The 72,089-nt window shown below is 36.1% G+C and overlaps 1 protein-coding gene across 1 annotated transcript; it reads right to left on the bottom strand.

Annotated features, from left to right (window-relative positions):
- Positions 1–7,833: 7,833 nt before the first annotated feature.
- On the bottom strand, positions 7,834–37,716 carry LOC131066227 (cullin-1-like). Its single transcript, XM_059221220.1, has 21 exons — positions 37,136–37,716; positions 30,165–30,258; positions 19,213–19,398; positions 19,081–19,128; positions 18,495–18,698; positions 18,307–18,384; positions 18,082–18,168; positions 17,889–17,969; positions 17,730–17,789; positions 17,518–17,553; positions 16,802–16,888; positions 16,561–16,710; positions 15,409–15,464; positions 15,133–15,253; positions 14,960–15,001; positions 12,434–12,756; positions 9,482–9,677; positions 8,865–9,008; positions 8,539–8,763; positions 8,285–8,452; positions 7,834–8,204 (listed from the first exon to the last, which is right to left on the bottom strand). Exons 1-21 carry the CDS (start codon positions 37,714–37,716, stop codon positions 8,103–8,105), a joined length of 3,069 nt encoding a protein of 1,022 aa, XP_059077203.1. The 3' UTR covers positions 7,834–8,102.
- Positions 37,717–72,089: the final 34,373 nt, after the last annotated feature.

Genomic DNA, 72,089 nt, shown 5'->3' on the forward strand with positions numbered 1-72,089 from the left:
TTAGGAGTGCAATGGTGATGATTTGATAAGAACCAGGTCCAGTAGGAAAGATCTATCCTACGATGTGGGACAAGGTTATCCTGACCAAACTTTCAGTTTCGTGATAAAGGATGATTGATCCTGGTGAGAAACTATGTTTGAGTGATTAGTTTATCAAAGAGAGTGATAATGCACTTTGAGATGTTTAGATCTTGAACTTGTTAAGGGTGAACACTTTGAAAATCTTGAGGTGTATATTTTATAGAGTCTGATTTTGACGAGTGATAACTTGACCAAGCAAACCAAGCAGACAATTTAAGCACAGATTGACAGATAACAACTGTTTATGCTTACTGCAAATTGATTAGGCAGAAATGATAAGTCTAAAACCAGGCATGTAAGACACAGTTTTGGAGTAACAAATGCAGAGTTTTGTATGACAAATTATGCAACATAGGACGACAAGAGATACAAGACAGAACGACAAACTAGTGACTTCATGTGAACAACACTTTTTCGTATGACATAGAACCTTGACTTGTATGACAGAAGATCAAGCAATACAACAGATACTCCTAACTCATATGGTAAAGGATCAAAAAATATGACAGAGACTTTTGACTCGTACGACGGGTATTTGAATAGTGATAAAATTTGTTTGCTTGTTTGAGTTTGGATCACTGAATTTTGATATTTTACCTTGGTTTTCCAATTTTTAAGTGTCTGATTTTTCAATTTTAGGGATGAATACACAACAAACACACGATGTGATACATGACTCTCAATCAAGCTAAACCCTAAGGAAGTTGGTTGAGAATGAAAACCTTTGCTTGCTGACTTAGGTACATACCCAATAGCTAATCAGAATATGGCCACTGAGTCTCACACAATGGATTCTCGATGTCGTATTATCCAACTCCAAACGCTAATGGGGGCACGATATGGCAAGTGTCTTGGGAGAGTTACTATCTCTCTTGCACAAAGATTATCACCCTTTCGGAGGTGAATCGGGTAGCTTCTATTTTATAGTTCTTAGTCAGGAAATCTATTTGAAATTACCCCTTGAAGTCATGCAAGCGTGATTGAGGCCTATAGCCCGACAAGGTACCAAAACAAGTTGTAGTCACATAAACGTGATTGAGACCACGAGGCCCTACAAAATGTCCGATATGAGAGATCTCAAAGAGAAAACTCAAATAATCCCATCCTCTGAGACTTTAATCATCAGAGACCTATTTATTATAGTGAGTTGGAATGCTCAGGTCCAGCTGTACTCACTTCGGTCATTCTCACAGGGTGATTACTTTTTCCCACTGTGACAGGCCCGCTAAAGGTATGCAATATTGAAAGCAAAAAGATGAGTCTAGCTTTCTGATCACCTAAGGAAGGTGAGAGCATACTCGTCTATCATCACAAGCACATAAGACATGATAGTTCATTTCTTTAAGCCCAAATTGAAGTGTGCCTAAAAATCTTAAAGAATACACAAAGTTTTTGTTGAATCCTTAGGCAACCTGCAAAATAGATCCATTTGTAGTCATGATTGTGTTTTGAATTTGTCTTTGACAAGCGTATCTGCAAGAAAAAAGTTAGGCTGCAAACATCTCATAGACATAAGAAGATTAGCATTAGTGATCCAAACTATGAAATTTTCAGAAAAATTATATGAAATTTTATCCTAACTTCAGATAGGCATCACTTTTTGCTCGGGACTCGAAATTACAAGTCGTTTACCTTGTTGGAAAGGTCTCCCAGAGTTCTAGATGCAAATTTCAAAGGGCATGGCTTTTAGCCAGGACCTTTGGGCACTCTCAGGGGCTAAAAATGACCAAAAAGCCTTCAAAAATGTAGATTACCGACGTATAGACAAATTTGAAATTTCTAATTTGCAGTTTTTTTTCAAAAAATCACAGGTGCAGAAACTCGTACGAAATGATTTATCAAACAGAACGACAAATGATTAAATTTCGTACAGGGACCAAAATTGACTCATACGACATAAGATTTAACAACTAGAAATTCGTACGACACAAATTTAGCTCTAGTACGAGTGTGAAAATTAACTCGTACGACACAGGAATGAGCTAAAACGAGTAAAGAATTTACAGTCTAAAAAATCGTACGACACAGATTTATACCTCATACGAGTTAGGATGAGGTGTCGTCCAAGACTGAAAGGAAGTTCGTACGAGCCAGAAAGACAACTCGTATGACAATTTGATTCTAATCCGGTAGAGATGAAGTTTGAGGAAGCTTGGGAGGCTAAAAATGATGATTTCAGCCCCACGGTGGGCGCCAAAATGTCGTGCTATGTGAAGTGTACCTATACCTACAAACACAATGCACTCAATAAATCATTACAAGCAATGGTTAGAAGATATAATCAATGAAACACAAAACCATAGCTAATCGACTTATTGCCTCCTAGTAAATGCGAGTGTGGATTTTGCTCTCAAATCTTAGTATGCAAATTCCAATGACTTGACTACACTTAGATGGAGGATTTGAATGATTAAGATGCATGATCTAGCATGATAGCATGATTAAGCTATATGAATTCTTGATTATCCTAGCATGATTAAGCTAAGAGTTAAGCTGAAATGAGCATGATAACATTGCTAAAACTGATAAACTATAAGCTAGATGCATATAGTAACAATGCAAATGAGCTAAAATTGAGCATGAATTAGTAAAGTGGTTGAATTCATGAATTGGCCATTTGTTCTCCAAAATAGGGTCTATTTATAGGATTTTCCAAGGCTAGGGGTGAGTTGGCATGAATCAACGGTTGAGATTGATCTGAAGATATCAATGGTTAAATTGGAGGAGGTTGGCAAAGGGGGTTGGATTAAAGGGAACACTTAGTGACAAGTGTCACAAAGGTTCTAGAAGATGTTGGATGAAAGGGGACAAGGTGGTAGGTAGAATGGGTTAGGTTTAGGAATGGTTAGGTTTAGGAGTGGTAGAAGTTAGGAGAATTTGAATTTAAAAATTCAAATATTAGGAAAATGGCTAATTAATCTCAACAACTCATGATTTGATTTGTTTTAATTAATTAGGGAATTAGAAGAAATGAATTTGGTGGAGGGAATTAATTAATTAAAGGGGTGAAATGAAATGAACCTATTTAATAAATCCTTAGATTTATTAATAAGTAGATGAATGAGAGATTTAATCAAATTGTTTGATGAATTCAATTAAATTGGGGAGGGAGATTAATTAAATAATTGCTTATTCAATTAATTATCTTCAGACCATTTTTAGGTGTATACAGGAACCACCAAATATAGAGTTAGGGTTCCATTGGGTTTAATGTTTGATTTGGTTTTAGAGTTCCATTCAAATTCATTTAGGGTTAGGGTTCGATTTGATTTAGGATTTGGCGTCAATTTGGTATAGGATTAAGTTTGAATTTGATATTTGGTTTAAGGTTTGGATTAAATTTGGTATAAGGTTAGTGTTCACTTTAGTATAGGGTTAAGGTTCAATTCATTTTAAGAATTTAATAAATATACAATAATTAAAGGTTTGGGTTGAATTTAGGGATTTATTTGGTTTAGTTAGTGTCAGGGTACAATTCTGTTTATGGGATGGATTAGGCTTTAATTTAATTTGTGTTAGGGTTCAATTTAGTTTAGTGTTAGGGGTAGGGTTTGATTTTGTTTATGATTTGGATTTGGTTTTCTTTAAGGTTGGGGTTCAATTTTGTTAAATGTTAGGTTTAGGTTTAGTGTTAGTCTTACAGTTCATTTTGGTTTGATGTTCAATTCGATTTAATGTTGTGGTTTAATTTTGTTTAATGTTAGGATTAGGATTTAATTTGGTTTAGTTTTACCATTAGGGTGTACAATTTTGTTTATGGGTAGGGTTTGGGTTTAATTTCATTTAGGGTTAGAGTTCAATTTATTTTATTGTTGAGGTTTAATTTGGTTTAGTATTAGGGTTTAGTTTGGTTTAGTGGTAGGGTTGTATTTAATTTGTGATTGGATTAAGGTTCAAATTGGTTTAGGGTTAGGGTTTGATTTTATTTGAGTAAGTGTTAGGGTTAGGGTTAAGGTTTAGTGTTAGGGTTGGGGTTCTATTTGCTTTAGTGTTAGGTTTAGGGTTAGGCTTATGGTTTAAATTTGATTTAGTAGTTAATTAAGATTAGGGCTAGGCTTTAATGTCATGCAAGGTTAGGGTTACAAAAGGTTTGGCTTGATTTGGTTTAAAGTACATTTTTGTTTATGGGTAGGGTTAGGGTTCAATTTCATTTAGGGTTAAGGTTCAGTTTGGTTTATTGTTAGGATTTAATTTGGTTTAGTGTTAAAATTTGCTTTGGTTTAGCATTAGGGTTATATTTTAATTAGTTATAGGGTTAAGGTTCAAATTGGTTTAAGGTTAGGGTTTAATTTTGTTTAGTGTTAGGGTTAGGATTAAGGTTTAGTTTGGTTTAGTGTTAAGGTTAGGGTTCAATTCGCTTTAATGTTAGGTTTACAATTAGGCTTAGGGTTTAATTTCGTTTAATAGTTCTAATTAGGATTAGGGTTAGGGTCCAATGTCATTCAAGGTAAGGATTACAATTCAATTTACTTCAGGGTTAGTGCAATTTTGTTTAGAGTTAGGGTTAGAGTGAAGATTAGGGTACAAGTTTATTTAGATTTCATAGTTATTAATATATTAATATCTATGATATATATTATTAGTAATTAAAAATTTATTATATTATATTATATTATAATCTTATGATTAATAACTTCAATATTAATATATTAACAACTATATTATACAATATATTATATAAATTAAGATATACATTTATTATCATTATCAATGAAATGAAAAATATAACATAAACATTATATCATAAACTATTTATAACAACCACATAATATGATAAAATTTACCTTAATATTTTAAATATATTATAATTATTTCAATGTAATTATAATACGATATGTTATTGCAAGATTGTAATAACTCATATCATCAAATGACAAACATATTTATAATATTATTTTTATACATAACACGAGTCTCTCTTTCTGTGAGTATGCATATATCCATAGCTCTCTCTCACTCACTCACACACACTCCCTATTTCTCCCTCCCCGTCTCTCTCTATCTCTCTCCCTATACATATATTACTTGCCTCTATCATCTTTCTCTTACTCATTACTTGTAAAAATAATATGATAGAGCAAAAGTGAGGGAAAGACCATATATATAATATTTTTAATTACATTTTATTGTATGATATTATATACATATTTTATAATCATTATTATTTAATATGCTTATTTTAACAAATATATTTCTCCTAATCTAACACAACAAAATCAAATAATATAATTATTTTTATATTTGAAAAAGATTGTAAATTTTAAAATAAAAAACTCATAGTCAATATCTATTTATTTATTTTTACATTTAATTAGATAACAATTTTAAAAAATTAGCTCAAATGAACATTTTTACTCAAAATAAAGAGAAGGGTAGGAAATTTTGGCAATTTCATGTGCCAATGCCCACTTCCCATACTAAAATAATATAAATTAAAGTTAAAAGTTGGACTAATCTTCTCTGGTCTATTCTTTCTGCCCATATTTTATGGTATCTCTGGGATATTAGGAACAAAGAGCTTTTTCAAGGTCATGTGAGGGTTCTTACTGAGTCTTTTCGAAGACTGACTTTCTATCATATTGCTATGCAGGGCTCTATAATATTGGATCTGGAAAGAGACAAGTTGTTCAGGGTCCTTCAAGATGGAGTTGCTACAATGTTTGTATTCGAGATGCGGGATGGCTACGAGTGGATGAGGTGCTCTAAAGACCTCGACAAATTCAACCAAGCTCTCACTAAGCTGATACGTGAGATCCATGGATCCAGTGCTCCCTCATATGAACAACCTCATATGCTTGTTAAGATCATGGAAAGTAAGGAGATAGCTTGGATGGAAGGCCCTGCTGGATGGACTGCCTGGGTAAATAAACTTAGTCATTGGTTATCCTAGTTGCAGGCTCTATGTGTTTTGTCTCTTGACTCTACTTTTGTCCGTTGTGCATACTCGGCTAATCGGTGATTAGGCCTTCTTTTTTATGTAATTTTTGTCTATACTTGATATGAGGCAGTGCCTCCCCCTTTGAACTTATTGTATTTTGATACTTTTACTCTCGATTTCCAATACAAAAAAAAAAAAAGTTAGAGTTAGGGTTAAAGATCAATTAGACTTATATGTAAAAGAAATCATTTAATGCTAAAGTAAAATTATTATATTAAAATTAAGTTACAAAATTATTATATTAAAATTAAGTTACAAAATTATTAATCTCTTCTATTGCTAATACCCAATAGATTTTGTGAACTAAAATCTCCATTATAACAGAAAAATGACTAGAAATGACCATACTCTTTCCCTTCATTGGGTTCCTGGAGTTACCTGAATTACTTGAGCTATATTTTACTTTCATTGGGTTCCTTGAGTTACCTGAATTACTTGAGCTATATTTTACTCTCTGCTCACGGTATGATATTTTTATGGTCTTTTCCTGCTCTCAAAGTGCCTAAAATTGCGCTTTTATGGAGGTCAAGGGATAATTTTCTCGTGTCGTCCTCTCTCATATCGCCACACACAGTTGGGCCCTTTAACATGCATTTTTTTCTGCCTTCTCTCGCGTAGTTTCTCCTTCCTTCTCACATTTTTCCCTCTCCGTGCCAGGGTTTAAAGCTTGCCTCTACAAAATAAGGGGTTGCCAGGGTTTTAAGATTATCATGCGCTGATTTTGTTTTCCACACACCTGCCATTTGAACGGCTCAAGGAACAGGGATGCCATTACTATTAATCTTGCGATAAGAAATGAATGGTGTAACGTTACAGGTTTGTCTCCTCGACAAAAGTTTATCAGTTTATAGACATTTTAAAAATTGACAATTTAAACATTTGATTACGGTTGGACAAAAGTTTCACAAAACTGTTGGAAAGCTTTTGATTAAAATTCATTGCAGAAGGTCTGATCTCGAGAAGCGATTGGAAAGACTGGTTTGCCCTTGTTGAAGTTATTAAAAATCTTTCTCATTCATCCATTCAATCTTTATTATTTTGTTGACCACACAACTTCTACGTTTTTACATCGCTATGCTAGACCAAGAACACCAATTTCATTTATTTTTATATTCCTCTTTTACGTGCGCTCTTGAGATGGGATGATTGATAAATTATTCAACATTGGGAAGTAGGGCTATTTTTAATTTTTTTGCTTCCTTTGATCTAGCATTGGGTTGTGTGCTTTTTGCGGGACTGAAGGAGGCAAGATATGGAGGTGGGTTTAGGGGTAGATTCAATTGGGGTTAAGAGTGGTAATAGGTACAAACTTAATATACATAATCTTCGGAGGACAGAAGAAAATTGTTAAAATGACAAGAGAAATTCTGGTGATCCAAACATCCAAGGACTTCTAGCAACAAGTTTCTTTTGTGACAAATTCACAATCTGCATATCCTCCCATCAACAAATCATAAAATTTGTGCAATGTGCATCAGGAGAAAAAAATCATAAATTTTGCCCTGTCAAAACTCTTCAAAATTAAGAGTATAAGAGCTCTCAACCACTCGAATTAAAAGCTATGGCAATCTATTTTGTGGCTGTTGAAAGTTACCAGGTATTTTGAGTCGTCCGTGTCAATTATATAAATATGGCCATTGTTCTTGTAAGATCATCTAGAATTGCAATATGCATATTGACGAAGCAGAATCGGAATATCTATTGTGATTAAAACAAACCAAAGTTTGTGGCCAAAATGATTTCTGTACCGGAACGTCTCAAGTGACCTCAGAGAATTAACAATTCCAGCATTTACTGAACTACAATTCTATCTTGCTTTTTAGATTTCTCACCAGTACAATTTTCTATTAAATGCATTCTAATTCATTATAATCCACTGTAAAAAGATTTTTTTTTAACTTAATTATTCCATACTTTTAGATTTTATCATATAATACTTGGATGGAGTTGCTACCTTTTATAAATTATTAATTTGTATAGCAAACATTTACATTCACATTCACATTCATTCCATGTCTTAGTGTTTTATGGATGACATGACACACTTTGCTTCCGTCAAGAAGAGTCCTTTGCTTAGAGCCTTTCAGGCCAAATATTTGAACACATTGCAATCATCTTTATCCCGTTCCAGGAACTCCCTAGAAATCAGATCATCTATCCTCCCCTTTATTGCTTTAGAATCCGGCTGCATGTCACAAATTTGTCACTGATTAAATGCAAAAATAGCTCTAATTAGTGAACTAACAAACAACAAATATAGCTTACCTTGAATTTATCTTTGAGTTTGTCAACACACTCGCTCTGTAGCTGGTCATAAGACAATACTTTCTTAATCTTCATGATGCGAACTATTGCGGCATCCATTAAATTCTTTCTTTTTAGTTCCACGTTTTCAATTACTTTCTTCTCATCATTGTTGGGGGGAAGTGGAATCTGCAATTCAAGATGAACAGTCAGTTCACATCAATTGCTTGTATAAGAATGTATGATGTTAACTAGGCCCAAATGGAAGCCATTACCTTTATTCTTCTACTTTTAGTTTTGTCTGCAAATCTTGAATTGAACTCAAAATAGTCAGTAGGTGCTATTTTTTGTGTGTTTGGGTTCTTGATAAGAACTTTGTAGTTGGCACATGCAAGTGAATATAACACTCTGTTTGCATCATCATCTTCCAAATTCAATTGAGATTTGATTTCATCAAAACTAAGTTTTTCAGATTCATTGAACAACATTAGTAAAGCGGCCTGCAGATCATTCCACAACGGATTCTTAGTTATTTGATTTACCTCAGAAAGAAACTGTAATAATAAATTTCTCACAAATGACAATTGAATTGAGTAGTCACCTGATAAGTTGATAATACCAGCTCTATTGTCCTGTCATTGAACCTGCCTTCTACAGTGCAGTCCCCTAGAGAATACATCCATATAAGTCTGCGATTCTCAGTTTCCTTAGAATATAATTGTTTAAATATATCTATACATTTAACCTGCATCAAAAAGACAAAAGAAATGTAAGGAAGTAACTGTGTGGAAATGCTTCCCATGCTAATCGTAATAAAAATATTATGTAATACAGAGATTTAAACAGTCATGAAATAACATAAATAAAAACATTAATATTATAATTTATGATTTAAAGAGGAAACCTTTTCGGTAGAAAATTATACAATATATTATCAAATCTTGAAACAGATTACAGTACACTTTTAATCCCTAAATCATAGAGGAATTTCACCAGCATTCTGAAACTTAACCATATCATAGAAATGACAATCTAAAAGCACCAATATATAAAAGATTACATTGTATATAAGAACCTTTTAAAAATAAAGATCTAAACTAATAAATAAGATAATAACACATCATAAAAATCGTAATTATCTCGAGGGCCAACTTGTTCCCATCTCCATGCATATCTAAATTATAAAGAAATTACAAAACAATAACAAATAAGTTTTACCAGCTCAATGGGCAGATTGACATTAGGGGACTTGAAGGTTGGCCAAAACCAACTAGTAAGGACAGTAACATTCAAATCTAATCCAACATGAATGTCTTCTCTGTTAAGATATGTCACTGTTGGAAGTTGTAGTCCGACGGACTCCTTCCTTGTTTGCTGCCAAAACTCTTGGCTATTCATATTGTCTTTGCTTGCTCTTTAAGAGCTGATAGTAATTCATTAATAAAAGGTTAATTGCTGTAGTTGAATGCAGCTGTGTATATGTAAACCAGATTGGTGAATAATAGAGTGATTCCCCTGCTTCAAGTGTGGATGTAGGCAATTGCCGAACCACGATAAATTTGTGTGTCTCATTGTTTGTGTTGTGTATTATTAATTTTGTTTATCTGCTGTTTTCAATTCGATTTCTTCATTCTAACAATTGGTATCAGAGCAAGGTTAGATCGCTGTTTAGATTTTGGTGTTTGAATTTCCAGAATCATGGAAGAATCGAAGATAGAGAAGTTCTCCGGTCAGAGCTTCGGATTATAGAAAGTGCAAATGGAGTCTTTGCTGGAAAAGCAAGACCTTTCACTCGCGCTTGAAGGGAAAGCAAAGAAACCAGCTGGGATGGCTGATGAAGATTGGGAAAAATTGGACAAGAAGGCGAGAGCGACAATTTTTCTCTCGCTGTTCAATAATGTTCTTTTCAATGTCACGAGTGATGCAACAACAAAAGAAGTATGGGATAGACTCTCAGCCATGTATGAAATGGCTTCGACTGCAAATAAGGTTTTTATTATGAAGCGCTTGTACAAACTGAAAATGAAGGAAGGTTGTGCTATGGCAAACCACATCAATGAATTCAATACATTGATTAGTCAAGCGACTTCGGTGGGGATGACACAAGATGATGAAAGCAAGGCTGTTTTATTAGTGTTCTTTACCAAGCAACTGGGATGGTGTTGTAACAACAATTAACACATCTATATCCGGTAAAAATAAGTTAGTTTTTAATGATGTAGCAACTACTCTTCTCAGTGAGGATTTGAGAAGAAAGAATGATGAACCTTCATCCGGTGAAGCCTTAACGGTGGTCAGCACCGATAATAGAGGTAGAAGTCATAATAAAGGCAGAAATAATTACCATAGACGTTCGAAATCAGCAAAGAGATCGAAGTCTAGAAACAAAAATGGTGAATGTTGGTTTTGTGGCAAAGCTGGTCATGTAAAAAAGGATTGCAGAAATTTCAAAAGAGCACAAGAGAGAGTGCGGGACAGCGAAACAAATACAGTTTATGATAAAGATGATAGTGTTTTAATCCTTTCAACAACCGACACTACTCCGGATTCATGGGTGCTTGATTCCGGTGCCTCCCATCATGCTACCTCATGTCTTGAAGCATTCATTAACTACCATGAAGGTCATTTTGGCAATGTTTTCTTAGGAGATAACAAAGTTTGTGAAATTACAAGCAAAGGGGATGTATTGCTGCCATTAGAAGGTGGTAAAACATGGCTGCTCAAAGATGTTCGCCATGTCCCAAAATTGAAGCAGAATTTGATATCCGTTGGACAGCTCTTTGGTCAAGGTCTTAATGTTAATTTTCTCCCGGATACATGGAAAGTAACACATGGTACCATGCTGATTGCAAATGGTAACAAAGTGGGAAGCCTATACATATTTAAGACTCATGGTGAAGTGGGAGTTGCAATGGTGATTGAGGACAGCAAAGCGGATCTTGGGCATCAAAGACTTGGGCACATTAGCAAGAAAGGTCTCCATGTTATGCATGCAAGAAATCAACTACCGGGCCTCAAGCTTGTTGACTTAGCCTTTTGTGAACATTGCCTCTATGGCAAACAATAGAGAGTCAATTTTTTGAAAGGTGGGCGTGACACAAAGACAACACCGCTGGAGCTTGTATACTCGGATGTTTTTGGACCAACCAAGGTAACCTCCATTGGAGGAGCTAACTATTTTGTAACATTTCTTGATGATTGTACAAGAAAAGCATGGATTTATATGCTTTCTAGGAAATTTGAAGTGTTTTCAAAATTTAAACTTTTCAAGGCATTAGTTGAAAATCAGATTGGGCATAGGATTAAATGCTTACAAACCGATAATGGTGGGGAATTTTGTTCACATGAATTTGATAATTTTTGTGCTGATAATGGGATTAGAAGAATCAAGGTTGTTCCTTTCACTCCTCAAGAAAACGGTGCAGCCGAGAGGATGAATAGAACAATCCTTGAGAAGGCACGATGTATGTTGTCTAATGCAGGTTTAGGCAAAGATTTTTGGGCAGAAGCGTGTAACAGAGTAGTGTATTTAATTAACTGAAGTCCATCATCTAAATTGGATTTTGGTATTCCAGAAGAGGAATGGCAAGGGAAGAGGATTTCATATTCGCATCTTCATGTGTTTGGATGCGAAACCTTCTTGCATATACCCAAAGAAAAGCGAACGAAATTGAATCCAAAGTCGCTGAAATGTATCTTTGTGGGGTATGGAGAAGAGCAGTTTGGGTGCAGATTGTGGGATCCAGTTCACAAAAAGATTGTTCGTAGCAGGGATGTAGTTTTCAATGACACCTCCTTTCCCGCACTACAAGATGCAAATAAATCAGAGACAAATTATGTCCCTATGTCTTTATTTCAGAATTCAACTACCAACGCTCTGCCTCCGGTCTCTCATTCAGTGGGAGCTCCTATGACATCTTGAATACAATTCTTAGACTGAGAATGAAGAAGGGAGTGATGAAAATGTTTGGTCTTATAATTTTGAAATTGGGGGTCTGCAAAACAGAGCAAATCCTCCCCAAAATAGCAATGATGTCACAAGAAATTTGGAGGAACCACAGTGGTTTGAAATTCCACCGGTTACTGCACATCATATAACACTCCATCCATCACACTTTGCACATTGTGATCCTCTCTCCTCACGGTATGCTGCGCAGTCCACACACTTACCTCCACGATAGCCTCCCCAAGCACCTGCCTCCCCTCACTCCTTGCGTGAGCTCCCCGCAGCTTCTTCCCACTCCTTGCGTGACCCGCACTCCATGCACACTCCCCGCGACCACCCAGCAGCTCCCTCTCCTTCTCCGCAGGCCCACTCTTGAGCGCTCCCCGCCTGCAGACCACTCCACGGGGCCCCTGCAGACTTCTCCTTTGTAGTCCCACCGTGGAGTCATCCTCCAGCGTAGACCATGGAGGATGCCACTACGGCTCCCCACTCCCTGCACTCCCGACAATCCCAGGCCGTAGGAGCTGCTGCCTTGGCACCCCGTCCTCTACACACTCGCCAAAGGCAGGCCGTGGCAAGAAATTTTGCAGGTACATCCTCCTGTGATCTGCGTGCAACTCACATGGATAAAAATCCACAAGTTTTTGATTATCCCATAGACAGAGACATTACCAGACTCACAAACAGAGTCAATTCAGGGAACATAAACAGAGACAATGGGAGAGATATGAGTGTGCATAAACAGGGATCACAAAAATTGAATGACTCTATTACTGAAACAGAGAGTCAATTGAGGAAATCAACCAGACAGAGGTGACCTCCTACAAAATTTTCTGATTATGACTTACTATTTTGTGAAGAGGCTGAACTTTCTTTGCTCATCTCTGATCAAACAGAGCCTGCAACATACAAAGAGGCTTGTAAAAATGCAAACTGTGATAACTGGCACGCTGCAATGTGCGAAGAAATGGACGCACTAGTGAGAAATCAAACATGGGAATTGGTGCCACTTCCGCCTGACAGAAAGGCATTAAGAAATAAATGGGTATACAAACTAAAAGATGAAGCCGATGGTCACAAAATATTTCGAGCAAGATTGGTTGTAAAGGGATATGCTCAGCAACAAGACCTAGACTTCAAAGAAATTTTCTCGCCAGTAGTTAAAATGACTACCATCCGAGCAGTATTGGGATTAGTTGCAGCGTGGGATCTTGAACTTGAACAACTGGATGTGAAGACGGCATTTCTCCATGGCGATCTTGATGAGGAACTATTTATGCATCAGCCGGAAGGGTTCATTAAAAAGGGGCAGGAACACCTTTATTGCAGATTGAAACGCAGTTTGTATGGGCTTAAGCAAGCCCCCCGATAGTGGTATCTTAAATTTGACAAGTTCATGATTGATCACAAGTTTACTCGCAGCGAGTCTGATCCTTGTATCTATTACAAGAAGCTTCCTAATGGCGAATTTGTCATTCTTCTCCTTTATGTGGATGATATGCTAGTAGCTGACACAAGCATGAAGATCCTAGGAATGACTATTTTTTGGGATAAAAAAAAGAGAGAACTCAAACTATCTCAGCAAAACTACATTAAAAAAGTCTTGGACAGATTTGGTATGGCGGATGCTAAGTCTGTTTGTGTACCTTTAGCCTCTCATTTTCAGTTATCTTCTCAATTGTGTCCTAAAACACAAGAAGATAAGGAGTTTACAGATAAAATTCCATACAAATCTGTAGTTGGAAGCCTCATGTATGCTATGGTGTCTACTCGACCAGACATTGCTCATGTCGTGGGTTTGGTGAGCAGATTTATGGCTAATCCGAGCAAATCACATTGGGAGGCAGTTAAGTATATCTTGAGGTATCTCAAAGGTACTTCTGATTTTTGTTTATGGTTTGCAAAGGACAAGGCAGTTTTGCAAGGGTTTACCGATTCTGATTTTGCCGGTGACTTAGACAAAAGAAAGTCTACTTCTGGTTATCCTTTCACATTTGTCGGGGCAACGATTAGTTGGGCTTCAAAATTGCAACATACAGTTGCTCAATCAACCGTAGAAGCATAATACATAGCTCTTTCTGAGGGAGCAAAAGAGATGGTATGGCTGCAACTCTTGTTCAGCGAGTTGGGTTTGAAGCAATCAGATTTTGGTTTGTTTTGTGATAACAACAGTGCAATTTTTATGACTAAATATCAAACATCTCAGTTGCAGTCAAAACATGTTGATGTTCGCAGTCATTATGTTCGCCATATGGTCGAAGAAGGTAAGTTTCATGCAGATAAGATTCATACCGACCTGAATCCAGTTGATGTGCTCACTAAAGTGGTTAAGTGGGAGAAGTTCGATTTCTGCCGAGCTTCTCTCGGCCTTTCCAATAACTAATAGCAGAACTGAGTGGGGGAATCTATTTGTTGCAGCAGTTCGTTGGCCTTCAGTGGGAGATTGTTGGAAGTTGAAGTCCAACGGACTCCTTCCTTGTTTGCCGCCAAAACTCTTGGCTATTCATATTCTCTTTGCTTGCTCTTTAAGAGCTGATTGTAATTCATTAATAAAAGGTTAATTGCTGTAGCTGAATGCAGCTGTGTATATGTAAACCAGATTGGTGAATAATAGAGTGATTCCCCTGCTTCAAGTGTGGATGTAGGCAATTGCCGAACCACGATAAATCTGTGTCTCATTGTTTGTGTTGTGTATTGTTAATTCTGTTTATTTGCTATTTTCAATTCGATTTCTTCATTCTAATAGTCACGAATTCATTTTGGTTCTCCTTCGCTAGAGAGTAGTCTATAACCTGAAATGGATCACAATGACTTCCGTGAAACAAAACATAGTAAAACAAAAGAGGAATTTTCCATGGTGAAGCAATACAATGCACATTCATTATACATAAGAATCAATCATTGAAAAGTCACAGGGGCATACCATGCCCTCCATCTTTGATGTAAATTGCGACCCTTTCAGCTGCTTTAATTTTGCCAACATTCTTCGTTCATTACAATCATTTGGACTTCTTTCACCCAACAATCTATGAGCAAGTTTTTCCCTGGAAGATTCAACGCAATAGAATTATTTGGGTCAATGCATAAGGGAGATAATGAAATTGTGTGTCATTCAAGTGAAGTGTATTTATAGTTCATCTTCCAGTGAAGTGAATTTATAGTTCATGCCAGTATGACTATGAAGGTGGGGAAATATTACCTGTAGAACTCTGCAAATAAATCGTTATCTTCAAGGTATGAAAGAATTCTCACCACCTGCATTATATAAAAAAATATAAATGAAACATATTTTTCATTTTGGGAGTGATTATTTTAGTAAAACCCCATCAATAACAACTAAACTTAAGCAGACCATAATAAGGAGAAGGACTTCAAAGATTATGCAATCCTCTCTCAAGTGAGAATCTCAGATTTACATGCTGAGTGCTAGTGATAGTGGTGGGAGCAATGGTCCGGGTCGTGCAGGTGGTCGAGGCCGCAGAAGAGGTCGAGGTCGTGCGCCAAGAGTATAAGTTGCTGATTCCTTCCAAATTCTGAGAGATATGCTCTCCCTTGCTTTTTTGTGTGTTTTTAAGCTCTGTAAAGATAAATCTCGTTTGCTCATAGACACTGGTAGGAGGTTCTTTCTTCCTCTTACTCATGATGGTTGATACTGTTTCGTATTTTGGTGGTTTATTGACTACCATGATTGGCAAGGTCTCTTTAAGTTGGCAAGGTCTCTTTAAGTTTAATTTTGTAAGAAACAATCTTTCTTAATATAAAATTTTTGGCTCTGCCTTTAGCAACCGAAAAAAAAAAACTAAATTTAAGCGTGCCAGAGTTCGACCAGCTTACTATCATTAGTTTTATTGATACAATTTGTCTGCTGTAGAGTATGAATATCAGAACCATCTGAAACAGGTGCCAAATGCAATATTGCTTCCCAGAAATTCATGTTGTATGAATGGTATGTGGGCAAAAATGCTGCCCTGATTATGATAAAAAAAATCTAGTCTGTTTAGTAGGTTCTTATCTAGTGAATTTCTCTGTAATTGCGTGTAAAATCTTTTCTTGTCTGTTTAAAATTATAAATTCAAAATATGAAATTTTCACTGTTCATGATAATAATTTGAAATTTTGGGTTTTATTTTTCTTTTTATATTAATGATGATAGATAATGAAATATGATTGAAAATATTTATGTAAAAAAACTTCTATGCAATCAAATCCAAAAAAAACTACATATTTTGAGATCCACCAAATTTTCAAAGTTCTACTTCCTACACCCACAACAATTGTGTCTATCAATCAGTTAGAATCATAAATTTTTATGTTCATGAAAGTGATCATAGACAAATCTTAATGAACCTACGTTTTCAAGAGCAAGTGCAATCTCATCATCACTTAATTTCTCAGTACTGCACTTCTTTAGTAAGTTTTCACAAAATGCAGAGAGCAATTCTGCAGTCAAGTTTGTTGCGGGTCCTTTATTGCAGAAGGTATGAAATGCCTCACCTAGAGCCTGTAAAAATGAATTTTAGGATCAAGTCATAACTTTCTTTTTAATAATCTGCATACTGAGAACAACGAACTAAACCAAATATATTAAAGACCTTTCGGAAAAGCTCATGGTTCTGAAAACACTCCAAGACATAATGCTCGTACTTGTCATGCATTTCAATAACCCTCTGTACGAATTCCTGAAAAGCATTACAGCATGCAGAAAAAGAGAATAATTACTCATCAGATTCACTTTATAAACTAGCCGAATTAAAATTACTATCGATTCATTAATCATTAAGAGTTACATAGAGATGGTGATTGATAAAACCCTGCACAACATGCAAGATGGATTTGAAGAGTTCATACACGCTCACAATAACCTAAATTGCTGTGGCGACTATAATGAAAAAACACATTTAAATCTTAAATTTTGAATAAGAACTGTTTGAAGGGCTGAGGATTCTCTCTGTGAAAATAAAATAAATAGTAAAAAATTTCAATATGAACACAAAAAGCTTCTTTAATCATGTTTGCTTCCTCTTGTATATATCATTTACCACTATCAGAGCAGAAAACGGGGCCCGATGAAGAAAGTTAATGGAAATCAGAAACATGGAAATGAAAGAAGACACACTATGACAATTACAAGAGTGGGGCAAAACATTCCTTGGCCCAAAAGCTGGCATGAATAATGTTGGGCTACATTGAAGTGCGCTACAATTAGTACTCAAGAGCACTAATTTATTCCTAAAAGATGTTGCAGAAGACTGTCCTTTTACTCCCATCGGTGCAATACAGTGAACAAACAAATGAGGACATAACTTACCTGCTCTAGAGTTCCACTGGCGTCCCTTTTCTCTTCCTGAAGAAAGTGTAAAGGCATATAAGTTTGCATAAAAAATGTCATAGAACCACACGTACTTGGCATTACGGCTTAACACTAAATTCACACTAGTTGAAAAAATCTAAACTAAATTGGAGTTATGTTTAACTACCATGAACAACTCAATTTCACATAAGAACCAGAAACATCATTACTTTCTTAGTTACTCCATCTTTTGCCTGGTCAGCAAGTACTGTTCCTTCTGCAATCACAAACTGCAAAATACAGAAGGCCAGTCAGAAAGTCTCTACACTAGGCAGGATGTCTAAATATAAAAATGGGCAGTCAAAAATCATGTTACAAAAGAGAAGAACCTGTTTAAAAGTTTTTGCAATTGGATCCAAGCCTCTGTATACTTTATTAAACAGGTTAAACATCCTTGAAAGATCATCTTGCTGTAACAGAAACCAAATTATTGGCACTGTTCAATATAAATTGCTGTCATAAAGAAAAAAATACCATATTCTGACAAACAAACAAGTTACTGGCAATATGTTAAATCTATACCTTGTTGTCTCTAAGCAAGGCCCAGACACCTGAATCCTTTTCCAGAATTTGGTTCTCATAACGAACCAATAATTCATTTGGTACTTTCTGCCAAAACACTGAAAAGGACAAGATTGGAACAAATGATTTCTATGATAGACAATTGTTATACACCTCACACAAAATTGGTTTTGGTAAAGATGATGAAACACAGGTAAATGCCAGAAAAATAAAACAAATGCTCACATCTAACAAGTACTTCTCACTGCTAGAATGTAGAAAATGGAAAGCTCTAAGCTTCTCGAGTTGCAAACTTTCTTCAACCTGTAATACAAGAGAATATATATCAGAAGCACTGTAAAATTGAACATGTGAGCTGCTAGATCTGCTCCTTAAATGATTTTTGAACTACCCAAAACTAAATTCTCAATTACCTTCAACAAATATTCTGGACAAGAATCCTCTATAATCCATGATGCGGCCTTTCGAGAGTAGTAAGCTCCAGAATCTTCCAACATTGGTGCTTCAAAATCATTCAAATAGCAATCCATCTCACCCATTCCAATCACAACAAATATGCTCCCAACATTTTTCAATAAATATCGGTCAATTTGCTCTCCCTCACGATCTCTTTTAATCTGAGACAAATAGCAATACTATTCTCATGTTGCGCCCAGATCATCAATAAAAGCTAACATAGCAACTATACCTAAGAAATTACAATTAAAAGCATTTTATAGAGGTACTAGTGATCAAAACTAAGAGCATTTTTTAAATACAGGGTCCCATAAAATTTAAATTAACAGAGGTTTTAAAAGGGCTCTGATTTTTGTGCATAAAGAAGGATTGAACTTTAACATTTATCAAAACAACAAAGAACTTTAAAATTTATCAAAACAACAAAGAACAATTATATGAAACCAGCAGTTCAAATTCTAGTAATATGTCATAAAAATAGAGTTTTAAGAAAAATTTGTCATGAGAATTATTACAGGAACAAAAGAATTTATGTAAACATACCAGAGCAATCACTGCATTCCTTGCACTAATCTTTAGTTCACCATAAACCTGCAAGAACATGTCATTGTTTATCTGAATTTCTTAAAACCCAACTTCAATTGAATTCTTAATTCCAGAAATTGCAAGCCTTACCAAATCAAATAAACTCTGGAGTCCAACATCTCCGAGTGTAGGAACAGAACGCTCTGAAACGTAAAAACAATCCAAATAAGAAAAGAAGTGGGAGAGCCTTTCAACCATCGCCTTGTAATTTTTCCAACGCTTAACAAGTTCTCTCAACATGACCTCACCATGCTTCTGCCTTAAAGCAGGTAAAACCTGAGGAAAAGCAGTAAATGTTTTAACAGCTGAAGTTTTGAAACATGCCATCTTTTCATTTTAGGCTTTTTACTATTAGAGCTTATTTATAAATAATTTCTATTGTATAAAAAGAGCTACAATTAGGAATGTAATAACCCACCATATTTAACCCAACAAAATTTGACCATTTTTTTTTGTTAAATTTAATCATTTGTGTTTGATTCAATCGCATACTCTAGGCATCCATCCATTTGGATTAGGCATTCATCCATCCGGGATGAGCATTTAACCATACGGGTTAGGCACTTGTCCATACAGGACATAAGATTTCATCTATCCAATACGGGATAGGCATCTACCCATACGGGGTAGGCATCTATCCAAATCGGGATAGGCATCTACCCATACGGGGTAGGCATCTATCCAATCGGGATAGGATATGCTTTGGCCAGAGACTTAGACTCATCGGGACCATTCGGGTTCTGAGCCACTCGCTAAGTACTACACTCTTCTAACAGAAGTGCACCGAGGTCGCCATCCTTAGGAGTAATTGAATAACATAATACAAGCTTGAATTCCGCCTCGGAATTTGGCTTAAAGCCTCGGGAAGTCAAGCGAATCCATACGGGATTCCTTCCGAGTATGCATTGAATTACCTTTTTCCAATTTTAATTATCTTATCTTTCAAAATAGGATTCTTACTCAATCTTTCTTTTACCAAGCCTAGACCCCACCCACGAACGCCTGAGTACGAGGGACAACTCCATCCCAAGACTGCCTACATACCCGCTTCGGCATGGGATTAAGGCGTAAAATATGTAGTTCTATTTTCTACTCTATGGTTTGATGTAAACTGATTAGTGGGTACGCAACCCTTTCTAGGGTCAATGTCCCAGACAATTTCTTTGCGGTTGCTACCCACAGTGGTAGCGCTTACGCAAAGACTCAAGATGGCCTATTGCTTGTGGCCTAAAACACTAGATCCTAAATCTTAACATAAGCATCACCCTTGACCAATTGTCAATCGACAACAATTCTACGAGATTAAATCAATTTTATTAAAGCATTTCACTCATCATCCCTATAGGGGTTTACTATAGTTTAACTCAGTGAATGAAAGATCGTTTTAGAATTATCTTATTAAATTATCGATCCAAGGGGGATTACCCGCCCCTTGGATTTAACTTCCAAGTGTCCCTTATTACTCCCCGATGATTTATAGGGATGATGCCACAAACGTCGTTGATGTAGCTTTATTAGGCGTTAAATGCAGTAGTTCAACACGACGGCATTACCCGTAAGCATGACCCAGAGGCACTGTATATACCGAACGCTACTAGGTTTTGGTTTTCCAACTTCCTTTATTTAATTTTCTAACTTATGATAAACATCAAGCTTGAAAAATAATTATGAATTGAACGCGTATATTTAGTCATTACAAAGCTCAATTAATTGAAATAACTACTTGATGAATGACATGGAATAAAACCATAACTAAAATTATTTTTTTATTCAAAACTTGAATATAACTTGCATAATAATGATAGTTAGGTAACTTGCATAATAACAATTAAACGTGTAATTTGCATGAAGATGGGAACACCAATAATTGAAATCAATGTAAAGACATTTGAATGAAGTGAAGGTAGGGTAAGTTACATGCGAGAAGATCGCTTATAAAACCACTAATCCCAACATAGAATTTAGCTTCAAATCATTTAATTGCTAAGTAGATCTTAAAAAGATCTAAGTATCATTTAATATAAATTTGTTAAAACTAGTTATAAATCTAATAATTACCTAAGTTTAAAAATTTTATTAACTAAGATTTATATATATACAAAAAAGAAGGAATTAAAATAAACTAAAATTTTAAACATATATGAAAAAAATAAATTATTTTTAAAAGCTAACATTGCCTTCGAACTATGTTTGATTGGCATTAATAAGAGTTAATGGGAGTGGGACCCCACGGGTCCCCTCCACTACCCTGCGGCCACTGCCGCAACAGTGACCGTAGGCTAGTGGGAGCAGAGTATAAATTGAATATAAAGAGAATACATAAACATGTATGAATACATAAGAAGATTTTTTTTTTTTTTTTAAAACTATGCCTGGTAAACTTTTTAACGTGACCGGTGACGCTAGCACGACATGCCCTCCGGCTCCACGTGAACGCTTTTGACCTGGAGCTATAAACCAGTGAGGCGACAAACGGGGGACCTCATCCCCACACTTCACTTGTTCAAATCCGCGAGCACAACGACCCAGCGAAGGCACAAGGCCTTGCGAGCACAGTGGCCCAACAAGGATTTGAACCTTGGTGGCCGCTTCACCAACGAAGTGTTTTAACCGCGACACTGCATGTCCAAAGACAATACATAAGAAGATATTAATGTAAGAGAGAATATCATATTAATCCCAGGGACGAAATAAAACAGAGAAATAAAAATAACCAGAGAAGTAAATTTGCTCCAGTGATGCACAGATTATCCAGAAGTAGGTAGGTGTTTAAACTGAGAAATACAAGTTAACACAGAAGGATTATATTCTATTTCTCAACCAATGTCCAGAGAGCGGGTAGAGAGTTATTTACAAGAAGATTATTTATTTCCAGATTTCATAGGGAGAGAGTTCGTTCGACTGATATTCACAGAGATTCAGCTAATATTCACAAAGAAATTTATTCAACTCATTTAACTAATATTCATAGAGATTCAGCTAATATTCACAAAGAAATTTTATTCCTCATTTAACTAATATTCACAGAGAAATTTTATTCAACTCATTTAACTAATATTCACAGAGGTTCAATCCAAATTTTACAGAGAGGTTTTATTTTTTCATTCACAAAGAGGGAGATTTATTTATTTTTATATTCAATATCATCTAAGAGAAAACAGAAAAGCAAAAATCTGATTTTCTACCTTTTAAATTAGATTAAATAAGATATGCAAGAGAAATCTGCATTTGTAAAAAAAAAAGAGAAGAAACTATATCACTGCATTTCTTAAAAAAAACAAAAATAGATTTTTTTCTCCCTATCTAGAAATTGAGAATGATTTCTTCAGAATACTATATTCAACCAAAGAATCTAAAAACTATATATTTGGATAATACAAATTCCTTATATGACAAAAGGAGAGAACCTGGTTTACTGAAGCTCGAAGTTGAATCCTCTAGCTATTCTTTGATCCTTCCTTGCAACTTTGAGAGAAACCTTCAACAACAACTTAAAAATTCCTGCAACGAAAATGAGACTAACAAAGAGAATCCTACTTTTAAACTTGGGAAATTTTTCTTCAAAACATAACCAACTCCCTTCTTTGAAACTTGCATATAATTTTATAAGAGAATTCCCTCCATTCCACTATCTGGAAAATTTAATTAAAAAGGAGATTCTTTCCCAATTTTGGACTTCATGCAAATTGATTAGACTTCATTGAGGAGTTGCATGCAAGGTGGTGGAGAATCCTCTAGAAGCTTCTTATTCTTCCTACAACATGTGCCATAATTGGATATGGAAAATAAATAAATAAAAATAATGTATATTTTCCATGTGTGTGTGTGTGTATTATTATTTTATCCTTTTATAATATTCATTCAATCATTTAAATAGCTTATCCAAAAATATAATAGAGTTGTATTTTAAATCCAAAAGTGATAAAGGAGGGTTGTGACATCCTCCCCCCCTTAATTTGTGCATCGTCCTGATGCACTTATTGAATGCATCCAAAAGAGTCTATAGTTCATGATTGAAACAAAAAAGGAAACAACTGCTGCATCTCCTTAGTATCTTCCCACGTGGCAGTCTTTTCATCATACTGGTCCCATTGTAGTTTGCACTGATCAACCTCTCTATTGCGCAACTGGCACTAGCGCCTCTCCAACATTTTGAATGATTCTATCATCATTCCTCCCATTTCCTAGACCTGTAAAGCATCCCAATTCAAAATGTGTTTCTCATCAGGTACATACTTCTTAAGAAGAGATACATGGAAGACATCATGGATTCGGCTCAATTGGGGAGGTAAGGCCAACCAGTATGCAACTGGATTAATCCTTCCCAATATTTCAAAGGGTCCAACATAACGAGGTACAATGCTTCGAAAGGTGCCATTCCCAAAGATGTTTGATATGTATTATTGTAAGCAAATTCTACTAGAGGTAGGTATTCTTCCCATTTCCTCTGTTGGTCCATGCAATACATGCGAAGTAGGTCTTCCATAATCTGATTTGTCCTTTCTGTCTGACCGTCAGTTTCAGGATGGTATGCGGTGCTAAAATTTAGTTGAGTTCCTAGAGCTGATTGAAGAGTGGTCCAAAACCTTGAAGTGAATTTAGCATCTCTATCTGATATGATTTTCTTTGGTATACCATGAAACCTAATTATTTCCTTAACAAAGCGCCTAGCCAAGGTAGGTGCATCATCCGTCAGATTCCCTGGTATAAAGTGTGCCACCTTAGTGAGTTTGTCAATTACCACCATTATTGCATCATGCCTAGAAGGTGACATGGGTAACCCTTGCACAAAATCCATGCTAATGACTTGCCACTTGTGTTGAGGTACACCGTGCAATTGTAACAATCTAGCTGGATGTCTATGTTCTACCTTTACCCTTTGACACTACAAACATTTAGCCACATACTTGACAATGTCATTCTTCATCCCTTGCCAAAAGTATAACTTCTTTAGATCTGCATAAAGTTTGTTAACTCCTGGGTGCCCTGAATAAGGGGCATTGTGAGCCTCCAACAAGACTACTTCCCTTAAGTTCCCTGAATTAGGAATATAGATTCTGTTATTGTATCTGAGCAACCCATCTTCATCTAATGTATACCCTTCAACCTTAGGATCGGTTGGATCGTGTTCTAATGTCAATTTGACTTGCTCATACCATGGGTCATGTTCCTGCTCATTCGTTACTTGCCTTTTGAAAGAAGTTTTGAAAGTTGCTATAGTCATCAAGTGTCTCCTCCTACTTAAGGCATCTGCCACCCTATTTTCCTTCCCCTTAATATATTCAATTTCAAAATCATATTCACTTAGAAACTCTAACCACCTTCTTTGTCTGGCATTTAAATGGGGTTGTGTAAAGATGTACTTTAGTCCTTGGTTATCTAACTTTAACTCAAAGGGCTTCCCTAGTAAGAAGTGTCTCCATTTTTGCAAGGCATGCACAATCGCTGCCAACTCTAAGTCGTGGGGTGCATAATTGACTTCATGAGTCTTTAGCTTTCTGGATTTGTAAGCTACTACCCCTTCATCTTGGACAAGTACTCCTCCTAAACCTTCAATAGAAGCATCAGTTATGACTGTGAAGTGTCCATTCGGATCTAGTACCTTTAGAATGTGTGCTGACGTTAGTTTCTCTTTCAAAATTTGGAATGCCTTATCACTTTGTTCTATCCACACAAACCTTTTACCCTTCCTTTGTAATGAGGTGACGGGGTTTGCTATCTCAGAGAATCCTTCCACAAACCTCCTATAGTAACCTGCTAGCCCCATAAAGCTTCTTACCTCTGAAATGTTTTTAGGGATCGACCATTCTATTATTGCCTTTATCTTATCTGGATCAACTGCTATTCCTTCCTTTGATATTATATGCCCAAGGTAGTGAATCTTTTCCTCGAAGAAGGCACATTTTGACAATTTCCCATATAACTTATGTTCTCTCAACCTTTGCAAAACAATTTGTAGGTGTACTAAATGTTCCTCCTCATTCCTAGAGTAAATCAATATGTCATCCAGAAATACCAAAACAAATTTATCCAAGTAGTCATGGAGTACACTATTCATTAGGTTCATAAATGCAGCTAGGGCATTGGTTATACCAAAAGGAACTACTGTGAATTCATAATGCCCATATCTAGTCCTGAAAGTTGTTTTCGGAATGTCTTCCTCCTTAATTCTGAGTTGATGCTACCCTGACCGAAGGTCTATCTTTGAGAAAACTGCTGCTCCTTTCATTTGGTCAAAAAGATCCCTATGCGAGGTAAGGGATACCTATTCTTTATGGTGACTTTGTTCAACATCCTATAGTCCATGCATAGCCTCAAGGTTCCATCCTTCTTCTTAACAAACAAAATTGGCGCTCCCCATGGTGATACACTTGGCCTTATTAATCCCTTAGCTAAGAGTTCCTCTAATTGCATTTCGAGCTCTTGTAATTCAGTCGTGTTCATTCGGTAAGGTGCCCTTGATACTGGTTCAACTCTTGGTAGTACTTCGATAGAAAAGTCATACTTCCTTTTAGGGGGTAAGCCAGGTAATTCTTCTGGAAAACATCCTTGAATTCTTTTAAGACGGGGGTATTTTCAAAGGTTGGTGTATTTTCCTCTTTTCCTTCATCAATTTCAACCATATAGATTAAGCCTCCTCTTCTCCTTTCCTTCTTTAATTGCATGGCTGAGATGGTTTCTATATTAATGGGTTTAAACTTTCCTTGGATTTTGACTCTTTTCCCCCCATCATCCAAACATTCAACAACTTTGTTATAGCAATCTACATTAGCTTGATGGTCTGTTAACCAACTCATTCCAATAATTACATCATATAATCCTAGGGGTGCCACATAGAGATCTACCCTTGTTTCAAACTCAAGAAATTGTACCCTTGCCCTCGACAAACACTTAGTTACTTCCCTAGTTGCCTTATCCCCATATTGAACCGTCCATGATGACTCCATTTGATTAACTTTTAATGCATATTTGCTTACTAATTCAGGTGAGATGAAACATTCAGATGACCCAGTGTCAATTAGAATTGAAATTGGTTGTTTCGCTAAAATCTCTTAGTTCAAAATACTTTTCCATTTCATTTAACCAATTCTCAGCTCCTTCACCAATTTGCCTCCCATCGAACTTAGGAGGGGTGATTTTCTTTAAGTCTTTGGAGAGTTCCAATATGCTATTTTCTTTTCTATTACCCATCGTATTCCCTTGATTGCTACCAGGATTTCCATTTTCGGTACCACTTCTATTTTCAAAGTCATTCTGCCTTGCCCTAAGGTCCTGCATTGATTGTTCCAAGAAGTTGATTTTATCTCTTTGCTCGGTTAGAAGGTTGATTATAGCCTCGACCCCATCTTCGTTATTTCCTGGGTTATGTTGATCTCCTTCATGGTCTTCCTCATGGTTTTCTTCATGGTTTTCCTTATGGTTTTCTTCCCTTTGACTCCTAGTATGTCTTCCATTACCCTTTCCTCTTCCTCTTCCTCTTCCTCTTCCTCTTCCTCTTCCTCTAGCCATTTTAGGTTTTTACCTGAAAGTTAAATTATGTAGTTAGTTCTTGATTTAGGATTTTAAAATTTAATTTCTACCATTGCAAAACATTCCCTTAGTTGAATAAATTGAAGTGAGCACAAGGCCTAGATTTGAACCTTTGCTCTGATACCACATGTAATAACCCACCATATTTAACCCAACAAAATTTGACCCTTTTTTTTGTTAAATTTAATCATTTGTGTGATTCAATCACATTCTCTGGGCATCCATCCATTTGGATTAGGTATTCATCCATCCGGGATGAGCATCTAACCATACGGGTTAGGCACTTGTCCATACGGGACATAAGATTTCATCTATCCAATACGGGATAGGCATCTACCCATACAGGGTACGCATCTATCCAAATCGGGATAGGCATCTACCCATGCAGGGTAGGCATCTATCCAATCGGGATAGGAGGTGCTCTAGCCAGAGACTTAGACTCATCGGGACCATTCGGGTCCTGAGCCACTCGCTAAGTACTACACTCTTCTAACAGAAGTGCACCAAGGTCGTCGTCCTTAGGAGTAATTGAATAACATAATACAAGCTTGAATTTCGCCTCAGAATTTGGCTTAGAGCCTCGAGAAGTCAAGCGAATCCATACGGGATTCTTTCCGAGTATGCATTGAATTACCTTTTTCCAATTTTAATTATCTTATCTTTCAAAATAGGATTCTTACTCAATCTTTCTTTTACCAAGCCTAGACCCCACCCACGAACACCTGAGTACGAGGGAAAACTCCGTCCCAAGATTGCCTACATACCCGCTTCGGCATCGGATCAAGGCGTAAAGTATGTAGTTCTATTTTCTACTCTATGGTTTGATGTAAACTAATTAGTGGGTACGCAACCCTTTCTAGGGTCAATGTCCCAGACAATTTCTCTACGGTTGCTACCCACGGTGGTAGCACTTAAGCAAAGACTCAAGATGGCCTATTGCTTGTGGCCTAAAACACTAGATCCTAAATCTTAACGTAAGCATCACCCTTGACCAATTGTCAATCGACAACAATTCTACGAGATTAAATCAATTTTATAAAAGCATTTCACTCATCATCCCTATAGGGGTTTACTATAGTTTAACTCAGCGAATGAAAGATCGTTTTAGAATTATCTTATTAAATTATCGATCCAAGGGGGATTACCCGCCCCTTGGATTTAACTTCCAAGTGTCCCTTATTACTCCCCGACGATTTATAGGGACGATGCCACAGCGTCGTTGATGTAGCTTTATTAGGCGTTAAGTGCAGTAGTTCAACACGACGACATTACCCTTAAGTGTGACCCAGAGGCATTGTATATACCGAACACTACTAGGTTTTGGTTTTCCAACTTCCTTTATTTAATTTTCTAACTTATGATAAACATCAAGCTTGAAAAATAATTATGAATTGAACGCGTATATTTAGTCATTGCAAAGCTCAATTAATTGAAATAACTACTTGATGAATGACATGGAATAAAACCATAACTAAAATTATTTTTTTATTCAAAACTTGAATATAACTTGCATAATAATGACAGTTAGGTAACTTGCATAATAACAATTAAACGTGTAATTTGCATGAAGATGGGAACACCAATAATTGAAATCAATGTAAAGACATTTGAATGAAGTGAAGGTAGGGTAAGTTACATGCGAGAATATCACTTATAAAACCACTAATCCCAACATAGAATTTAGCTTCAAATCATTTAATTGCTAAGTGGATCTTAAAAAGATCTAAGTATCATTTAATATAAATTTGTTAAAACTAGTTATAAATCTAATAATTACCTAAGTTTAAAAAATTTATTAACTAAGATTTATATATATACAAAAAAGAAGGAATTAAAATAAACTAAAATTTTAAACATATATTGAAAAAAGAATTTCTTTTTTAAAGCTAACATTGCCTTCGAACTATGTTTGATTGGCATTAATAAGGGTTAATGGGAGTGGGACCCCACGGGTCCCCTCCACTACCCTGCGGCCACTGCCACAGCAGTGACCGCAAGCTAGTGGGGGGTACCGTTATAGTACCACTCCCTGTGGAGTATTAACTCCGTCCTCCACCTGCGAGCCAGTACGCACAGGCACTATATCGTGCAATATAAACATTAATCACTTCGCATAAACTTTATTAATACATTATATATATATATATAGTTCATTCCAAGATATTAAATTGAATATAAAGAGAATACATAAACAGGTATGAATACATAAGAAGATATTAATGTAAGAGAGAATATCATATTAATCCCAGGGATCAAATAAAACAGAGAAATAAAAATAACCAAAGAAGTAAATTTGTTCCAGTGATGCACAAATTATCCAGAAGTAGGTAGGTGTTTAAACTGAGAAATACAAGTTAACACAGAGGGATTATATTCTATTTCTCAACCAATGTCCAGAGAGGGGGATAGAGAGTTATTTACAGGAAGATATTTTATTTCCAGATTTCACAGGGAGAGAGTGTGTTCGACTGATATTCACAGAGATTCAACTAATATTCATGGAGAAATTTATTCAACTCATTTAACTAATATTCACAGAGAAATTTTATTCCTCATTTAACTAATATTCACAGAGATTCAGCTAATATTCACAGAGAAATTTTATTCAACTCATTTAACTAATATTCACAGAGGTTCAATCCAATATTCAAGAGAGGTTTTATTTCTTCATTCACAGAGAGGGAGATTTATTTATTTTTATATTCAATATCATCTAAGAGAAAAAAGAAAAGCAAAAATCTGATTTTCTACATTTTAAATTAGATTAAATAAGATATGCAAGAGAAATCTGCATTTGTAAAAAAAAGAGAAGAAACTATATCACTGCATAAAGAAAACAAAAATAGATTTTTTTCTCCCTATCTAGAAACTGAGAATGATTCTTCAAAATACTATATTCAACCAAAGAATCTAAAAACTATAAATTTGGATAATACAAATTCCTCATATGATAAAAGGAGAGAACTTGGTTTACTAAAGCTCGAAGTTGAATCCTCTAGCTATACTTTGATCCTTCGTTGCAACATTGAGAGAAACCTTCAACAACAACTTAAAAATTCCTGCAACGAAAATGAGACTAACAAAGAGAATCCTACTTCTAAACTTGGGAAATTTTTCTTCAAAACATAACCAACTCCCTTCTTTGAAACTTGCATATAATTTTATAAAAGAATTCCCTCCATTCCACTATCTGGAAATTTTAATTAAAAAGGAGATTCTTTCCCAATTTTGGACTTCATGCAAATTGATTAGACTTAGTGGAGGAGTTACATGCAAGGTGGTGGAGAATCCTCTAGAAGCTTCTTATTCTTTCTACAACATGTGCCATAATTGGATGTGGAAAATAAATAAATAAAAATAATGTATATTTTCCATGTGTGTGTGTGTGTTATTATTTTATCCTTTTATAATATTCATTCAATCATTTAAATAGCTTATCCAAAAATATAATAGAGTTGTATTGTAAATCCAAAAGTGATAAAGGAGGGTTGTGACAAGGAATAGATTCTTACCATTGAATCTATGTAATCATTGATTGATGTTTTGTATAGATCATAGAGTTCATCTGAGTAGTTAGAGTGTTTTGTGCACAAATTGCAAATAGTTCTTTGAAAATAGTAAAGGATTACATGAAATGGTCAAGTGATCAAATCATAAAACAGTCATATCAATATTTTTTGAAGGATACGCATAAAGATTCATATGTTGATTTTCATTTATAGACTCATCTGTAAGTCCCTTCAACATGTTTTTAAGTTCATTCAAGTTGATGGAGGTCGTCGTCATTTTGATAGGTAACTGGTTACAAAGATGAACTTATGCATGATCAAAACAACGAGTTAAGACTCCTATGTACAAAAAAGACTAAATTATATGCTTCTAGATTTATTGAAAAAAAAATACTTAAGCTAATATTCAGTTTAGGCAAATCAATTTCAGAACAGTTGCATTATAAACTTATGCAAAGTGTTTTGTCATGTTTCTTCAGTGTAATGCCATTTGCTGGTCTATTGTAACTGTTCTTAGTTTTCAAGTGTTCGTCATGTATCTTCGAAGCAATGTCACTTGTTGCCCTGTTGTAATTGTTATTAGTGTGTAGGTTTTTTCTATTCTGCTACTAGTATGATACACAAATATTTATCAAAAAATCATTTCAACTCACCATTAAAAAAGAAAATAAGTTAAATAAATAGAAAAAGAAAATGAAAGAAAAGATCTTATTGCAAAACACCAATTTATTTTAAATTCAAATTATTTGCCCACCTCATCACTAGGGAAAAAGAAACCAAAACATCAATCTCTAGTACTTCATTAAACATAAAAAGATGAAATTAGAGTTTTAAAATCCAACAAAAAAAAATTCATCAATTTACCTACTATTGTACTAAAAATTACCATATAGTAAATTTTCCATCAGTCCACAACTAAACACAAAAGTGGAAAAATGGCAAAAAATAAATAAAAATTAACCTATCTCCACAAAAAAATTGTTAATTTGCCTTAATTTTTTTTAAAATTCTTAACCATAGAATTCTCTAGAGACGCATCATTTGAAAAAAAAAAAAACTAATTTACTTTAGATGCTTAGACTATAGTTCAAGTATATATAAATATATATATTTATCTTAAATATATCAATTTGTCTCAAGTTTTTCATATATCTATCATTGAACAATAAAATTTGAAAAATAATAAACTTAATCCACCAAAAATATTAATCTGTGGTAAGTTTTTCATTAATCTAATAAAATAAAAATTTAAGGGTGAATGGCCAAATTTTCAATTTTGCAATCACAAATATATATAATTAACTATTATAACATGAATAAATACTAAATATTAAATTATTTATAGCTAGTGACAAATCAAATAGTTTTCATGGAAAATAATATAAATATTCATTAAGAAGGCACAATTATACTACTTATCTCTAGTGTTTTTGAGAATGGAATTGCTTCTTTCTCTTTACTATAAAAAAAGATTTACTAAAGTTATTGACCACACAGAGAAAGAATTACAAATTCATAGTACTCCTTCTCCAATGTTCACAGCTTTTTAACTGATGTAAAAAAAACACCAATATTTTAAAATCTATATCACAATATATTTATAATGATCTAGCTAGTTATTTAACCAACATACAGTCTCATTTCATCATTTATATAAATAACTATTCATTTTCACTTATATCAAATATTTGTTAATCACACCTTTACATAACTATTCATTTTCACTTATATCAAATATTTGTTAATCGCACCTTTATATAATTATGATACAAAAATTACCAGTATTTGGAATTCACTTGTGATGTTGTAATGAATTAAATTTTGAGTGTAGTATTGAAGGTTGAATGGAGTAGAAATTTTGGAGTTATTTCTCTTCTCAATTTATAAATTTGGATATGGAGGAAATTCATGACATTTGCAATACATGGGTTGATTTTATATATTTATATTTTAAAATTTAATTTAAATTATTTTATTATAATATATTTATTTATTTAGAACAATAATAAGAAGAAAAATTGGTATGTTGATGATTGAAAGAAAATGAATGATCAAGATCCTTCACTTTTTTTATTATTATTCTTATAATAACAATTAACTAGCATACTTATATTTTTTAAAAATTATGTAAAATATGTAAGAGATATCAAATTTCAAAACATTAAACATTCATAAATATAAACAAATCACCAGATTTACTGTTAAAGTCAACTAAGAAGAATATAAATAAAGAAAAAATATATTGGACACATCATCTAATATATGGAGTGTCCTCTCCTTGAAAACCAAATGCAACACCTCTCCAACCTCTTCAATGGTCAAATTCATTTGCCCATGCCAATCAATTCTTAAAAAAATGTGCCCATACATCGTAGATATATTGGAATCTCTAGAAACAATAACCCAAAGCATTATGTAGTCATCTTCCCACCTTTTAAAGAACTAATGACCCCATCTTGATCTTCCAACACTCCTTCCCATCATGTAATCATTATAACCATTGTTTATATATATAGTATTTATAATAATTTATACCATTTTATAATAGATTTGATATTTATATTATTTTATATTAATATATGTAGAATATTATATTTATATAAAACTATAAAAATAAAAACTATTACAAAATAAAAAAATCTCTTTATAAAGATATATAATAAAACCAAAACCATTAACTTATATAAAATTAAACCAAAGTGCATTGATCATCTCTATGGGGTAATACCATGTGCTTCATGTGGGGGTCATCTTGTCTTAGAGAAGGCCAACGAGATGCTATAACTATATAAATTTATTACTTAAACCATAAGCCTTCGTGCTACTTATCAAATGCTTTAAATTTAAAATCCTCGGCATTCACCAACATTATTATTCTCCCAAAGAAAGAGCATTGGAATAATATGGAGATCAATCAAACCATAATGCAAGGGGTTTTGGCCAAGCGCCAACCATGACTCTGATACCAATGCAACCATCAATTTAAGTGTAAAATGATTGATTTACTACTGAATTTGTTTGATTGTGTGCTAAGTAAGACAAATAAGGAATATTTTATTCATAATTAGTTCCAAACATCCTTGGCTTAGGGTATTGATAATTAGCTAAAATTCATCTTATAAAACTTGATTCGATATAAATGAAGTTATGTCCAAATAGGAACCTATGGTCCTAAAACATCATGTCTGCATAAATCGGAAAATGATTTAACCAAGGGCTCTTATAATTGAAAATTTCATAAATGTGTATTTCAAGCATTCTTTGCACCAATGGAACCATATCCTCCTCTCTCACTAGGTCAACAAAAACACATTTTAGCTAAATGATTTTCAACAGACCTTCTACCATGCTTTGCATTATCATTTATAAGCTAAGTACAATAAGAAATAAAACTACACAATTTTCTTTTAGCAACACTATTAGGGTTAGCCCTAGCTTTCCTAAGACAATTGTAGTAAAAGGCATCAATCCACTTGCTTTTGCACAAGCAAAATTGTTGGAGTAATTAGGACACTTTATCTAATTATTTATTAATTAGGTCCTTTAATTACCTTTTCACTTAAGCTAAACTTAGGTGCTTTTATCCAAATTTATGCTTTTATAGCTTTAGTTCACTTAATGTTACTTTAGTTTAGCTGTAGTTGAGTTTTATTTAGCTCCTCTTTGCTTTTCTTTAGTTCTCCAAATTTTAGGATTAGGGCATCTCTTTCTTTCTATAAAGTAAACCTCCATTCATTCATAGTAATTAATATCCTTTTGTGCAATAATATAGAATTCTTAGGTTGTTATGGAGCATATATCTTTGTTTGATCTCTCTTATGTGATAGGTGTTTTTCTTGTAAAAGATTATTAGCTTCTATGGATGTATCGTCAACTTCTACATGGTATCAGAGCAACAAATCTGTCAAGTTCCTATATCATCAACTTCTACATGGTATTAGAGCATTGGATCTATCAAGTTTCTATCTACATGCCTGAGGGATCCAACCTCGAGGTATTTTTGTATGCACATTAGGCTCAAACAAAGTTTTCCATTGTGTTTGCAATGTCTCAAAACAAAGTTTTCCATTGTGTTTGCAATGTCTCAAAACCGTAAAATCGACTATTGTTTTGTCAAAATATGAGTAGTTGAAGTTTTGGGTCAATTTGGATGAGGGCGTGAAAATTGAAGCAAATTTTGGTGATAGGCTGAAAAATTTACACGCTTAGGAGCAAAACAGAGGTCACCATCATGCTCAAAAGGTGCAAAAACCTTAAAATCGCTAAAATCGAAGTAAAAAAAAAATGGTCCATTTTTTCAAGGGTTGTACGAAAATCCACACAGATTGCACTATGTTAGGGTGCTTTCGACTTCAAAAAAATCAGTGGTGGCATAAAAAAATTTACTTCCCGCGCTTCATTTAATTTTTTTACAAAATCAAATTTTGTTTTGAAAGGGGTGATTTGATAAATTTCTGACAAAAAAAAGTGTATGATTTGGCTTGTTGTAGGTCCATACTTGCACACACAAGCAAGCTTGCATAGGTCATGAAGGGTCACATCGTCACTTTTTTTCAAGGCTTTCAATGATTTTACAAGCCTTCCTTTTTTAACAAACTCCCATATTTTTAGCAAAGGTTGTAGAATATTTCAACAAGTGAGAAGATTCCGATGATTTTTTTTTTTTTGATCGGTAAAAGGCCGAAGCCATAAAATTTTATTAGATTAAAAATTCATTACATTGCATTACAATCTCTGCTCAGTGCGGGCGCCGGTAGGAAAGAGTGGAGAGGAGAAAACCTTCGGCCTTGCCCGAGACATTAAGTCCAGTTACAAAAGACCAGTTATGATTACAACATTACAACTTAGCAGTATTATGAGATTACATCGTAATCAATACAATCTGTCATCCTATATTGAACATTCACCTACAGGCCCAAAATATTTACTATCCCTTCTCTCAAATTGAGGCAAAGATCTACCTTCAGGGATCGCTTCTTATCAACAGACTGTAAATGCCTTTCCACTGCTATCAAGACACTCGGCCTAAATGAAATCTCAGATACTTGCAAAAACCTTCAAACCTGCCCTACAACAGACCACTTCATGAATTGTTAGCCAATATACAATCTCATATCCAGGTTGCCAAGCATATTCCACAACTATTGTTGCAACCATAGATCTTAAGTATTGAAAAAGCACAGAAGTATTAAGAAAAACCCAAATCCTTAACACTACCTTCATCTTGATCATAATTAAGACAGACATAGAAATAACATAGCTTAGATCTGGGAGATAGAGAATCTATCGCCCAAAAAGATCTTAAAGTTACATCACTTCTTTCAGAAAGTCCTATTCATATTTGATATTCAGAAACCTACTCCTTACAGAAATACTTAATCATATTTGATTTTCAGAGACCAATTCCTTTCAGAAAGTTAACTAATTTGAGTCACCAAAGAGAATTTAAAAAAAACATTTATCCCCCTTAATATCCAAACCAAGCAAAACCAAAAGAAAGAAGGAAAAGAATGAGGGGAGATATCCAAAATTCCAGGAGAGAATTAACAAAGAGTATCCATTCCATGCTCACAGCTCTCTTTCAGAAAAATAAAATAGAAGCGGTCAACCTCCCCACCTCTGTCAAGACCCAATGCTACAAAAGAATATATCATCTATGCCTTTGAATCGAAAAGCCTAACTGTATATAAATATATGCATACATATATATACATATACATTTACATCTACATCTACATGTATACATATACATATACATATACATACATACATACATACATACATATGTATATGTATATATATATACATGTATATGTATATATCTATATACATGTATATGTATATATCGATATACATGTATATAGATATATATACATGTATATCGATATATACATATACATGTATATAGATATATACATATACATGTATATAGATATATACATATACATGTATATATATATCTATATACATGTATATATATCTATATACATGTATATCGATATATACATATACATGTATATAGATATATACATATACATGTATATAGATATATACATATACATGTATATATATATACATATACATGTATATATACATATATACATATACATATATATATACATACATATGTATATATATCTATATATATGTGTGTGTATATATAAATGTCTATATATGTATCTATATATAGACATATATATACATGTATATATATATATGTGTGTGTGTGTGTGTGTGTGTGTGTGTGTGTGTGTGTGTTTGTGTGTGTGTATACATACATATGTATATGTATATATATGTGTGTGTGTGTGTGTGTATGTATATATATATACATATATAGATACATATATAGACATATATATACATACATATATAGATACATATATATATGTGTGTGTGTGTGTGTGTGTGATGAACCAGTGCTCTCATCTTTTATATTCATATATAGATACATATATATACATACATACATGTATATATATGTACATATATACATACATACATGTATATATATGTACATATATACACATATACATACATGTGTATATATGTACATATATATACATGTATGTATGTATATATGTACATATATATACATGTATGTATGTATATATATGTATCTATATATGAATATAAAAGATGAGAGCACTGGCTCATCACACAGAGCCAAGAATTGAAAATACTATAGGAAGCTTAGTTTTCAAACATAATTTGTTAAACCCACAAGCACAACCCATAAAAGTCACACCAAAATTCAGAAGAATCATTTTAGGGCAGATTGATAAATCAAAACCATCGAACTAAAGATAGAAAAAAACATATCTAAAGCTAGACCAAGTATTAATCTTAACATCCGTAAGTCTTTAAAAGTTAAGTCTAAAATAAAGTAAAAGTATTACGGTAAACCCTTTTAAGAATATAAAAGTAATGATAAGATAAACCCGGGACATCAAACCAACTATCCTGCCCGACACCTTCTCACCCGCACCTCTGTTACCTTCTTTCCTGAGTTAGCTAGAGAATTATCTAGGCTAGAGGCAGGGACGGGAGGGATGACCATGTCATCCGGGGCAACTTCAATGTTTTTGGCTTCTAAATAGTTGGCCAGCCACTTGTTACATGATGGTTTCCTAATATGCAAAAGCCACATAAGAAAGAAAAAATTCCTTCGCCTAGTCGGATTATAGGCCGCAAAGGCAGCCATATCCTCAATTTCCAAGATTGGAAATCTAGGCATTGGGTTATTCATCCGTATGAGTATATCATAATTGCGAGGCTTTGGTGTAGTTAACTCCTCGTCAATATTGACAACCACCCTCTCAAGTTCACCTGGCAACTCTTTCTTGAAGACACTTTTGCATAATTTTATCACCACGTCCCTATCCTTCTCATAATGCATAGCCATCGCTAAGAACATAGCAGCAATATAAGAATTAACCCTAGTGCGGTCTTCATTCATGATATATTCCTCCCCAAGAATTTTCATGACCGCCCTGATAACCAGGACGTTTGAGAAGACCAAAATGTCTTTCAATCTTTCTTCCTTAATTTCCATTGTAAAAGCCATTTGACACTTGAGCCCTATAAGCCTTAGCGAAGTATCCATAATGAGCTTCGAGTTTCTCAGATAACCATTTGCTCAAAACAAGCCCTTACTTATCTTAATTGAGTTTTGAAAGGCATCGAAAAATACAACTCATCTTTCTCGATAAAGGACCGATTTGATTGCTAAAGAGTGTCAGAGGAGCGAGGATGAAGGGTCACGATGCAAATTAGACAATCTTTAGGATCAAGGTAATAAATACCGCCGCTGCTAGTTGGGCGAGCTCCTTAGTATTAGCTAGCTCATATGGCAAGGGAAGTCACATCATCAATTCTAAGTATGTTGCCAAAGAAGGCAATACTCGAGATAATGTGCTGATAAGGCGATGACATAATAAATATGTTTAAAGGCATCTAACTGGTCCTTTAAACTAGTAATATGTCTTTAGATGAGTGTTACCATAAATATCACCATATATATAATCTTATATAAATACATCCATACATTTACATATACACCTATTAATATATACGAATCTAACAACATCATTATCCTTTATGCATATCTATATATATAGACATACATACATACATACATATACATACATACATACATATATATACATATGTATATATATGTATATGTATGTATATATATACATATAGTGTACTATATGTATATATATACATACATATACATATATATACATATGTATATATATGTATGTATGTATGTATATGTATGTATGTATGTATGTCTATATATATATATGCATATCCATATATACATATATATACCTATAAACATAAATTCTTGCAATAGATGGCTTCGAGTATATTAAAATTGTATAAATATATATATATATATATATATATATATATATATATATATGTATGTATGTATGTATGTACATGTATATATATGAATATAAGCACATATACAAATGATACAATGTGAATTTGTCCCTAATACCTTTGATATTTATAATCAAAGTGATAAGGAAGAGGATCGTGCTCTGATATCCAGCATGTCTTAGAATACGCGAGATTTAATAAATGCAAGATAAAATTTCTCTACAACCTTCGACCTAGTCTTAACCATCTGTCACTAATGAAACCTACTACCTCTTAAAGGGGTGGCTAGGTCAAGGGACGAATCCTTGGGGAGATACCAAAACCTAACTAATAGAGAACAAAAGCCTAAGAGTCTAAACCTTGCAGCAGATTCTTAGGACAAGAGGGAGGACTCTATCTTAACTTATGAACCGTCCATCAGCCCCTGCATTGGCTAATTCATCTACCCTGGAATTACCTTCTGTATAAATATGATTGAAGGTTGTTTTCTTGAAATCCTTGAGGAGGCTTTGAGCTCTTGACAAGGTTGCATTCAACTTCCAGTTAGGAAGAAAACCTTTTCTAAGGCCATTGATAAGAATAGCCGAATCTCCTTCAATGGCAAGCTTACTAATGCCCCTATTCTGATGTAAGAGGAGGCCTTCAACTAAGGCTAAAATCTATGCTTTATTATTGGATCCAATCCCTATAGGTTTGGCCAACTTAGCTAATTCTCGGTCATCATCATCATGCAGACAACACTCGATCCCTGTAGGACCTGGATTCCCACGAGAAGCACCATCGAAGTTAAGCTTAGCCCACCCTTTTTTTGGGACCTTCCATTTGTAGGCTTCTATTAACTCCATTTTATTAGAATTGCTTATTCCTACAAAGCGAGGGATCTTCAGACCTAGCCATCTCCCTCTCATTTTCTCATCCCAGTATGTCATCTCAGAAAGTTTGCTAGGAAATTTAGAAGTCCTGATATTATGGGTTTCTACTACTGAGGCTTCAATTTTATTCACAAGTTGGAGCCAATCCAATTTCTTATCCTTAAAGAGTCTCCTATTGTGTTCCTTCCAAAGTTCCCAAAGAACCAAAGATGGGGCCAGTTTCCATATCCCTCCAAAGAGGGAGCGTTGATGTAGAATGGGCCATGCTTGAAACATTCCAAGAATGGAATTAGGGAGAGTTGAGCTCCATCCTAATTTGTTACATAACCAGAGCCAATAATTGGAGGCATAATTGTGATTGAGGAGGATACGATCCTTATCCTCTTATGCTTTTTCACATAAAGGGCATCTACTGGGTCCCTCAAAGCCCATTTTCTTAAATCTTTTCATCGTTAGAATCTTATTTTGGAGAGAAAACCATGAAAACAGTCCTTCCTTTGGCAAACACATCTTATCCCAACATTGATAACTCAATGATGAACCACTAGTACCAAACCAGTACTGAGAGGGGGGGGGGGCGGGGTGAATCAGTACAAATACAAATACAGTCCAAAACTGGTTTGACAACAAATACTCCAAATGACTGACAAACAAGGATACTGGTAAAATAGAGTGCAACCGGCAACATCCAGTACAGCTCAATCAGTCATGAACCCGTCACTCAATAAGCTTCCCTCTTAGCTCGATACTACAGTATCATTATATTCTCATGCATAAACAAGTAAACTTAATCATCTGATCTTCTCAACAGTGAGTTCAATATGTTTTATAGACAAACATAAAACATAGAACCTTCATATGCTTAACAGGCAAAACAAAGCATCACCAGACAAAAGCACTTCACATGACACACATATTTTTCACGTGGAAACCCAACTGGGAAAAACCACGGTGGGGATGAATACCCACAAGCTATTTTTTGAACTCTTTAGAAGTCTGCTCTGTTAGGAGCCTTGTCCGGTTAAAGACATTACAATAGGTTCTGCTAGGAACCGATCCTGTTAGGGATCACTCGGGTAAGGGATACCCGGTTAAGGGTTAAACCCGATAGGGTCACCTTGTTAGAGGATTTCAAGAACTCAATAGTTGAAAGGATCTCCTAAGCTCTATAGCTTCTCAGAACTCATTAACCTCGAGTTACCCGGTTAAGGGATTTGAATCAAGCATGTTAAGACCACCCGGTTAAGGGATTTTGAATCAAGCCAGTTAAGGCTACCCTGTTAGGGGATTTTACAACTGTTGAAGTGGTTGGAGATCAACAAGAATTACAATGATCTGTTAACAACACTTAATGCTAATGCAGATCCGTTTAGGATCCTCTTTACCTTCTGCACATTCAGTTTGTAAGTATCACTTCTCTCCTTTGGTCTGGCAAGAATCACGTATCACTTCCCTTGGATACACATTCAAAACTTTTGCCAACAACCTTAGAAAGAAACACAACATCGACCTTATAGGAAACATACAGGTCGATAGCAAAAACCCTAAACCCTAAACTTGTTAGGTTAAGCAATTCAAACGGTTCGATCTTGACCGTTGAACCATACTACATTAAATGCAACAATCTTGAATCGATCTCAAAACATTCTCCATCATCCATTATCCACCGATTTCATGGTGGCTGATAACCCATCACGCGTTATCACCATTTGACAGACTTCGCACATTCCCGAGGTAGATAGGAATAGTCTTCTTCATGCAAGATCCTTCACGCGCACAGAGCTTATGTGGCAACATGATCTGTCCTCCATCATACTACTAACTCATCACACAAAGATCACCGACTGAGTCACATAGACTTGAGGTACTCCAACTGGAAATCCTGAAGTGGAAGCTACCTACCAACCGGTAGTCATACAATGCTTCCATGTGTCGGTTTCCATAACTATATGCCGGTTCACTTTGAACAAATATGTTGCTTCACTTTGGCATATAAACCGGTTCATACATATGCCGGTTCCTCTCTCTCTTCTCCTCTCACATGTGCCGGTTCACACCATGTCTCATATTGACATCAATGACAATCATATAATATCATTATGTCTTCATGCCGGTTCACATAATGCCAACAATCTCCCCCTTTGGCATTGATGGCAATATATAAAGATATCTTCTCCGCTTCACATCTTCTCCCACTTGTTGTCGCTTCACATCTTCTTCCACTTGTTGCAGATATCTTTTCGCTTCACATCTTCTCCCCCTTTGACAACAATGTGAAAGTGGAGGTACAAGCATCTTTGTTCCATCATGCTGCTCCCCCTGAGGAGTAGCATCCTTCAACACACCAATCAAAAAAATTTGTCTTTCCAGTACCTGACTGATGTGGAACAATTACTTTTAGTTCATCTCCTGAAGGGGCAATACCCCTAATTCACCTCTCAAATGCACAAATGTTGTCTTTGGGAGAGGCTTGGTGAATATGTCTGCTAACTGCTCCTTACTGGACACATGCTCCAGTGCAATCTCTTTATTCTAAACCTTTTCCCTCAAGAAATGATACTTAAGCTCAAAATGCTTGGTTCTAGAATGTAAAACTGGATTCTTTGATATATTGATAGCACTTTTGTTATCACAGAATATACTTACTGGTTCAGATACAGGGATCTTGAAGCCTTCCAGTACATGCTTCATCTAGATTGTCTAAGTGCAGTTCATGAAAGCTGCAACATACTCCGCTTCCACTGTAAACTGAGAGATACAACTCTGCTTTTAGTCATCCATGAGACTAGTCTACCACCGAGAAAGAATGCACCACTGGTTGTGCTTTTCCAGTCATCCACATTACCTGCCCAATCAGCATCTGTGAACACTTTCAGATTGAAATTATTGTTGTATGGGTACCACAATCCATAGTCAACTGTTCCCTTTAGATACCTAAGAATCCGCTTGACTGCAATCAAGTGAGATTCTCTTGGACTCTTCTGGAACCTTGCAGTAATGCCAACTGCATGTGCAATATCTGGTCTACTATGCACTACATAATGCAACTTACCAATCATTGATCTGTATTCCTTCTCATCAACCAGTGCGAAATCATCCTCTTTTGTCAATTTGCAACCAGTCACCATCGATGTACCAACCGGTTTGCTATCTTCCATGCCAAAAGTCTTCAACACCTCTTTGACATATTTGGACTGAGTGATGAAGATTCCATCTTTCATCTACTGGATCTGCAGTCCAACGAAGAACTTAATCTCCCCTATGAGTGACATCTCAAACTCGTTCTTCATCTCATCAACAAACTCATGACTCATCTTGTCATCTCCTCCAAAGATAATGTCATCAACAAAAACCTCACAAATCAGGATTTGATCTCCTTCAGACTTCAAGTAGATATTGCTATCTTCACTTGTTCTCTCAAATCCAAACTTCACAATATGGGAATGTAGGCGCTCATACCATGCCCTAGGTGCTTGCTTTAGACCATATAAAGCTTTATGTAGTCTACATACCATGTCACTGTCTTCAGATAGGGCAAACCCATCTGGTTGCTCAATGTACACCTCCTCTTCAAGTACACCATTTAGGAATGTAGATTTTACATCCATTTGATATACCTTGAACCTCTTAAAAGCTGCATATGCAAGAAGCATACAAACTCCTTCCAATCTGGCTATAGGAGCAAAGGTTTCTCCATAGTCTTCTCCTTCTTCTTGAGCATATCCTTTGCACACCAATTTGGCTTTATTCCTAATCACTATGCCATCCTCATTCAGCTTGTTTTTGAACACCCATTTGGTGCCAATGACATTTTTATACTCTGGTCTGGGTACCAAGGACCATGTACCATTTTTCTCTATCTGGTCAAGTTCTTCTTCCATTGCCTTGATCCAGTCTTCATCTTTATGAGCCTCTTTGAATGACTTAGGCTCAAATTTAGAGATCATACATGAGTTTTCTCTAATCTTTCTTCTAGTAAGGATTCCTACATCCTTATCACCTATTATCTGCTTGGGATCATGATTCAACTTGACATACCGAGGAATGGCCTTAACTAGTTCTTCTTGCTTTTCTTCTTCATCCTCATCTTCATCAGTATTAGCATTCATCGGTTCAAGGATATTGTTACTGGTACTTGGTTGGCTAACAACCGGTTCCCAGAAGGTTGCAACCAGTTTATTTACAGCTTGCTCACTGCCGATTTCCTCAGTCTTCTCAGAGGAGTCATCAACTCTTACATTGATGCTTTCCATAATTCCCCGAGTCCTATTGTTGTAGCACTTGAAAGCTTTACTCTTGGTGGAATATCCTAGAAATATTCCCTCATCACATTTAGCTTCAAATTTGCCCTAATGTTCACTCCTCTTGATGTAACATTTGCTACCAAATACCTTAAAGTAGTTAACCACAGGTGTCTTACCAGTCCAATACTCATAAGGAGTTTTGTCCTTACCCTTTTTGATGAGTACCTGGTTCATAGTGTAGACTGCAGTGCTCACCACTTCTCTCCAAAAGGTGTGAGATACCTTTCCTTGGATCAACATGGTTCTAGCTGCTTCAACCATAGTCCGGTTATTCCTCTCTGCTAGGCCATTCTATTGTGGAGTCCTGGGGGCAGACAGCTGTCTCCTGATGCCGAATTCTTCACAATACTTGTTGAATTCACTGGAAGTGAATTCCCCTCCTTGATCAGTTCTGAGACATTTGATCCTTTACCGCTTTCCTTGTCCACTAGTGCTCTAAAAGCATTGAATTTCCCAAAAGCTTCAGACTTGTCTTTCAAGAATGTGACCCACATCATTCTTGAGCAATCATCAGTGAGAATCATGAAGTACCTATCACCCTGCACACTTCTTGTTTTCATAGGACCACATAAATCAGTATGCACAAGATCAAGCAAGTTGTCAGCAGTGAAAGATTTACCTTTAAAGGTTGAGGAAGACGTTTTCCCCAATTGACACTCTCTGCATAGGGTATTATCCGGTTTGCTCAGCACCGACAACCCTCTAACTGCCTTGATCTTACTAGCCTTCACAATGTTATCAACGTTCACATGGCAGAGTTTCCTATGCCATATCCAGCTATCATCAAGCTTAGCCATAAGACATGTACTTATATTTGCATTCAGATGAAATAGGTTACCTTTAGTCTGCATGCCGGTGGCCACCAATTTACCATCTTTTCCTTTGATTCTGCAGACTCCATTCTTGAATTGCAGAGTGAGGCCACTGTCATTTAGCTAGGCAACACTTAGAAGGTTGTGTCTGAGACCATCAACCCAGTACACATTGTCAGCACTACTCTTTCCATTCAAAGAGATGGACCCTCTGCCTTTGACCATGCATGGTGCATCATTGCCAAAGCGAACCACACCACCATCATACTCCTCTAAGGATAGAAACTTGCTTTGGTCACCAGTCATATGGTGAGAACAACCACTGTCAATGATCCACTCATTGGAATCATCAAACCGAGAGACAAGAGCCTTCTTGTCTGCCACATCTTCCTTTACAGCAACAAAAACAATGTCTTCATTCTCTTCATCTTATGATTCCTCATCTGTGACACCTTCATCAACTGCCACAAAACAGTTTCTCCGGTTTCCTCCTTTGAATTTCTTGAACCTTACCGATTTATCCTTGTTGTCACTATTAGGATAGTTCATAGCAATATGTCCTATCCAGTTACAGGAGAAACATTTCAAAGGGAGCTTACCTTTGTATTTACCAGTTCCTTTTGGAAATCTCCTGGCAAGAAGAGCTTCAAATTCCATCAAAAACTTTTCATCATTCATTTCTCTGTTCTAATTAGGTTCCCCACTAGTGCTAGCCTCTTTTCCTTTTCTGGATGGTATAGCAGAGGCTTTAAAAGCTGATTTTATCTTTTGAACACTGCCATCAAAACTATTCGGCTCATAGGTTGTCAACTTGGCTATGATGGAGTCCAAGGACACCTTAGACTTGTCTATTGATCTCAGCTCCTGAATAGCAGCGACCCTTATTGCATAGATCGGCAACAGGGATCTCAGGACTTTAATTACCACAGTGGAATCGTCTATTTTGCCACCTGCACTCTTTATTTCTCCAACAACTATTTTGATTCTTATTCCATACTGCTAAATGGTTTCTCCTTCAACCATCTGCATGTCTTCAAACCTCCCTCTCAGGCTTTCTTCCTTAGCCTGTTTTACATGCTCATCACCACCATAGATATTTTCAAGAGCATCCCATACCTCTTTGGGATTTGCCTTGTCTTGAACATCAATAAACTCAATGTCAGATAGACTACCGATGAGGGCTTCCATGACTTGGCCATTTTCTTGTATCTCTCTCTTTTGGTCATCGGTGAGAGTGTCGGTAGGAACAACATATACATTTTCAACATAACTCCAGTGTTGAACACCCATGCTTTTGATGAATATCTTCATCCTATCTTTCCATATACCAAAATTTTCCCTGTTAAACTTTGGACCTTCCCTCTTCATCATTTGACTAGGATCTTTTCCTCAAGCGGTTAAGCTTACAACACAGAGGACCTAGAGGCGCTCTGATACCAATTGATAACTCAATGTTGAACCACTAGTACCAAACCGGTACTGAGAGGGGGGGGTGAATCAGCACAAACACAAATACAGTCCAAAATTAGTTTGACAGCAAATACTCCAAATGACTGACAAACAGGGATACTGGTAAAATAGAGTGCAACCGGTAACATCCAGTACAACTCAATCAGTCATGAACCGGTCACTCAATAAGATTCCCTCTTAGCTCGATACTATAGTATCATTATATTCTCATGCATAAACAAGTAAACTTAATCATCCGATCTTCTCAATAGTGAGTTCAATATGTTTTATAGACATGCATAAAACATAGAACCTTCATATGCTTAACAGGCAAAACAAAGCATCACAAGACAAAAGCACTTCACATGACACACATATTTTTCATGTGGAAACCCAACTGGGAAAAACCATGGTGGGGATGAATACCCACAAGCTGCTTTTTGAACTCTTTAGAAGTCTGCTCTGTTAGGAGCCTTGTCTGGTTAAAGACATTACAATAGGTTCTGCTAGGAACCGATCCTGTTAGGGATCACTCGGGTAAGGGATACCCGGTTAAGGGTTAAACCCGGTAGGGTCACCTTGTTAGAGGATTTCAAGAACTCAATAGTTGAAAGGATCTCCTAAGCTCTATAGCTTCTCAGAACTCATTAACCTCGAGTTACCCAGTTAAGGGATTTGAATCAAGCCTGTTAAGACCACCCGATTAAGGGATTTTGAATCAAGCCAGTTAAGGCTACCTTGTTAGGGGATTTTACAACTGTTGAAGTGGTTAGAGATCAACAAGAATTACAATGATTTGTTGACAACACTTAATGCTAATCCAGATCCGTTTAGGCTCCTCTTTACCTTCTGCACATTCAATTTGCAGGTATCACTTCTCTCCTTTGGTCTGGCAAGAATCACGTATCATTTCCCTTGGATACACATTCACAACTTTTGCCAACAACCTTAGAAAGAAACACAACATCAACCTTATAGGAAACATACAGGTCGGTAGCAAAAACCCTAAACCCTAAACCTGTTAGGTTAAGCAATTCAAATGGTTCGATCCTGACCGTTGAATCATACTGCATTAAATGCAACAATCTTGAATCGATCTCAAGACATTCTCCATCATCCATTATCCACCGATTTCATGGCGGCTGATAACCCATCACGCGTTATCATCATTTGACAGACTTTGCACATTCCCGAGGTAGATAGGAATAGTCTTCTTCATGCGCACAGAGCTTATGTGGCAACACAATCTGTCATCCATCATATTGCTAATTCATCACACAAAGATCACCGATTAAGTCACACAGACTTGAGGTACTCCAACTGGAAATCCTGAAGTGGAAGCTACCTACCAACCAGTAGTCATACAATGCTTCCATGTGCCGGTTTCCATAACTATATGCCAGTTCATTTTGAACAAATGTGCTGCTTCACTTTGGCATATAAACCAGTTCATACATATGCCGGTTCCTCTCTCCCTTCTCCTCTCACATGTGCCGGTTCACACCATGTCTCATATTGACATCATTGACAATCATATAATATCATTATGTCTTCATGCCGGTTCACATAATGCCAACAAACATAAGACTGAGGGGACAAAAGTTCTTGAGGAAAGCTGCTAACTAAGGAGAAGATTATAACCATCTTTTGAGGTGTACTCTCCCGATTTCGATCCATCCCAAACAAGAGTATTTGACCCCCTGTTGAAAGTGACCATTCTCTTATTAAGGATGTCTTGGAGAATTTGTTTTTCCCTTACTGGGATATCCACATGATCTAAAGATTTCCATTTCCAACCCTTAACTAGATCTTTGTCAATTGGCGATATGTAATCCTTAACATACCTACCCCATACGGATTCCAACACTACTCTAGAGAACTCTAGATCTGCACTCTTACGAAGGGCCTTGAAACCTCCCCAATAATCTGTCCAAAAAAGGGCTTCTTCAGCATTGCCTAAATTCCAAGATAATTTATCTAAAATTATTTTCCTGCATTCCAACATAAAATTCCAATGACTCTGGTACTTCATAGTGGTTTAAATGACTCTGATCCCCCTTGTCTTGTGAGACATGAGCGAGAATCGATTAGTGTTTTCATTAATTTGAGTATTATGGATGGAATAAAATTTTATGTTGAATGAATGCGTATAGAGATAAAGTTTATGAGCTTTATACTTTTGAATAGATATTTTGCAGCATTCCTTTGTGTTGACAAATGAATGTGGGAGTCTTTCTCACTTTCTGGTTAAAAGTGTGTTTGTTTCTTGAGTAATCTGCATACAAATTTATTGAACACCTTATGAGGAGTTGCACTCTTATGCAGAGGGTAAACCAAAGCTTGGTTCGCCCAATTGTTGGTATATTTGCTTTTTCATAATGGGTGTGCAGAAGTCTTTATTTTAAAAACATATAAAATTTGAAGAAAAGGCAAATCTATTAACCAACATAACCAGAATAAAATTTACAATGTGAAGATGTGTTTCAGAGTGCTTCATTAACTCAATGATCTTGAGAGCTTCCTTGCAAAACCTCATTTTGTGCACAAACCATGACTATTTCAATTCTCCTTCTAAGATGGCATCTCCTGAGGCATTCAGTCAAACAGTTAGTTTGCATGTTCTGCACTTTCATATTTTGCATTATTCAATAATGTCAATGTTTCAAATTCTTTGATGTGTGTCCGTACCCTATCACAGATCTTTGATGTAGGAGAAAATTGGTGAATCGGTTTACCTTCAAGGAATTTCATTTGTTTGAAGCTTCTATAGTAATTCCAACAGAGCTCAGCTGGTGCACAACTTGCTATCATTTCATTTTATTCATCAAGATGACATTTCTTTGAGGTATTGAATAAAATAGGTCATGCTCTGTGTCGTTGATTCCACATTTTGCATGCATGGTAGCCAGAGCATTTGCAACTATAATTTCTGAGGAAAGTCTTCTTATAATCACGCTTTGATTCCTGTCCAAAACCTATTTTAGAACTTCAATATTGCTAGTGACAAAAGAGATGTAAATGAAGTAATAGAAATCAACCTCATAAGTCTACCAATTGCATTTGTTTTGAAGTTGCTAAAGAGTCTTCAACAATTATTTTTGGTAAATGCTAAAATCATGGTATCTATGAGACCCCATTTCTTTGAGACGTTCGTTTTCATATCAGCATGAGTGGAGAACCATAGATAAAGGTTATGGAATGTGGCCTTTCACCTAGAAATTGCACTTGCTCAAAGCCTGTCCAACAAATCAATTTTGTGCATAACCTGCATCCATTACTTTCCATGAGATGACAACTTTGTTGAACACAAATGGACCACTGAGAGGGGGGGTGAATCAGTGGTAATTAAAAACTTGAACTTTCTAAAAGATATAAGCTTTAATAATAGAAGCCAACAAAATATGAGCAAAGATATTAAACACATTTAAACACACACAAGGCAAACTTATAACACAAGATATACGAGGAAAACCCACGATGGGGAAAAACCATGGTGAGAAATGTTGCTAGAATCTACTGCTCTAATCCAACCTCATAGGTAAAAAGTCTTATTACAATGTTTATGGGCACCAACCTCCTATCCGAGCACCAACTTAGACAATTACGATGAGTAAATATTCAAATACAAATAAGCACCTTGTTACAAATGAAGTTTTGTAACATATAATATTTTTTACACTTAAGATTGACTTGACTCTTCTCTACTCTCAATCTCTATCCCCTGCGTCTTTTTCTATCAACCCCTGCTACTAACCTTTTGTTCTTTTCTCTTCTCAGCACACTATTGTAAAGTTGCAACTCAATCAATCCTCTTTCGTTTCTTCTCACAGTGTATGTAACCCACTATGTTATCTGTCTTGGCTCTGCACTCTCTGGTCATTTGTCTCTACTCTTCACCTTGATTCTCTTCTAGACATGCATACAGGTCTCTCTTCACCTTTGACCATTTAACATTCTATCTCTTTTGCATTGTTATGCTTGCACTGGCATCGTGTTATCGTACCTACGTAAATAGCTTCTCTGCAGCCCTCTTCTCCACTCTCTATTCTATAACCTCTATTTTTTAAAAGCTTCTATTTTGCATGCCAACAACCCACCTACATATTATTCACTACTCACCACAATATAAAGCTAATCTTATAGATTTGCATCTATGTGCCATTTTTGTGTGCTCTATTCTATATCCTCTTGTTTCACTAATCATTTTCACTCTTGGTTGTACACTTTTTATCTTCTTTTCTCTTCCTTTTAGTCCTTTGTTTTCTACTCTCTACATTTTCTTTCAGTTGTCTCTACTCTTTTGTTCACATTCTGATAACTCTGCATGCAGTATTTTCTGCAATGTTATTGACTGTTTAGACGTCGTGTTATGTGCACCTACGGAAAACCACTTCTTTGCACCCACTTTTTCTTTGCTTTTCTATGTTTGGCATTTTCCACACTTCTCTACGTCTCTACACACGCCCAACTCACTTGCCTGCCTCTAATTACTATACTCTTACTTCACCTTAGTGGAAAATATACATACACCAAGTTTTCCCTCCAAAATTAAACAAAATCTTCTCGAGCCACTGAAAAATCTACCTTGTCACTTCATTTCAATTTGATAGCTATCCACATTAAATGTTACTTTCCTTATTTGCTCAACAATCCCTGGAGTTTGGTTTTACTTTACATTCAATCCCCCATTTTGAAAATATATTTTCAATTACACCTATGTTCAACATTTACTCCATTTCTATTTACTGTTCACACTGAAAGATCACCTTTGATACAAAAGATTTTATCTTCATAGACCAATCAAAAGGTTTTTATTATCCACCCAACATTCACCTGTCACTTAGCCACTTGGTGGATGTTGGGACCCATCAACATATCCATCTGATCACAAAAAGGTTCACATGTGGAAGAAATCCAAGTTGGATTCGTGAGCTGCACTAATGTGTTACACAGATCGACTAACACGCGTGTTATATGCATTGTGAAACAACAAAAACCTTCTTCCCGCAGGCTGGCGGGATAATGCGCCTTCTACCATTTTCATTATCCCATGTCATTTTGTCTCAGACCTTCTTACCCGTGCGGGTTGGTGGGATGCATCAATTTTTTTATTTTATGTTGCCCCATGGAATATTTCTCTCCAAGTATGCATAGTCTGGGATAGCGGGGTGCCTTAATTGCCTTTGTTTATTGTTACCCCACACGACCATTTGTCTTCCATTTTTTATGTCGCAAGATAGCGGGGGAACTAACCTGTCATATTATGTGCATCCCATGTCGCAGTTTAGCATTACCCTGCAGGGAATTTTGTTGCAGGTATTTCTTGTTGCGAGATGGCGGGTTGACTGACCTGCAGTGTTATTGGCATTCCCTGTCACAGTTTGGAGACTAGCCCGTAGAGAGTTTTTCCTTAGATCTTCCTTGATGTGGGATGGCAAAGCGACTAACCTGCCATGTTATTGACTTTCCCTGTCACAATTTTATAGCACCCTTTAGTCAATGCAGAGAGTTGACCGTGAGATAGCGACAGTGATAATACGATGTGTTATGCTATCCTTGTCACAATGTGTGACTAACACGACATGTTAGCATAACTGCAACTAAACTTTTTCTTAGTCAAACTAGTTTTCTCAATACCTTACCAACTCGATGGCCTATGTCTTCTTGTCCAATTTGCAAGTCTCAATAGCACATCCCATGCTTTGCTTCTATATCTTCATGTGAGACTAACATGGTGTGTTATGTTATGCCACAACAACACTTTCTCTCTTGGTCAGACCTGTTTGCCCCATGCCATCACAACTTTATGGCCTTGGTCCTCTATCCACCTACAAATCCAATAGCTAACTCCATTGTCCTCTCTATCTTATTTGAGGCTATTGACTCCATGCATATTCATTAAACCTGCACAACCCTACTAACCTAATGCAACACCATATTAGCCAATCTAATCTTCCTCTGAGACACTCATCATCCAACATCTTTGTACTTTGCCAACTTGAGACAACACAACCTCTATCAATCTACCTCTTTGTCCAATGGATGTCTTTGCATGTCTCTACATCACCATCCAGTGGGTGTCTCTACATCACCATCCAGTGGGTGTGGAGCTATCACTTTGCATATTCTCTATCAAGCTGCACTAGCTCTCTGTGGTACTTATCATCTTTATATCTCTATCCACTACATCTTCTCAACTGTTGACATCAATGATAATCTAATGCCAACAAACTCTAAAAATATTCTTAAAACCCATTCATGCACCTTGTTTAAGATTTCCACATTTTACAGCTGCAAGCTTCTTTGGAGATCTTTAAATAGAACCATGAGGCGGTTATGATAGGGTTATTGGTAAGAAAGTCTAGTTCTTTCCAAGCAGTCAATCATGGAGTTTGAAAGCTAGAAAATTCAAGCACTAAAGGAACAATAGGTTCAAAAGTTTTAAATGTTGGAGTAATGGAAGCAAAAGTTAGAAAGTTCAACTTTTAGATGCCTCAATGTAGAAGTTAGAAAGTTAGGATTTCTAAGCATTTGGTGTGAAAAGTTAGAAAATTAGAACTTTCAAACACTTTATGCAAACAGTTAGAAAGTTAGAACTTTCAAACACTTTGTGTGAAAATCTAGAACTTTCAAACACTTAAACAACAAATGAGAGATTCCAATGGGCTTGCAAATGAGTTTAAGTGCACTCTATATGCACTGTCCAACCATTCAATGCTCCACCTAAGATGAGACCCTGTGAGACTTTGGAGTCACACAACTTGTATATTAGGGTGGTCCCATCCAAATAAAAAACAAATCATTAATTGCAAGGCCTCCCTCTATAAAACAACCACTAACGTAGTACCCGACTTCAAGTGTTGAATAAGCTAGCCAACTATGAGAAATAATTGTGAGCGACCTACGAAATAAACTGTCCAACAAAATATGTTGACCCTACAATTAATGATGTGTTGTGCATGAATGTGGGATTTAAATCCCAATGTCAAATAACACATGTACCCACACAAAGAAATTTAGCCAGCAATGAAAATGCGGGCTCTAAGAGTACACATCTATAAAGGATATAGTGGGTTTATAAAAAGGAACAGTTTGATCAAAATCACTAAAACTACACAAATTGGCCAAGTAGGCTGCATTGAGAGGAAGAACACCGCTAGAGATTTTAGTTCGATCAACCATAGTGAAACCACTATTCCAATCAATGAATCACCAAATCAAGTTGCGACCAATGAATACAATCCCTCGATAGTAATTGGTGCTAATCTGGCAATGCACTAGCCTATCAGAAAAAATAGGAAGCTTGATAGTTTTATATAGCCTCCAAAAGTCGATCCGATCAAAGAATTTGAAGTGCTCGTCATAAATGAATGAGACGTCAAGCAATAATGAAGGCCTCTAGATAGTAAAGAATATCAACTACCTTGATGCAATAATGCAATGACCCTAGACAATGCGCAGGGACAGTTAGTATCAATCCACTAGAGAGCATATGCACAAGAAACTTGGAAATTACAGGTTAAACCAACACTTGCACTCTAATGATGAGCCACACACTTAGTCACTAGTCAAGGAAATACAAGCTCCCAAATGTAACTTTGTCATAGTGTAATTATGCACAAGGATACCATGTTTGATCTTTTCAATCACGACATTCCTATGCATACAACAGAAGACAGTTACCCAGTACAAAAGCCAGCAATACAAGGAGTTAGGCTGATAACAAAGGCCATAGAGAACCTTGGCTTTGAACAATATAGAAAACCACAAGCCTTTACAAAAAAAAAATGATAGATCTACAAAAAAATCTTTTTGTCTTTATAGTACCCTATGGTCAGATCTGGTGTAGGCCAACCAGGGACATACTATATGTATGTTGATAAAAAAATATTATAAAATATTTGCTTTATCATACAATAATTCTTCCCCAAATAGAAAAACTTTGCCTAGATCTTGAAACAAAAGTGCATAATATAGTATGTTAACATAAAATAATATCTATACTCTGCTAGCTTGGGAGGGGCAAAATGAGCCTCTGACTAATTTTCTTTTTCTTTTGAAACAATTATATCTATATATAGGCGTGTTTGTAGTCAAAATTTTCGAAACAACCTTCTCAACACAATGATGATGCCCTTTTGGCCTCAAATTACACCCAACAACATCTTCAAGCCAAAATCGTGTATCTTGAGAAGGAGTCTTCACACCTAGAGAGCTCCAATACCATGTTAGAGCATTAGGTGACTTTGTTAGGTCCCGTAGACAACTGAGAGGGGGGGTGAATCAGTTGTCTAATAAATTCAAACCAAAAACAACTTAACCAACTTAATGCTTAATACTGGTAAACTAGTTTAATATGTCGGTAGACAGATTTAACAATTAATTGCTAAAGCGGTAAGGATTAGTGCATAAAACATAAAGAAAAAGTCATCCACAACACATAAAACCAATATTTGTACGTGGAAACCCTATAAGGGGAAAAACCATGGTGGGAAACCTTACCCACAATCAAATGATACTACTACAAATAGTAAGTGTACATAAATGGGGTCTGCACATGCAGAAAGGCCAAGCGCCTAGAGCTCACTGCTCAATCATAAAATGGGAGTCACACTGACTATAGTTGGATGGTTAAATCCAATAAGAATGTACTGCACAAAATAACATCTTCATATGTTGGATTCAGTACAGGTGTAGTTCTAATGGCTTTCACAAAAACCCTCCTTCAATCTTCAAATGATGTCTGCGTCTATAGATCTGCTTATTCTCGCATATACCTTCACACAATCCTTTTTCGCATTACACATTTGATCTTACAAATAAGATCTTACATTTATACCATAACCTAAGACCAATTTTAGTAGGTCGGCTCTACAAGATATTACAATAAAAACATTTTACAAACAATACAATATCTGATGCGATAATTGATTCAACATGTCGGCTTATTGCATTTACAACAATAATTAATCATCTCCATAGTGTGCCGTGCTGATCTGGAAAAGATAAACCTGCCGGTGTAACCCTGGACCTATTTGCCGGTAACAACAAATATGCAAATGCTAATGTACCAATAAACAAAACTCCAGGACAAAGTGTCCACACAATGTCTTTGACATAAACAAGTGTTTTCCATATCATTCCAAGTGTCGGTGATCATTATATCTTGCCGGTGTACCAAATACCGGTGACTGTGCATGAGTCGCTTGCCGATGAATGTTGCTGATTCTCCAAAGTGCCAGAGTTGATAAGTGTTTAGTAGGTGTTGTCATCAATGACAAAACCATACCAAAATACCAAATTACAACACCCTCGGGATTTATGAGACTAAAATAACTTATACAAGAGAATGGCAAGAATATTGCATCACAATGGAAGCTTGATCATATTGCTAATGGCATGAAAATGTATATAGATGAGCCTTGCTTATAAAGGCAAGAGTAGGAGATAAGAGAACACAAGATATGGACAAGTGTCTCAATCTCATAGGAGAGTAGGTAGAGTCAACAACTACTTAACTACCCAATTAAGTGTTGGTTACCTAAGTGTAACTTAAGTAAATGTAAGTAGGGAAAACTAGATACACCAACACTATCAATGGCACAATAGAATCAACTTGAATGAATTGGAATCAATGGATGGATTGAATGTACACATGGGACCCCTTAGTTAAACAAACCAAGGTGAAACATAGGAGTGCATAAGACGAAAAATGATATCCTATCATCCCACCTAAAGTGGAAAAGTGATTGTGTGATAACACCACTATAGGTGGATTACCCATCTAAGATGGAAATGTGCAACTACAAAAAGTGGATGTAATAATTTGAGAAAAGCACTAAAGGTGGAGACACCATATAAAGTAAAATTTTATAACGTGATAACACCACCTAAAGTGGAGATGATCCTAAAAACTCCTATGTGGTCCCTAAGTTAGCTTAAGTGATGTGTAATTAGGACCTAGGTGAAGAATAACCAAGGTACAACACCTTAATTACACGACCACCCCTCCTTAAGTGCAACTTAGGGGAATGCACACAAAAGCTAACAATGCAAGATGGGTCCCGACAACTAGACTATTTTAGGTATCCATGTACAAATGCAATGCAATCTCTCACAAACAAAGAAAAGGAGAAAACCCACTGCGAGAAAAGTTCTCCCAAAAAGAGATGAAAATACAAAATGCTCTCAATGATGAATGAGAAGGACCAAACCCCATGTGAGAGAAAAATGTCGCCCATAAGAGAGAAGAAAAAAAACCATGAAGTTGCCCCTCAATAAAGAATCAACTACAAGATGCTTCATGGTGTCAACGAACATTCCTCTCCTTAGGAAGAAATAGAGCCAATGTTGCACCAAGAATGTCAAAGTGTTACAAACCTAGGTACCACTTGTCGATGAAGAACTAATGATGAATCTCTCACTACAATATGATAGAGATTAGTCATGGAGACATTAGTATGAGCATCAACTGGATACTCAAACTACATACATTCTCAATTGGAGACATGTACCAAGACTCACAAGGTAGTTACTAACCTATTGAATACAGGAGAATTACATCAAATGAGTCATCAATGACAAAGTACAATCAAATGTGGCACTTTATTTTAGTACGTTTACAACATAGCTCATGCAAGAGATTAAAACATGACATAGTGCAAATTTGGAAACATGAAGATGATGATGCCACCAAGATATGTCCTGCAAATAATTGTTGATGATGCCTCTGATTGGGATGTCGCCAAAAAAAAAAGGAGCAACTGCCCCCCCCAACCGGTTGTCAATTAGAGGATGGATGGTTGTTGCATGACAAGTGGACGAAAAAAAATATCTTCCCCAAATTTGCTTATTTATTTGAAAAAAAAATTAAAAATTTTATTAAAATTTATTAAAAACTTTATGAAAACTAAGAAAGAAAATTTGACAATTTTTTTAATTTTTGAAAAACAATTATGAAAAAATAAAGAAAAAAAATACACTTTTTAAAATTAATTTTTTGATTAAAAACTTTATTTAAAAAACAAAGAAAAAACTTTTTTTCATTAAAAAAAATATTTTAAAAATAAAGAAAAATAATTTTTTTCAATTTTTAAAACTTTATTAAAAACTATTTAATAATATTTTAATTTAAAAACTTTAATAAAAAATATTAAAGGAAGGTGATCATTTTTTAGCTAAAAGATGGAGTGTGAAAAATCGCGAGGTGAAATTTTCTACAAACAATATTGCCACTCATTCTCATTCATTCCCCCATTTGCCATGAATGCAAATAGGATCCAACTCGATGATAACTTCATTGTGCAAATGAAGATGGATCATTATGAAGGAAAAATGAGGGATTAAATATGAAATGGATGGAGAGGAGAGGTTGCTTGGAAATGTGCCACTTGTCCCACTTGAGGACAAGTGGCAATGAAATGGCAATGCAAGAGGTGACAAATGCCCTCTTCAAAGACAAGTGTCAAGGCTTATGATAACAAGCGGAGGAAGGTCGCATGTCTATTTGGCAATGAAATACCAAAAAAAATTATTATTTTCCAAATTTATTAGAAATGAGGAATGTGCATATTATTTAAATAGGGTTAGTTAGGAAGATAAGATTAGTTAGAAACCATGGTTGATTAGTGGGTTAGGCTTAGAAGAAGGGTTAAAAGGAGGGTTAGAGTTAGGAGCCATGTGCTCCAAATATAATATTTCAGTTATTTAATTCAAATAAAAAGGCTAGGAAGAAAAAGTTTACATGAATTAAATTAAATAATGTATTTATTTTATTTAATAGAAGAAAAAGGGTGGGAGAAATTAATTAATAAAATGCTCAACAAGAAACATTAAATAATTAATTGGAGGTTGGCTTAATTAATTCAATTGATTTAGCCAAAAGATTAGACATTAATCAATTAAATAATGCAATAATTTAATTAACAATGTGACAAAGGAAATTAAATTTGATTAATAAAATTAATCAAATTTAAGAGTCTACATTTTGCCCCTCTTTACAGTGACGCTAGAATAGCATTAGTGCAAAGAAAAACTTAGATACAAACGACTCAAAAAAGAGGGGGTGACAAAATGCCCCAGACGAAGAGAAAATCAGAATTCCAAGAAAAGTCGACAATGGGGAAAGAGTTAGTAATGCCCAAGCCTTGAGAGGGTGCATGAGAATGAAGGGACTAGGTGACATCTCAAAAGAGAATTTGCCCCAATGAATAGGATGGGAGACGATGCAAATGAAGACGAAAGGCAAAAACGCCACTAAAAAGGAGTCTATAGGAAGAAATGGCACAATTGTAAAAATAAGGATGCTAGAAGACCCTATATTAGCAAATTAAAAAATTTATGATTCAATTTTACCATGTAAGAGAGAGAAAACAAGAGATTTAGAGCCCTATATAACATTCTAGAGATTTTGTGCACTCGGACAAGATGGCACTAAGGCAAGCATCGAGGCACCGCATGGACATTGTAACGAGCATTCGATTGACCCGATGACCAAATCAATAGGTGAGTTCAAAAAAAATTGATCATCACTTTTAATTTTGTGCATTTATTAGCTAGGATAGGCTTAGAAACAACATTCTTATAGTTTCGTGTTCCGCAAGAATGCGCATTAAAGCAACGAGATGACATTCTCATCGTTTGTGCAAATGAGAACAGGTTTGGGTAGGAAAAGCATAGGATTATTAGGGTTGCGGGAATGCAGTCCCACAAATGCGGGATTGCACATAATGATAGCGAGAATGTGCTCGTGTGGTTCACAAAATCATGGGAATGCATTCCCGCAAGACAAGAAAGGGGGATTTTAGTAGACATGGTAGGAATGTAATATTGTCAATGTGGAATGGGGAACCATGCGGGATCGCAGGGGCAATTGGTGGGAATGCCACTTGGGAATAAAAATAGAGGGAATATCACCAAAATTGGAGGGTTTGACAATTAGAAGGGAGGGGAAGAACTTAGAAGAAAAGTTAGTTAGGCAAAAAGGTTGACATGTCATGTGGGTTTGATGCAGTCGAGCGTAGATAGGTTGGTTAGCTGGGAGAAGAGATCTACTATACTACAAGTGATATATTAGTTCGGTGTTGCAGAGTAGGTTCAGATAGATGTGACTGGTGTAGGGTACCTTGTTAGGATGATGCACATGGCCATGATTATTGCATTGGTGGAGCGATGGAGTAGCGACACAGCGACCTTCCTCTTATCAATGGGGTTGATTACAATGATTTGTGAGGATGTTTATAGGATCTTGAGGTTGCCCATTCGTGATGTACACATGATTGCAGACAGGACAACCCAGTGTGATGTTATGCAAATATTGGTGGTAGTTGATGTAGCACTCCACCATGGGCAGATATCACTCGATCAAGAATTGGCATAGGCATTGCCAAATAGGCACATCTACTTTTATGTTTGTGGATTGATTAGTGGGTACATTTTTCCTGACAAGGGAGGTTGATTAGTAATACTAGGGATGATCTGGTTAGTTATTGTGGTAGTGGATGCAGGTCAGCCCATGTCTTGGGGCACATTGGTATTGGTAGAGCTATACAAGGAGATACATGACATCCATTATCATGGAGCTCACAATTTTGGATACATCACATTGCTACATGTTTGGTCCTAGGAGCACATTGCGATGACAAAGCCAGTAGGTAGTATATAGCTAGAAGGATGGGCTTCACTATGAGGAGGTTGATGATGTGTATCATTGGAGATTGATCTTGGATCGAGTGGATGTTGATAGTATTACATGGAGGCCCTATATGGGCATGATAGGATGGGTAGAGAATGATAGACATATTTCCTATGTGATTGCACTAATTTACATTATTGGATGATGGGAATATGCAATCAAGTTATATAAGCCAAATAGGGTCAGACGCCAGTTCGACATCATAGAGGATGTGCCCAAGCCCGAGCACATATTTTGTCACATTTCCAAAGAAAGAGTGGCAGTGTTTGGACCATCATTGGATAGGGAGGGACTAATAGTAGAGTGGACCCGATTGGTGCCTATAGCATGGGATCCGAGGGCAGGATCAACAAACCCAAGTGTGACTAATGCATATACAACATGGTGGGCTCCCAAGATACTGTAGCCAATGGGCAGGTTAGGTTTACCATTGTTGATGGTGAGGAGGAGGGAGGCACGGACCAGGGGGAGAGTGGACATATATCAGTCCGCTCAAAGGACATAGAGAGTAGCAAAAACAACTACAATCTGGAGGGCCAGGGGAGCATCGACAACACCTACTAGGAGGGCACCAAGGAGGAGGGTATAAGATATAGGGTAGATAACTGGAAGAGATAGGGGGCAGGGATAGGATGCCCCAAAGGCCATGGAGATTGATGAGGGTGTGTAGGAACCTGCACAAATAGTAGGGACAAGATTCTAGAAAAGAGGCTAGGTAGAGGAAGTAGAGGAAAGAGGAGAGGGGAGAGGGGTCGACAATACCTACATATCTAGTGACACGGATTCAGTATCTTTATGAGGCACTAGGAAAGATAGAAGAAAGACTGGAAGATGTTATGGTGCAGATGGATTATCCTAGATAGGAGCAAGATCAACTCACACAGAAGAGTGGATAACTATAGGGGGAGTGAGATGGTCTTCGATAGGAGAGGGATGCAATGATTACAACTAGGGATGTCATGGAGCATGCATGATAGAGGATAGAGGAGAGGGCCTCCCGCTACCAGTGAGAGAGGGATAAGGCTAGGAGGAGGAGGAGGAGAGGGATCCCTAACAGTAGTAATAGAGAGACAAATCGATGATATTAGAGAGATATCACATGAGGCAAGGTAGTACCGGGTGAGGTATGAGGAAGCAGTCTTGGTAGGCAAGAGAGAGGTATAGGTAGCACCTCCCAAGGTCAAATGGGTTAGTGCCCACCGCAATGTGGGATCAAGAATAGGTATAGAGGGATCCACTCAAAGAAGAATGGGATCTAACAAGAGCATCCACTCTAAAAAAAGTGGGCAATCAATAGGGTTAGCTATGGGATTTGCATAGGGATCACAAGGATAGGGACCAATTGCAAGATAGGGACCCATAGAACAAGGGGCAAGCTATAGTACAACTAAGTGACCCCTAGAGAATCATTCTATATGCACATGATGAGATGCATATTCTTTTTGATGTACCATACACATGCTATATGATTCATTGATTGTGTTGATTCTTTGCACACTATGCAATGATTCATCAATAGTGATGTACTCCATTCTTTGATACATTAGGATTATTTTATGCACCTTATTCTTTGACAATATTGATGTACCATATGATATACTTCAAACATTTGATGGATTGTACATATATTTTGGATACATTTACACATTTATATGATGGATATTTTGGCAGCGCACTATGTGTATGTGTACCTTTTATGTTTATGATGTGTGTATGGACTATGATGGCTATATGGATTATGATGCCCATATGATATACTTCAAACATTTCATGAATTATACATATATATTGGATACACTAATGCATATATATGATGGATATTTTGGTAACTTGCACTATGTGTATGTTTACCTTGTATGTTATGATGCATGTATCGATTATGATGGCTATATGGATTATGACATATATATGGATGCATGCTATGTGATGGACTAACATTTTTGTGATATAGGATAAGATGACTATATGATTGCATAAGATGGCCATATACATGATGATCTGATTATGCCTATATGTGATGCACAAACCCCATTGTGATGTAGGATGTCATGTCTTATATGATGACATGTTATGATCTATATGATATGTACTACTAGATTGGTGATGCAAGATGTGATGTGCTTATACATTGATGCTTATGGTGGATGGTTGTGATTATAAATGGATGTATGCATAATGGTTATGGATGGATGCTCACGATTTATGACTATACAAAAGTATGCATAATGATGATGAGGTACTAGCATGTGTGATGTAGGATGGGGCATGGATACCTACGTGTTGTAATTATTATATGTGATGATATGTGTATGCAAAGATCATGTGCTAATCTAGTTGTGATGCAGGACCAATTGAATGCAGATATGATACAAATGCACTATATATATATGACTATAATGAATTCAAATACTCCAAGGATCGCTCATCAAGGACACTACCCATAAGGGAGACATGGGAAAATGTGCACATTTTGAACCATGATTGATTAAGAAAAAGAATCAGATAAATGTAGCACAACAAATGATATCCATGAGATGATCACGAAGCCCAAGCACCCTTGAAAATGGATTGTCATGTAGTGAGCACTTATTTTGATTTAGCATTGTACATGAGGCACCAAGGTATAAAGAGCCAAGGTGATTTCATAACCAATGCATGAACTGACACAACAAATAAACATACAAAAGGTTAATCTAGCATCACACATATCACAGAAGACTCCGAACCCATACTAGAAAAATCATAGGAAGAAGATATGCCCTAGTGTAACATGAGACCTCATTGGGGAACAACATGGGACATATCAAAAAAAAACACAAATAAAGGAAAGAAGGACCATGTCCCTAGTTTCATTACCCATAGTGCACCATGGTATAGAACGACCATGGTGACCACAAGAAGTGAAAACAAAGGAGCTCATGATAAAGATAAACAAAGAGCAAAAAACATCAACACCAACATGAGTGCCTCAAACAATTTATTGCCAAAAGGAAACTGACGGTATCGATTTGATATTTTTTGACTTGAGGAAGGATACATCCTACACAAACCGATGGTTTGATAAAATATGGACAAGACATGATGCCAAAAGATACCTAGGATGATTAAGATGGCAAAGATGAGCCTAGAATGATTGTTGAACGACGAGTTGATGAAACATGGTTTTAAGGACACAAGACTAAATGATGTGAAAGGAACAAGCTCACCAACACATATGTACAAGTGACAAAAATGTACAAGGAACATGGCAACTATGAAGCACACTAAGGACACCCAAGACTGAACCGACATATATACAAAAAGATAGGCATCAAGACAAACTATGTATAGGAAACAACTGCATAGATACCTCATGGAATGTTTGAGCATGATAAGTGCAAGGGAGGAAAAGGATAGAAGGGATGGAGTGGGAGACAAGGAGGCGAGCGTAGAGTGGGAGCAAAAAAATCAAATAATTGCATGATACATGTAGACACCTAAAATTGTTCTGTCTAATTAAATAAATATTTTTATTTATTTAATTATTTTAAGCCTAATTCTTCTATTAATTGAATAAATCTTTATTTATTTAATTAATTCATTTATCCTCTTCTAGCCTTATTTCTCATTTAAATAAATACATTTATTTATTTAAATTATCTTTTTTCCTAAATTAAATAAATACTTATTTATTTAATTGATCCCACTTCCTCTATTAATTAATTAAATCTTTAATTATGTAATTAATTCATTAGCCTTTTCTACCTATGACACATGTCATTCATCTCTTAATTCCTACACTACCTACCCTCTCATTATTTTCTTATTTCTTTTACCTACCCTCTAATCCTAGCCGACCATTTATCTTTTACACCTCTCAATCTTATCCCTTCATTTCTTATAGTGTCTTCTATATAAGAGGATGCTTCCTTCATTATCAATCCTAATCATTCTAATCACCCTCCCAACTATGCTTTTGAACTTTCATATGCGATCAAGCCTACTTGCAACCACATTTCCGTTCTTTGTTGAGCTCTTGTGCAAACATAAAATCTGAGAGCAAATATATCAAGCAAGATCAATTGAGATAGGAAGAATAGAGATCCAAACCCTATTGGACATGTGATGATATAATCTTTGTGAATTCATTTGATTTGCATTGTCTTAGGTAATCTTCATATGTTATGGTGGATCTTTGTTGTTGTTAGACTAGGGTTTTGTGGTTGAATCTATTTAGTCTTTCAATATTGCCATTATCCACTTTCACCTTAAACATTTTGGCACGCCTGATGGGACATGGATTTTTGTTAGATCTGTATTTTTTGCAGATTTCTCTAACCCTATATTGCAGTTTTGTAAAACAATTTGGAGAATAACCTTGTGCAGCTAGGGTTTTGGACACAAAATTAAGATCTTGAAGAGATATGATCCGATTCCACAAATAGCTTAGAATTTTTGTATCAAATTTTGTTTGCAAGTTTGGGATAGTATCAAAAGCTCGCAGTCCAAAATTCAGATTTTTCAGAGCATATTTGAATTTTCTATGAATTGTTTGTGAATTTACATAAAAAATTAATTTTGAGAGAAAATAATTAAATTTTTTAGTTTTTCTTACATTTTTTGAAAGATCTTAGAATTATAAACAGGATCTATTCTTTGTGATTTTAATTTTGATGCAAAATATTTCCTTAAAAAATGGATTTTTAAAAATTAGGGTTTTTCATTATTTTGATCAGATCTCACAAATGGCTTTGAATTTTGTCATCCAATTTTTTTTTAGGTCAAAAAATAGTATAAGACATTCTCAGCAAAATATCATATTTTTTGGAGCATATTTGCATTTTCTATGAATTTTTTATGCATTTTCATAAAAATTAATTTTGTGAGAAAATGAGTGAATTTTTCAGATTTGTTTACATAGTTAGAAATTTCTCATAATTATAAACAGAATCTATTTTTTGTGATTTTAATTTTGATTCAAAATAATTCCTAAAAAGTAGGATATTTAAAAGTTAGGGTTTTGCATTATTTTAATCATATCGCACAAAATACTTGGAATTTTTGGATGAATTTTTTATACAGTTTTGGAATGCTATCAGGAGTTTCTAGTAAAAAAATCAGATTTTTTGGATCAATTTTTAATTTTCTATGAATTTTTAATGATTTTTCATAAAAAAATTACTTTTTGGAGCAAATTAGAAACTTTTTTGGATTTTCTTACATTTCTAGAAATATCTTGAAATTTAATAGGTGGTATGTTTTTTATGATGCAAAATAAATCATGAAAAATCAGATCTTTGAATTTATCAAAAAAACGCATTGTCGAAGGCCCCTATTTCACAAAGTCTTTTGGATCTAAAATTTACCTAACTTCTGTACTTGCAGGAGGGGTATTATTGAAAAACTACTAACAAATCTTTGTTGTAGAATTTTGGCATGGGTTTTTTATCTTTATTGTGTGCCTTGTTTTCACAGATTACCAAACACTTCAATTGGTGCACTAAAATTGAATTAGTGTCTTTTGTGTCTTGAGTAATAGACTCTTTTTGTTTAATCTCTAGAGGGTTTGTCTCCTCGTGTGGTCATTAGGACTACTAGTGAGGAGAGAACGACCCGAGTGGTAGCAAGGAAAACCCACCTCTTCTGAACCATTATAAATAATTGTATCCATGGTGAAAGCCTTGGGTAACGTGTGCTGATTAGTTCATACCGACACTATGTCTCTCATAAACCCATTTTATCAAATTTATTTGATCAATTGTAGGGCGTAACCCCTACCAAATGGGAGCCTTCTGTATTTACAAAGCGGAAAGTGTCGCATGTATGGCCACACGAGCGGATGCCCTTACTAGCACCTTTTTTGTTTTAGAAAGCCAAAATCCTTCTAGTTGTTGGGGCAGGAGGTCGGACCTCTGGAGCCGCCCACACACATATGGTTCTTAGTAGAGATACAAAGTTCACCACGGGGAGTTTTCATGGGGACTGATGCTTGGCTGCCCCAGAGAAGTGAGTGTCTAGGGTGGAGCCAGTGGGGTCAAGCATCTAAGTATCCACTCTGAATAGCATAGCCTCGGGGAAAGCCCATGTGGGATCAACAACTATTGTCATGGCCAACCATAAAAATTATGCTTATCTTCTTTTAAACATTCAAACATTCAAGATCAAACATCAAAACATTGTGTCTTTTGTGTCTTCAAGTGTATGCAAAATATTTTTACATCAAACAACATACTTTCTTTTGAGTCTTTTTGGGTCTAAACACCTACAAACATTGAGTCTGCATCAACGTTGTGTCCTCTTGTCACAAAAAATAGTCAAACATTCAGATTTGGTCACAACAAACAACTTCGCAAATTGGAAAAACTTACAGTCCAACAAACAAGAGCAATCAGTTTCAAAATTCTTGAGCTTCCTAGGTTATTTCTTTGGGTTTTCATCTAGCATTCACCCTATTTTTGGGTCTCACAAAGTTCATCATTGCTTTACACCTTGCATTACATTCACATTTGTCTAAAATTGAGTCATAAGGTCACTTGCTTGTCCTCATCATACTTTGTCAACACACTACATACAACAACATTTTGCTAAGTGGTCCCTCATCAAGGTCTATCACCTTTGGGTCTCATTAGAGGTTAATTCTTTTCTTTGTATTGATAGATTATCACATTACAGATTTTGTGAATATTGAGCTCTCATCTTTTTGAGCATATTTTCTATGTATTTGTTTTTCTGTCATTGCTTCCTTGCTTCTCCTTATAGCAGGTTTATTCAACTTGTAGAGATCATTTGGGCTCCTGTGGTGTTGTATTTCTCAACTTTCACATAGTATCAGAGAAAGCTTTCCAACGATATAAAGTTTTCAAAAAATGGAGTTCGGATGCTCATTCTACGGCCCCAGAAGTGCAAAAAAGAGACCCCACTTTGACTAGAAAAACTACAATCAAATGGAAAAATTGGAAAAAAATTCCAACACCACAAGGTCTGGGTCGGAACTAGCTTTCTGACGCCTATTCATTTTTGAAAAAATGACTTTGTTTGCCCAAGTTATGACAAAAAAAAACAACCCCCCTAAAAGAGGCAAAAAAGGTGGTTGTCTGGTGGCAGACGGGTGGAGGTAGCCCATGGGCGGTGCTATAGTGGTAGGCGAGTGGCGCTATGGTGCTTAGGCAGTGGTTTTCGGTGGGCACGAGCGGTGGCCGGGGAGCACAGGGGGCGGCCAACGAGAAGGGCGTCGACGGCGGCATGGCGGTGCTCGGGCTAATGGTTTTTGGTGGGGGCCGGAGGAAGCATCGACGGCGATGAACGGGGGCTGGCGGGGGCCAGAGGAAGCACCGATGGTGCAAAGGTGGTGCCTGCCCTATCAGGACCGGCGAGGCCTAATTTGACATAGCCAAGGGGCCCCATGGTACTCTGCGTACCGTGGGGTAAACCCCAAAAAAAGTTTTTATTTTTTTTAAACAAAAAAACTTTTTCGCCAAAAAACTTTTGGAAAATGAATTATTTTTAATTTTTTTTGCAAAAAATCAAATTTTGGCCTGCATGTCGTAAAAAGGCATTAAAAAAAAATAAATCTTGAACCGCATGTCAGGGTCGTACAGCATGGTACTGAAGAAAAAATACCCCCAAAGGCTCAAGAGTCAAAACTAGGCAAGTTTTATATGACCATAAGGGCTTTTGGGCCTTTTGAGCATGATGGTGAGGTCTGTTTAGTCCCAAACTGCTCAGAAAAAAAAGGCCTATCCCTAGATGCATAAAAAACTTCTTGAAAAACCCCATATCTACTTCCAATGCAAAAAATCTCAAAACAAGAACAGATAGCTGCAGATTTGAAGCTCTGATACCATGTGAGAGTTGAGAAATAAAACACCACATGAGCCCAAATGATCTCTGCAAGATGAATAAACTTGTTACAAGGAGAAGCAAGGAAGCAATGACAGAAAAACAAATACACAGAAAATATGCTCAAAAAGATGAGAGCTCAATATTCACAAAATGTGTAATGTGATAATCTATCAATACAAAGAAAAGAATTAACCTCTAATAGGTCAAAAAACCCTAAGGGCTTGCACATAATAATTAATTATTTCCAGATTCTACTCTAGGAATATTTTATTTAGTTTTTTGCTTTTCAGCACTTTGGTAAATATCTTGGTTGTTTCAGGTCATGGGATCTCTTCTCTGAGTAGGATGTCTCGGTTTTGGCTGTTCTTTCTTTTTTTAGTCTTCTTCTCATTGTAGCATTTCATTTATGCAAATGCACTGAGATAAAGTGCCATTATGTATTGTTTACTTGGGATCTTGCACATCTTGTGCCTTATTGTACATGCACTACTTATAAAGTGCCATGGGGGGGTTGATGTTTGCCTTTTTTTTGCCATCTACCTTTGTCTAGTGAGTGTTCCTTCCATAACATTTGCCTCATGATGTGTGTCAAGTGATTGTTCCTTCCATGATACTATGTACTTTTTCTCTGCACCTTTGATGTTCATGGTTCTTCGTCATGCAGTTCTTGTTGGCTGTTCTTTTTAGTGTACCTATCCCTCTCCCTTTTTAATATTATGGGGAGGTTTGTCCTATTGGTTCTAATGGCTTCCATAGGTTGATTGATTAGCTCTTCAAGATTTGGTTCCTCATACCATCTGTATCTTCGAGTTCAATTGTATGCCTTTGTTTGTCATCTAATTCGAGTAGTGTCATTTGAGGGCACTCATACAGATTACAGTCTTCTCTACCTGGTCATGTTCTATTTTAGTGGAGGTTCTTCAGATCAACAGTTATTCTTCGACAGTGTTTCCAAGTTCTTCATGCTTCAGTGATTCTTCTGATCTTCTCTTGTTTCTATCTTTTTGGAACATTCTTTTTTGGAGGTTTTTTCGATCCTTCTCTTGCTTTTCCATCTCTGTTTGGAGTAGAGTTTTTTTCCCAAGTGGTTTTCTCTATTTCTTCGGTTCATAGAGATTTGGTTGTATTTGGGTACCTGATCAGGCCTTGTTGTCGGGACCCATCTTTCTTGCTTTCAGTAGTTGTTCTAGGTTTTAGCTGATAACTTAATGATGAGAGAATAGTACCAAACCAGTACTGAGAGGGGGGGTGAATCAGTACAGACAAAAATACAGTCCAAAACCGGTTTGACAGCAGACACTTCAAATGACTGGCAGACACTGACACCGGTTTGAAACAGAGTGCAACCGGTAAAGCTAAGAATGTCTGGGACAAACATTAACCGGTTAATCACTTAGCTTTTCACTCAACTCAAGACTACACTACCATTTTACCCTCATGCATAAACAAGTAATCTATCATTAGATCATAATAACAACTAGTTCAACATGTTTTATTGACAGGCATAAAACACAGAACCATCATATGCTTGACAAACAATAGCAAAGCATCACAAGATAAAAGCATCACACATGACACACATATTTTTCACATGGAAACCCAACTGGGAAAAACCACGGTGGGGATGAATACCCACAAGCTATTTTTGAACTCTTTAGAATTCCGCTCGGTTAGGAGCCTTATCCGATTAGAGACATTACAAAAGGTTCTACTAGGAACCGATCCTGTTAGAGATCACCCAGTTAAGGGATGGCTGCAATACCGGGTTAAGGGTTAAACACTGTTAAAGGTTACCTTGCTAGAGGATTTCAAGAACTCAATAGCTAAAGGATTCCGAACTCAGTAGCTTAGAGTTACCCTGTTAAAGAATTTTCACCAAGCCAGTTAAGGTTACCCTGTTAAGGGATTTTCAACTATTGAGGTGGTTAGAGATCAATAGGTATTAAAATGATCTGGTAACAACACTCAATGCCAATGTAGATCCGCTTAAGCTCCTCTTCACCTTCTGCACTTACACTCTACAGGTATCACTTCTCTCCTTTTGGTTTGGCAAGAATCACGTATCCCTTCTCTTGGATACACACACAATTTTTGCCAACAACCTCAGAAAGAGACACAACATCGACCTTATAGGAAAACAAATAGGTCGGTAGCATAAACCCTAAACCCTAAACCTATTAGGTTAAGGAATTCAAACGGTTCAATCCTGACCGTTGAGCACACTACATTAAATGCAGCAGATCTTGATCCAAACTCAAGACATTCTCCATCATCCATTTCCACCATTTTTATGGCAGCTGATAACCCATCACATGTTATCACCATTTTACAGACTTCGCACATTCCTGAGGTAGATAGGAACAATCTCCCTCATGCAAGATCTTTCACGCACACAAGCTTGCGTGGTAACACGATCTGTTCTTCTTTACAATGCTAACTCATCACCCAATATCACCGGTTGAGCCACACAAGCTTGAAGCACATCAACCAAAAACCCTAAAGTTGAGACTACCAACCGGTAGTCATACAATACTTCCATATGCCGGTTCCCATAACTATATGCCGGTTCATCATGAACAAGCACACCACTTCACTTTGGCACAAATGCCGGTTTGCAGTGTTATACCGGTTCTCACATATGTCGGTTCACACCTCTTCATCATATTGACATCAATGACAACATACAATGTCATTATGCCCTCATACCGGTTCACATAATACCAACAATCTCCCCCTTTGGCATTGATGGCAATATACAAAGATATCTCTCCACTTCACATCTTCTCCCCCAATTTCTATAGATATCTTCTCCACTTCACATCTTCTCCCCTTTGACAACAATGCCAAAGTGGAGGCACAAGCTACCCTGTTCCATTATGCTGCTTCCACTGAGGAGTAGCATCCTTCAACACATCAATCCAAAATAAATTTGACTATGCAATACCTGACTGATGTGGAGCATATGCTTTTAGTTCACCTCCTGAAGGGGCAGTACCCCTAATTCACCTCCTAAGTATATGAATGTAGTCTTTGAGATAGGCTTGGTGAATATGTCTACTAACTACTCCTTACTGGAAACATGCTCTAGTGCAATATCTTTGTTCTGAACCTTTTCCCTCAAGAAATGATACTTAAGCTCAAAGTGCTTGGTTCTAGAATGTAAAACCGGATTCTTGGAGATATTAATTGCACTAGTGTTGTCATAAAATATACTTACCGATTCAGATATAGGAACTTTGAAGCCATTCAATACATGCTTCATCCAAATTGTCTGAGTGCAGTTCATGAAAGCTGCAACATACTCCGCTTCCGCTGTAGACTGAGAGATACAACTCTGCTTTTTACTCATCCATGAGACCAGTCTACCACCAAGGAAGAATGCACCACCGATTGTGCTCTTCCGATCATCTACATTACCGGCCCAATCAACATCTGTCAACACTTTCAGGTTAAAATCATTATTGTATGGATACCATAACCCATAGTCAATAGTTCCTTTCAGATACCTAAGAATCCGCTTGACTGCAACCAAGTGGAATTCTCTTGGACTTTTTTGGAATCTTGTAGTAATGCCAACTGCATGTGCAATATCTAGTCTGCTATGCACTACATAATGCAACTTACCAATCATTGATCGGTATTCCTTCTCATCAACCAATGCAAAGTCATCCTCTTTGGATAGTTTACAACCAGTCACCATCGGTGTACCGACCGATTTGCTATCTTCCATGCCAAAGGTCTTCAACACCTCTTTGACATACTTGGAATGAGTGATAAAGATTCCATCCTTCAGCTACTGGATCTGTAGTCCAATGAAGAACTTAATCTCCTCTATGAGTGACATCTCAAACTCTTTCTTCATCTCATCTACAAATTCATGACTCATCTTGTCATCTCCACCAAAGATAATGTCATCAACAAATACTTCACAAATCAGGATCTGATCTCCTTTAGACTTCAAGTAGATGTTTCTCTCTTCACTTTTTCTCTCAAATCCAATCTTCACAAGATGGGAATGCAGGCGTTCATACCATGCTCTAGGTGTCTGCTTTAGCCCATATAAGGCTTTATGTAGCCTACATACCATGTCACTGTCTTCAGATAGGGCAAACCCATCTGGTTGCTTTATATACACCTCCTCTTCAAGTACACCATTTAGGAATGCAAATTTTACATCCATTTGATATACTTTGAAGCCTTTAAAAGCTGCATATGCAAGAAGCATACGAACTCCTTCCAATCTGGCTATAGGAGCAAAGGTTTCTCCATAGTCTTCTCCTTCTTCTTGAGCATATCCTTTGCATACCAATCTGGCTTTATTTCTAATCATTGTGCCATCCTCATTCAGCTTATTTCTGAAGACCCATTTGGTACCAATGACATTTTTATGCTTCGGTCTGGGTACCAAAGACCATGTACCATTTTTCTCTATCTGGTCAAGTTCCTCTTCCATTGCCTTGATCCAATCTTCATCTTTATGTACCTCTTTAAATGATTTAGGCTCAAATTTAGAGATCATACATGAGTTTTCTCTAACCTTTCTTCTTGTAAGGATTCCTACATCCTTATCTCCTATGATC

This window comes from Cryptomeria japonica, chromosome 5, assembly GCF_030272615.1.
Source record: "Cryptomeria japonica chromosome 5, Sugi_1.0, whole genome shotgun sequence".
NCBI classification, from domain to species: Eukaryota; Viridiplantae; Streptophyta; class Pinopsida; order Cupressales; family Cupressaceae; genus Cryptomeria; species Cryptomeria japonica.

What these genes read in the sequence shown, in the direction of transcription:
- LOC131066227 (XM_059221220.1), bottom strand. Translation starts at nt 37,716, where the DNA reads ATGGAAATTAAGGAAGAAAGATTGAAAGACATTTTGGTCTTCTCAAAC. An exon ending in AAGATGGAGTAACTAAGAAA is followed by an intron (nt 17,554 to 17,729) that starts GTAATGATGTTT and finishes CACTTTCTTCAG; the next exon opens with GAAGAGAAAAGGGACGCCAG. An exon ending in AGGAGAACCAAAATGAATTC is followed by an intron (nt 12,757 to 14,959) that starts GTGACTATTAGA and finishes GCGAGTGTGTAG; the next exon opens with AGGACGGGGTGCCAAGGCAG.